At 35.6% G+C, this 72,089-nt stretch overlaps 2 protein-coding genes across 2 annotated transcripts in view; one reads left to right on the top strand and one right to left on the bottom strand.

Moving 5' to 3' along the window:
- The window catches only part of LOC136797761 (programmed cell death 6-interacting protein-like), a 9,265-nt gene extending 4,935 nt beyond the window's left edge, over window positions 1–4,330 (bottom strand). Inside the window, exons 1-8 of the mRNA XM_067054352.1 lie at window positions 4,071–4,330; window positions 3,809–3,863; window positions 3,603–3,669; window positions 3,044–3,325; window positions 2,537–2,763; window positions 1,507–1,572; window positions 616–902; window positions 229–406 (exon numbers count right to left, since the gene is read on the bottom strand). Of these exons, the coding sequence (XP_066910453.1) occupies window positions 229–406; window positions 616–902; window positions 1,507–1,572; window positions 2,537–2,763; window positions 3,044–3,325; window positions 3,603–3,669; window positions 3,809–3,863; window positions 4,071–4,273 (1,365 nt within the window). The 5' untranslated portion in view covers window positions 4,274–4,330. The remainder of the gene's footprint in view (window positions 1–228; window positions 407–615; window positions 903–1,506; window positions 1,573–2,536; window positions 2,764–3,043; window positions 3,326–3,602; window positions 3,670–3,808; window positions 3,864–4,070) is intronic.
- A 22,664-nt stretch (window positions 4,331–26,994) lies between these two features.
- Window positions 26,995–55,735, top strand: LOC136797760 (tuftelin-interacting protein 11-like). The gene is made up of 23 exons (XM_067054351.1): window positions 26,995–27,266; window positions 27,530–27,637; window positions 27,790–27,814; window positions 28,142–28,199; window positions 28,794–28,835; window positions 29,149–29,244; window positions 29,572–29,655; window positions 30,011–30,112; window positions 30,762–30,864; window positions 31,123–31,216; window positions 32,227–32,349; window positions 33,682–33,784; window positions 38,066–38,244; window positions 48,166–48,228; window positions 48,630–48,747; window positions 49,376–49,454; window positions 50,312–50,530; window positions 51,132–51,279; window positions 51,642–51,700; window positions 52,086–52,188; window positions 52,718–52,751; window positions 53,852–53,917; window positions 55,166–55,735. The coding sequence occupies exons 1-23, from the start codon at window positions 27,017–27,019 to the stop codon at window positions 55,337–55,339; spliced, it is 2,430 nt and encodes an 809-aa protein (XP_066910452.1). The 5' UTR covers window positions 26,995–27,016; the 3' UTR covers window positions 55,340–55,735.
- The last annotated feature ends 16,354 nt before the right edge of the window (window positions 55,736–72,089 follow it).

Here is a 72,089-nt window from a genome sequence, read left to right as displayed (position 1 = left end):
TCGCTTCAAAATAAAAAAGTTTTAAGTCCATTTTTTGAAATTATTTTATCAAAAACCATCGAAAACCAACCTAAAGTGGTCTAATTTTTAAGGTTCTAGTTTTTAGAAAAATAACAATTTTAACATAAAAATATTTCAAATGTTAATGGTTTTCAGAATTTAAGGAAAAATAATTTAAATCGATCTCTATCGATCATATTATTGTGGAAAAGATGTTTATCTTATTACCTCATCAATAACTTCCTGGTTTCTTTGCAACAAATCCGGCAGATTCTGCATCATATTGTCAATGCTACTCAAACCACCTTTGTCTTTCAACTGTTTAGCTTTCTCCAACACGGATGGAGGGACAGTATTCCCGGTCAGATCTTCGATAGCTGCTGGCAAATTCAGAGAAGCTAAAATTCTGAAAGATAATATAAAGAATATAAAGTAAAATTTGAGGTTGTGCCTAAATGATGCGACACTAATCAATGGGTTGGAAATATAGTCAACACTAGTTTTCAATTACAAATTCGATGATTAATTCTTTTTTTCAAATGACCGAATTAAATACAAATAGATCTAAAAATTTGAAAGAAAATGGTATACCGAGATATAAAAACTCATTCTTACCCATTCAAGAACTGAGTAGCTTCTCTCAATTTACCAATCTCTTGGTTAATGATGTTAGCTTTGTTGCTGTCGTAGGCTGACATGGCTTGATGTACCTGCATCGGGACTAACTTGTTGAATAAATCAACAAAATTACTGGACATCGGTGAACTGACTGGTAATGGTTTGGATAGTGAAGCACGACCAATAGCTGTGAGAGAATCTGATGACGGTACAGAAGCGAGGTAGATGAGTTCGTTATCTTTCTTGGCAGTTGTGTAAATCTTCTTGATGCTCGCACTAAGACTCTGTAAGTGAAGAAAGCAAAAACTACTTACTTGTATATGCACTGATGATGTTTTTTTAACAAAACGAAAAGCTTATGCTGAAAAATATTTGTCGTTTTGTGTTTGAATCACAACTTTAATTTTCTAGCTATTTGATTACAACAAAAATCATTGTTTTGCCATTATTTGCGTTAAAAAATAATCGAGCCAAGGAAAGCCGACTCGCTAATGCTTCTTGTTCTTGATTGATATCCAGTTATAAATAATAGCCATCGATGGGAAAAAGACATCGAAGTAAGAAGTAAGCTAGAATCGAGCTTGCTTGGCTAGAATTAATTCGACGATTTCAGATTCAACGCAAAAGCTTTAAAAAGGAACTTTTTTTTTTGGAGAGTTCCTATTTTATTATAAACAATTATTTGTACATTGATATTTTAAAGTATACATTCCTTGACCAAGCCAAATGTCTCAAAACATCTGAAATATCACTTTAATTATTAGCCAAGCTCAATTCTTTACACCTGACTTTTTAATATCAATGAAAATATAAAAGAAAATCTACCTGACACTAACAGTGGAAACATTCACAAATTTGGTAAAATAATTTCTCCACTCTAATAATTACCTTGAGTTCAGAAGGTGCAGTCTGTCCAGCAGCTTTCAGCGCGTCACTGCATTGTTTGTCTGCTTTCTAAAAACAGAAATACGGCGAATTAAATAGTGTTTATCCTTCAATTTCAAATATTGTTTCCTGGTGAGATCATAGTAAAAAATAGTGTGACATTTGAAAATTGACAATTTTTCAATTTTTTTACACTTCAGGTGATAAATGTGGCTGACATTTGTTTTGACAGCTGAAAATTTACACACTTCAAGTTCAAAGCTTAACCTAGGCTTGTATCAGTTTGAAAAGTTCTGTTAGGTGATGGTTTGTGGCTTACAACCATTTACAGTTGACTACTTGGAAATGTCAACCACGTGTTTTCACGTGGAGTTTTAACCACGATCCATCACCCATTAATAAAAATTTTAATTCTCTATCGTTTCATTGAAATTTTCGCTGTTTTTTTTACACATACCTGGTAGGCCACAATTGTTCTCTAAAAATTGTGACTGACGTAAGCCACATGACAATGTAAGCCACAAAAAATCACCTGATTTAGAGTGAAATTTAGGGATATCTAGAAGAGATATTGTAACCGTTTTTTCTGCACTTTGAAATTCGATCTTTTCCCCTTTTGAGGAATATATAAACTTTTAGTGTCAGCCACATTATATCACCTAAAAACCTTTGGTTAAAGATATCATATACAAAATGTCACAAAAACAGGGGGTATTTTTGACCATGTTTGTGAACTTACAGTGTTGCAACTAGGTTTTGTGAATATGGACGGAAACCTTAGGATTAGATGGTCATTTGAACCAAAAACCCTCTTACTGGCAAGACGGAAATGATATATTTGTATCTCAACTGGACGGATATCTACGGACGGAAAAGTTCCAACACTGAAAATCTTTTTCTTAATTGTCCAACACTGAACACTGAATTTAGCTTCTTTAGATATATCAATATTTGATTTTGGGGTTAGGATTTTGTCAGGAATTGATAATACACTAAGTCATCTTTGCCAAACTCAGATAAAATGCATTTCAACCTGAAGTCGTCCAACTTGTTCACCATAAGCACCAGCAGCAGCATTGACCTGTGATTGATGGTACTCTGAAGCAGCAATGAAATACCCTTGTTTACATTGTAAATGAGTCAACCATTCTTTGTCCCAAAGGCCTTTCACTTCATAATTGGTGACAGAGCGGTAAGCTTCTTGGTAAAAATCAGCTGCTTGAGCAGCAACTTTTGCAATGATAGCATCTTTCATCTTATCTGAAAAGAAAAATCTTGTGCTTAATGACGGCTCAATGTTATTGCTCATAAAAAAAAAGAAGTTATCTAAAATTATCCACAGAGTTGCCAAATAGAACTCGCATAACCTGGATAAACAAAACAATCTTACAATTTGGTAGCAGTTCCAACAGCAAAACAAATTCTAACATTACTTAATTTTTCAGAAAACACAGAGTAGAGCACTCTCGAAGTAAACACTTCACTTTCTACATAAGAATTATAGACAGTGGTACACAACACAACTAGGAAGAAAATTTACCTGCTGTAGCCTTCATGTAGAAACAATCCTGTGCTTGTGCCAACATGATAGAATTCAATGCAGTGAGACAGCTCACCGACAAATCTGGTGTTGGAAGAGTCTGCAATACTGGATAAACATTATCTTTGAGAAAGGTAAATATTCCTGCGGCACGTTGGAAATATTTGGCAGCAGTCTTTAATCCATCATCATTTGTTTGGTTTTGTGTTGAACCAAGTTGTGATAAAAGACCACCAACATTGAAAAGTGTGCAGAATCTTTCATAAGCACCACTACTCAATTCTGAAATATGAAGAGGTGGTATCCATTATATACTTTTTCTGAATTTGTTTACTACATGTTTTGATTGGTTAACAAAGGTTATGAGATATTTGAAGACTGCCCCTGGAGATAAAACCCAATTGACTGATAGCAGGTTATTGTACAAAGCTGAGTAGCTTTGGATTATCATCTTCCGAGATTATAGACCTTTGTTCAAAGATTTGCCCAAGCAGAGTTGACTGTATCTGAGTTTGAATATTTAGTTGTAAAGGTTAGTAAAGGCTATTATGGTACTTACGACTTTTTGTAGATCCAAAGATGGAACCTTTGTCAAAAGCATCATACCATGTGAAGGAAACACGATTCTAGAAGTGAATCAATGCAGTGAATTTCTAAATAAGTTAAGTTTCATTTTGCAGTATAAAACTTCCGACTTCACAGAACAGTTATTAACTTACAGAGAAAATTACAGTCATATTTTTTAAACACTTTCAGTGATCATACCTGGTCTTCAGTTATGGGAAGTTTGGCTTCCATTGTAACAAGCTGGTCATAATACCTGAAGAATAGGAGATTTATATTGCATTCATGCAGAGGTAATTTCAAGGCAAACTCGCATGATTTAGTTGGAAAAAGTGCAAATTGGTTTTTAGTTTAGTTCATCTTTCAAGTAAGATATTTGGATGGTGTAGTTTTTTTTATGTAGAACAATTAACATTTGATTGTATTATATTTTCTACTAGTTTGAGTTCAATTTGAAACTAACCTTTGTAATGTTTCCAACGAGGTTTCATGTTTATCCAAGCTTTTGACGACAGCATTTGAACGAAGCTGGTTCAATTCTGCTAAACTATCTTTGTTTTCATTTAAAATTTCTCCAGAAAAAGTATTCTTGATGTAACTGGATAAAGGTTTGACAAAGTCAACTGCTGTAGTCTTTTTCAAAGGGATTTGAAGGAATGTACTCATGATTAATAATTGTATGGTTTTTCTATTGAAAGAAAAAATCAATTTATCATTTTGGAGAGGGTTGCCATAATTATGGCGAGAGGGCTAAGTTTCTGCCTCGTTTTAAAGGGGAACAAAACATTTTTTGAGGTTATGATTTTTTGTCTCCAAGTACTACACAATATAGTATAACTTCGAAAAAATATCGCTTCCACTCTCAATCCCCTATTTTCCTATTTTGTATAAAACCCTCTCTAAACAGTGTATAATTTGTTTAAAATGAATTTCCACTTTACACATGTTTGTGACATCATATCATTCATATTTTTTATAAATTTTGTGTATGTTCATTGACTTTAAAGCTTAATATTTCGTGAACAAGAAAAGGAATATAGTAAAATTCAGGAAGGACTAAATTTGGGGTTTTCAATTTATTCCAATAAAAAGTTCAATTTTTTCAATCGACTCTAAAATCATTTTCACTCACTTGTTTTCGAAAGTTCAAACATAGTTTTAAATCCACTCAAAAATGGCTTTTTAATGAATTTTGTCTCTTTTGGTTAAACCCCTTGTGGATAAAAAGTTTTTTAAAAAGGCTTCACCAAAAAAGTTAAAGGTTCTCTGTCAACTAAAAGCAAGAGTTGTTCCAATTACTTTCTGAACACTTTTACGCATTGCTTTAAAAAGATTAGATTTTCTGTAAACATTAAGAGAGCTATATCTTTTGATAGAGAAGTTTTTAGAGAAAAACTATGTGAATGATTTAGGTATTTTCTAAAAAATGTTTTGTTACTCTTTAAGGCCACAATATAATTATCTAAATTTGGGGGTGTGACAGTATTAAGCTATCTAATTTAGTATATAAGTGTGTATTTTCTGAAAAATAAAAATAATGTTGGATACTCTATATCCTGCATTTGGATGATAATATGGTGGGCAAAAAATGAGGCAGAAACTTAGTAATCTTGTTTCAAGATTGTCACCTCACCTCACCATTATTTGCAAAAACAAGATAACAAGTTAATATTTTTTCTCTTAACATGCTCAAGGGGATAACGAAAGTGATCGATATAGGCAAAAACCCAATGACAAAAAGATATGGTCTCACTAGTGCCATCACACAAAATCGTCCACAACAGACGTCAACAAGAAAATCGAATAGGGCCTGGGGTCATAAAAACCAGTAAAACAACAGTTTTGAAGATGAACAACAAAGGACACAGGTTAAATACATAAAGACCCTATAAGTCAAATAAATCTTCTGGGAGATCCAAAATATCAAACAGAATTGTAAAAAATATGAGTCCCCTTAAAAGTTTAGCAAAAAGTTGGGCATACCAAACGGAAGGAGACATAAGTAACAGAGGGGACACCTAGATACACATAGCTATAATTTCCCTTAAGTCAAATGCTACACTATATTCCTTTGGAAAAATTCAGTATGACTAGGGTCAGTCAAATTCTCAAACATCATAACAGAAAGATAAAACTAGGTTCATCTGATAGCCCTAAGCACAAGAAAAAAAATTAGGGGTCAGTTTTGAAAAATGGTTCAGCATTTCAAAAGATACCGTCAATGGCCCTAACTTGGCACTATCTGACAAAACATAAGAATGCAAATAGGCCACCATTTCACCGAGTCTCCAAAGTCATTTACTTGACATACCGTAAATCATATAGCAAATAATGTGAATACGCTATTCTCACCAGGTAGGCTTTCACACCGCAAAAGGAACAAATCTTTGCGACGAGAAATACATAAATGTGAAACGACTGAACACAGATATAAAAAAAGACCGTTCTTCCATGGAAAATTGTGAGATCCCTTTGTCATCCACACTCAGTAACTTTTACATGTCAATCAATCGCACACACTGGAAAAAAGTCTCTAGAGAAAAACAACACAAAATAAAATACTTTAAAAATACATTTAGTTATGATTATGTGGGTGAATTGCGCCAAATCTGTACCGTGGTTTCCTAAACAAGGCAAACTGTATTCAAAGTACCATAGAAGTGGATGTGTTAGGTATTAGAGCTTAAAGTTTTTGTGGATTTGGTACTTTGGCAGAAAGTATCAGTCAGAGCTAAGTCACTTTTTGATATTTTATTTTGTGTTTGAAATATTAGAAATATTAGAAATATTATCATCTGCCTGTCTTCCTACAACTCAATTTAAAATTTGGCCTTCTAAAATTTTGTCAATTTTATGTTAATATGTTACTCTATAATGGAAGTATATGATATGAAAATTACAAGCCATTTTCTTGAACCAAACTTGAGTTATAACTGAAAATGTGTGACGGACAGGACACAATTTTGTTGTTTTCAAAGCAAAATTTAGTGTTCAAAGCTCCTTAGAGGAAGAATTAATCAAAATCTTTACAGTTTTCTCCACTATTTAGTCACATATTGATAGGAGAATACTCAAAATACAAAAATACATTCTCAGAACATACAGTTCTTGAATAAATAAGCATCTTGTGTCAAATTCACCTTTGAAAACAACAAAATTATGTCCCGTTCGTCACACATTTTCAGTTATAACTCAAATTTGGCTCAAGAAAACAGCCTGAAATTTTCAAATAATATATCCATTATAGAGCAGTATAGAGTAATACTTTTACATAAAATTGACCAAAATTTAGAAAGCCAAATTTAAAATTGAGTGGATAAAAGACAAGCATTATGCGTGACGGATGGGATGTCCTGTCTGTCACAGATTTTTGCTAATATTTCAAAGAGAAAACAAAGTATCAAAAAATGACTTAGTCCTGGGGGGGTCGGTACTAAAATCTCAAACATCATGACATTTAGTGACGTGGTGGTACTGCAAATAAGCTCAAAATAATTTTAGTACCATGTGTACTAAAATACCAAAAAGGGTGGTCCCTTAAAGAAATATTTGAGAAATCTTAGTATTTTGTTCTAAAATCAGCCAAAATGGAGCATTTTTTTAACAATTTTGGAAAAAATTTGGAAAAAATTTGATTTTTTTTTTCAGGAATTTTCGAAAAAATCTTCAGAAATCTTTCAGAATTTTTCCAATTTTTTAAATATTTTTAAAAAATATTTTTATGTACAGTTTAGCACAGTTTAGTAATAAAATTATATTATTTTGCAGATTGATGCGCTGAATTCTACTAGCTTTGTAACAATGACCCCATTTTGGTAAATTTAAACCCGTAAAAGGACAAAAAATGGGTGGTATCTACGTTAAATTGCTCAAAATAATTTTAGTACATGTGTACTAAAATAACATTTTCGAAAAATAGGTGGTGGTATGCAAGAAATTCTTGAAAATCCTTTTAGTACTCATGTATGTCTGACATTTTAGTACTGACCCCCCCCCTGTCCTGACTGATACCTTCTGTCGCAGTACCAAATCCACAAAAACTCACTCAAGTAGACACATCTACTTAAATGGCAATTTGAAGACAGTTTGTCTTGTTTTCAAAACCACGGTATAGATTTGGTGCAATTCACCCATGTATGGGATGGTGAAAGTTTGATTGATAAACTTGGTTGAAGTATTGAAACAAATTTGTTGTCAAAGCGATGATTTAAACAAAAAGTGAAAATACAGGCCAGATATCAACAATCACATGTTTTGACCAATTGTCCCAAGTTAGAGCAGTTGACAGTTATTAATATAACTTCATTCACAAAAGAAAAGTTTACGTAATGCAGCAGAGGAGCCTGAACCCCCATTTTTATTTCACCTCCCAGCACCTCCCCCTATATTGACTATTATATGTGTATCCCGCCTATTTAAAAAAAACCTGTGGTACTTACCAGCAGTCCACCAGTCATTCAAAAGGAAGTCCCTGACTGACTTTAAAGTGGACAAAAATGGTAAAAAAAGTCTGAAAAGACCAACCAACAATAAACAGTTGGGTGTTTTAAGATAAAAACGGCAATTATTGCTCTTTTCGGCAATTATTGCCAAAAACGGCAATTTTTTCAACGATGAATTGCTGAATCAGCAAAATGTGTTGCCCTTATAAGGGCAAAGATGTCAGAGGTGTTAGAAAGTTGTAAAATTGAATTGAGAAAAAGGTTTTTTGGATTTTTAAAAATGATTTTTTCAATTTTTCGTTGCTCAATAACATGAAAAGTTCTTTAGTTCTAAAATAGTATGTAAAAAGATCCTGCATCAATGCAGCCAGAAAGAGATAACAAAACCCCCGTAATTTGATGTTCTGTTTACCATCGACCGCCCGCATACTCTTGAGTCGCCGCTCAAAAAAGTTCATTATTTCTTAAAAACTCATTATTTTCTTCTTTTCCTGTGCCAAGCTATCCAAAACACTCAAAGTGAATAAAAAATAACATCTTGGCTGACAAAATGCGCGCCTCAAGTAAAAAACATGGTTCCAATCACGTCTGCGAATGGGGCAGGCATTTTTTCAAGCAGTGGGTGGCTACAAGGGTGTTTTAGAAATTTGCGTTTTAGACGCGTCTCGAACCAACGCGTTTGAATTTTCACGCATGCCATTTTGATTCCGAAAGCGAAAGCAGCTTGATTTCACAGTGGAATTCAACTTTGTTGGAGATGGGAAGCACCAGTTAGGAATAATGAAATTTTGTCGCATCAAATATTTTTTGCAGTCGACATCTGGAAAGGAGGGGAATGATACGCCCGGAGCTGCGCCAACTTAACTGGGAAAAGTTGGAGGCAGCAGATCTCAAACCTCAAATCTACGCCGGAGATATCCGACGGTATGCAGAACACCAGGGGATGTCAATCGAACGTTCAATTGCCAATCGAACCAATCGAATTAATCGAATTTACTCGAATCCAATCGAATGATTGATTTTCGATTAGCCAAATTGATCGAACGCCAATCGAATTCTAATCGAAACCGAAAAACATGTGAAATTCGATTGGTTTTGATTCAGTTTGATTGAGTTTGATGAGCTTCAATTAACGTTTGATCAACCTCAATTAACGTTCGATCAACTTCGATTAACGTTCGATCAACTTCAATTAATGGTCGATCAACTTCGATTAACGTTTGACCAACTTCGAGCGTAAAAGCCCTCTGGGGGGGCGTAAGGAGTTTGTGATTTCCGAAATACTGAACGTTTTTGCCAAATTTTTAAAAATTCCTGCCACTCCGATACCGATTTTTTGGGGTATTTTTTCTTGTTTCGACTAATGTTTCATTTTTGATTTTTCATGTATGTAATGAATTCCGAAAAAGGGGGATAAAAAACTTATAATACCAATATTTGAAAGCAAAAATTCATGGATTTCCGATACTGAAAAAATATCAGAATTCTGAAATACCAAAGAAATTTTGCCTGATTTCCAAAATTCCGAAGAAAACAAGGGTGAATTCTGCAATTCCGAAATACCGTTTGTATCCTATTTCAGCGCTAATTTTGAGCTTAAGATTTTATTTATATTTCTGGAGTGTCTTTAATTATTACTACTGAGATAGTTCTGTGGGGTTGGTTCCCACGTAATATGCGAGCCGCACTCGATCAATCTGGCGGTTATTGGATGACGGGGCTTATTGGGGAAGGCGCTTATTTCGAAACTTGAGATTAAGGTGCAGCTCTTATATTAAGGGAGGCGCTTAAAACAGGGCGACGGTATAGAGGAAATACGGAACCACAAAAATCGAAATTACAAAAAAAACGGAACAAAATCCGTCGAATGCCAATTGAACATAAATCGAATTGATCGAACATTAATCGAATAAGAAGGCAGCAATCACAAATATCTTCATTTCGCGTCCTCGTTGGGTCTAAAAAGTGAGTCGTTTGGTCGGTCGTAAAAATTTTCGGGTTTCCATTTTTCTATCCATTTTTGGAGTGTATTCTTGGAGGAAACTGCCAGCCAGCCAGCAGCCAAAACAACCGCGTGTAATGGGTGGTTTAAAATTATGACCTTTGAACACTGTGACCTCCGACCCCAAAATGGCGCATGTAATGATAAACAAAGTCAAAATGCTGTGAATGCGCTAGAAATTGCTTGCAAAAAATCAGCAATAATAAAATTTTTGAACGAAGGAAAGGTCATTGACAGAAAAAGTCCGACAATTTCACCGACTCACTGACTCAATTCTACTCAATTTTCGAGAGTCGGTCGGGCGACGCGAAACGAAAATATTTGTGATTGCCGCCTAATCAAATCAATCGAAAAGTATATGTAATCGAAGAAGCTAATCGAAACTAATCGAACGGTAATTGAATCCAATAATAAAAAAGATGTGAAATTCGATTGGCGTTCGATCAATTCGGCTAATCGAAAATCAATCATTCGATTGGTTTCGATTAAGTTCGATTGATTCGGTAATCGAATTTTTCGATTGACATCCCCTGGAGAACATCAAATTCCTCTCGCTAAACACCCAACTGATAAATCCAGACGTCTGCGCTCGATTCGATAGGATTGGTCATTAGAACGGCTCGATGACGGATCGATATGTGATCGATGGATTACTTAACGATCCGGATAGGAGATCGATAGAGGATAGAAGATTTTTTTAAGCTTATGATTAGTTATCAATCTATCATCGATCTATTATCTTATCGATCTTATCGACCCTATCGACTCATACAGTTACATCAATATGCCTTATTACCTGTCTTTAAAAATATAAATAAAAGTAATCACGGAAAAGGACGCAAAAAAAAGAAGACATAAGTGTGAGAACAGAGTAATCAAACTCGTTAGAAAAAGTACCATTAGAAGTAATAAAAAATCAACCTGAATAAATGCAATCGAAATTCCAGAGAACTTCATAATTCCCCAAACAACATTACATCACTATGTCAAACTCCCATCACATAAATTTTACAATTACGTCAGAGTAGACTACGCTCGCCACCGAAGAGGTTTATTTGGAAAGGGTAATTATATTTTATTGTTCGCTTCTTTTTTAAAGATTCGCCGGGTTGGAAAAGTATGAATTTCTTTGTACATGTTTTACCTACCCCAAATATTTAGGAGGCTGAGTTTTAATAAATGAATTGTCAAGTTGAAACGAACTATAAATGTATCAAGGTCTGTTTTATTTACCCCCTGGTGACTTAACAAAAGAGACTTAACTCAATGTTACAATCCAATTATTGAAAGTTTGTTTTGGCCTTTTTATAATGAGCGAGACATACGTTCTCTGATTACGCAATTTTCATATTGACATTTTCGAGGCATTTTGATGTAACTGTCATACTCGATTTAAGATCGATAACAAATCGATTAATGATCGATGACGAATCGATTAACGATCGATGACGAATCGGTATATTGGATTGAAATACTAGCTCGATAATGGATCAACGAAGGATCGATACTCAATGGCTGAATCTTCCATCGATCTCCTATCCGGATCGTTAAGTAATCCATCGATCACATATCGATCCGTCATCGTGCATCGAGCCGTTCCGATGATCGATCCTAGGAAAACGTAAGATACAAACCTCCAAAATATGATCCTATCTCTGCAGCCTAGACAAATGTTAAATTTTGTTTCCGCGCAAATTCGTCACATTTTGTCTCGATAGCCTCATACCTACGGAACTTATCCTTAGAGTCAGGCAATCGAGCAAGAACAATAGAAAAAATCTTTATTTGGCTCTGTAGAAAAATTGCAAAATAGAAACTCGCTTAAATTCACAATACTGATTCTTTACCCCAAAACGAAACTTTTCTATTTTGTAAATCTTTCTTACACTTCCCAATACGTAAAATATAGAGTACTTTCGTTTTCCCCCCAAACTTACGAGGGAAAAAAGTTAAGACCGCGTGTTGTCCTCGCGGACTTCCCCAGCGTAATTTATTTGTGTGATGTCATAATGTTATTGTTCTCTTTCTCAGATTATTACTGATAGCATTTCAATCGCTTACGGGATTGGACAATGGTTGACAATAGATCGTGACGTATAACAATCCAATGACGCGCGACAAATGAAAGTTCATTTTGGGTGGCTTGATAACACTCGTAATTTCTTTATTTTTCTAGTGTATTTATTTTGTTTTTTCGTTTTAGAAGAAGGACTATACGGTAGAAAATAAGGTGTTATACAATTATTTTTAAATTTGATATTTTAAATGCCTATTTTAAAGAAAATTTCGTAAGTGGGCGGAAAATAAAAACGCCTTTGTTTTGAACGCCCGACTGCCAAAATCTCGGGATTCTGGGACTTCTTTTGAGACGAGGGTTAGACATGAAAACAAAGAACTAAGTAGAATCGACTTTTTCAAACTTAAAATACAATGTAAAATATTTTTGTAATTAAAAATTATATTTAACAATTATATTGAAAAGTAATAATTCGTTATAAGGAAAGATAACTTGTGCGGAAAAGAAAGTCTTCATTTATTGACCCCCAGATTTTTCATCGCATAATTTCTACGGGAAATCGAAAGTAATTTCATTTGGCTTGTGATGTTTGAGAGCTTGGATGTTGGGAAGCTGCAAGGATAAAGGTAAACAAATTATAGTCTTTTTTCTGAAAGAAAATTTAACATTTGTCTAGGCTGCTCTGATATCCTGTCTTTCTCTTTTCTGACTGTCTGAGTTTCTGAGTTTCTGAGACTTGGTTTCAAGTTTTCATACCTGTCAATCATTTGTCCATCAATTTCGACCAGTCTAATTTTCGCACCCAGTAGTGGGATTCGAACCACCACCTAAGAAACGACCCTCGACATGGCCCGAGAATTCTCGGGCCAAAACTTTTATTGGAATTCGCGTAAAGCCCGAGTATGGCCCGAGAATTCGGGCCGTGTTCGGGCCACACGCGGGCCACGCACGGGCCACACTCGGGCCAATTTTTGAAAACATGATTTAAACAGGCTTGTAATTTCAGGGGGGTTTCAGGGGGTACCCGATTCCGCAATTCCGCCAATTTTTTCTCCAATTTTCGTCAAACCGTCTTAAATTGAACCAAAATTCCGTCACCGAAAATTCCTTTGAAATTCAATATTTTTGTCGAAAATTCCGCAAATTTTGAATATCTTTTACCAATTCCGAAATTCCGCAAATTTTTTTGCTAAATTCCGTCTCCGTCAGAGACCCCAATTTCCGTAATTCTAAATTTTCGCCAAATTCCGCCACTCCGTCCGAAAAAAGGGCCGATTCTGCTCCTCCGCCAACCATGAACCCCCCCCCATTTCAGGACTGAATTTTTTTAACATTTTCTTTGAGAAAAACTTGGTTTCTCTTGATTATATTAAATATATGAATGTTGTAAATTCATATAAATATTAAATGTCTTATTTGGTATGAAAACATAGTTATAAATATACTTAGGGTGGAAATATTTGCTAGTAAACTGGTCCTGGTTTTAAACTGAAGCGTGTCCACGGGAAGCTCGTAAAGTTTTTTTGAGCGATATTAAACAAAACAGACAAATCTTATTTTGTACTATTTTGTTTGACTGGACATGCTGAATCAATTTAACATTTAACATGGCCCGAACATGGCCCGAATGACTCGGGTCATGTTCGGGCCAAAAGAATTGATAGGGTCTCTCGGCCCGAACACGGCCCGAAGAGGCCCGAGAATTCTCGGGCCATGTCGAGGGTCGTCCTAAGAAAGACCTTCAGATTTGGAAACCAGTCCTCTATCCCTCTTGAGCCATCGCCGCACCGAGCGCGGGCGTCTGGATAAATACAACAATTCAGAATGAAATGAGACCACAAATCATAGAAGAAGAAGTGCTTAAACTCTTTATTTTTGAATACATCCCACTTTGTTTGGTCATAGTTAAGACAATTTTGCAAGATTACTTACTTGTGTTACTTGTTACTTGTTACTTGTGTGGTTGTTCGAGCATCCTGCTTCAGGTAAGGTTCTTGGTGAACCACGCCTCTGTGTGATCAATCTGTCGAGAGAAAAAGAATCTCAGCAGATATTTTTCATGTCAATTATTGAATTGGAATTAGCTCTCCTGCACCCAGTATATCCATGGATCTGGGGTTCATCTGGGATAGACTTAAGGTGTGTGTCCAGGGCTCTTTTGAATTTATCGATAGAAATGTTTTTAAGGTTTCTGATGCTCTTTGGCATAGCATTAAAAAGTTTTGCACCTTGCACTGCAAGTGTGCTGTCTCTAAATTTTGATGTTTGGTTCTTTGGAATTGATAGTGTACACATCCGGCCCAGCCGGGGGTTTTCAGTGGTTTTGATACCATTTACAGTAGGTACAATCTTTTCCATCACCTTCCAGACGTACATTATTCTGTAGCGTTCTCTTCGCCTTTGAAGTGAGTAAATTTTTGTCTGTTTTAGACACTCCCAATAATTCTTTGGGGTGCCATTTATCTTTCGTAAGAAGGATTTTTGAATATCTTCAAGTCTCTGAATGAGACCAACTGCATTTGGGCTCCACAGAACGGAGCAATATTCTAATATTGGTATCACCAATGATTTATATAGTACGGTCATACAATTTAAAGATCGTGAAGAAAAAGTTCTCAGGATCCAAGATGTTAAGTTTTTAGCCTTTTCGATTACTGCAGTAATTTGCTTCTGAAATGTGCAATTACTGTCCATAAGGATTCCAAGGTCTTTCACAACATCTTTGTTTTCAATCTCAACACCAGACGGTGATGTATAGCTTGTTTGAGTCTTGATCTCATGGTTCTTTCCATAGCGCAAGAGTTCAAATTTTATATCATTCAGCTTCATGTTGTTGTCATCCGTCCATTTATATATTCTATCAAGATCTTTTTGAAGTAGGACAGCATCTTCTAGAGTTTTGACTTCCTTTGTGGCGCGAGTGTCATCAGCGAAGGATTTGAGAAAGCTGTGCACCACTTCCTTGTCAATATCCCCAATCAATATGAGGAAAATCAAAGGTCCCAAAACACTACCTTGAGGGACTCCTGAAATGACCTGTTGTGATTCAGAAGTGACACCATTCACTAGCACTGATTGTTTTCTCTCTGTTAGGAAGGACTTTAGCCACTGTAATAATTTTCCATCTATTCCTAGTTTCTTTATTTTTCGTAGGACAATTGAATGGTCTACTTTGTCAAAAGCCTTTGAAAAATCTAGGTACACAACATCCGCATTAGCACCTTCGTCCAATATATTTAGTATCAGGTCATATTGTTCCAAAAGCTGACTCAAACATGAACGCCCGCTTCTGAATCCATGTTGATTGGGATTGAACAGATTATTTTCATCCATGTGCTTAACAATATGTGCTCTGAGTACTTTTTCAAATATCTTGATGACATGGGATGTTAGGGCTACTGGTCTATAATTTGATGCCAGTGATCTGCTACCTCCTTTGTGGATTGGTGTGATTGTGCATCTTTTAAGTTCGTCTGGGACAATCCCTTTGTCCAAACTTTGTCTCCAGAGGATACAAAGAGGAATAGAAAGTTCTTCTTTGCATTGTTTGAGAAAGGTTGCAGGGAAACCATCGGGACCTGGTGCTGCAGTTTGGGACAGATCGTTGATTGCTTTTATTAAATCATCTTCTGTAACTTGTAGATCTGAAAATGATATCTACGTTGACTTCATCATTTTCACTCTGTATTATATCGAATGGTTTTGGTGCACTGAAGACGGAAACATATTGTCTTGACAGAATTTCAGCCATTTCTTTGCTTCGTTGCGTCAATTCACCATTTGTGTTCAGCAGAGGGCCAATTTTCGTTTTTATCTTTGCTTTCTTTCTCGCATAAGCAAAGAAATATTTTGAGTTTTTCTTTATGGAATTGATTGCTATATTTCAACATAACACTTGGAATCCCTAAACGATTTTTGTAAGTCCTTTTCAATTGTCAAAAGTTCCTTTGTTATTTAGTCTTCTTGATTGGGACGTGCATTTTAAAAATTGCTTTGTAATTTTTCTTCTTCTTTTCGTAAGAGATCGGCGATATCTTTCAACTTTTGATTTCTTCCTGGTATCTTTGGTTGTTCTGATTGGTATTCGTCCTCTGCATACGTCCAAACATATTTGATTGATACTTTCAAGAATTTCTTGTGGATCATCACTGTTAAGTTTTACATCCCAGTCAATTTGATTCAAATCTTCCTTTAACTTATTCCAATCAATTTCATCTGAGAAGAAATTCAAAGCGTTGAATTTGGAACGTGGTTCTGGTTTATCATCATTACTAGAAAAATTTTGCTTAGCACTTTGTTTCGTTTTGATATTTCTTGAAATAAATGCTGATGTACAGCTGAGTTCAACTCCGCTAGATTATCGAAAAAAAGTTGATCGTAATACAAACTCTGTATCTGCTTGATGAGTACCTAATCCTCTGGTTACAGATTGCATTATTTCTTACAAGTCGAACCGACTGAGTGCTTTAAAAAATTGACTGCTTTCAGTTTCATGAAAACAATGATGTAATGAAAATCGGTTCCGTCGAGAAATCATATTTCTATTTTCAGGATGCTTCAAATACATGCAAACAGGTTTTGAAGAATGTTTCAAAGATGTGATCAAAATGGTGTGCGAGCTGCATCTACTTCACTCAACTGTTTTTTTGGGAATTATTTTCAAAGTTTTCCAGTTTTCATTCAACGTTTTTCAACCTACCTCAACCTCACCTTAACCTGTGAAATGTCAACTCAACCAATACACGAGCCCAGATACTTGCAATCATAGACAAAACTTGTTGGCAAATCAATCAAAAAAGGAAATTCAAATCAGGTTATTTGATTATTGTGAAGTGAATTTATGAGTGCGCGCGAACCCAAGCAGTTTTGCTATATTGAAAATTTGCTATATAAATCACATCTTAAAACCGATGATTTTGTCAAAATGACCTTGAATGGTTTGGTTTGAAGCCACGAAAATTTTCTCGGTTTGGTAGCCACAAGTGTTTCAACAACCGGTATTCCAACAGTGAAGGCTTGCTTCTTCATAAAGACGAAAGACATGTATCTATTTTTCGGATCCGGTATGCGGGAATAGTGTCAGGACCTGCAGGCGACCTGGTAGATAGGGTTGGGTATGGGTGTGGTTTGGGTGTGGTTACGTATCACGTGCGTTTGGTTTGGGAACGCGAAACACAAACGCAAACTACCCATGTCTAAACTTTTCAATATATCTCCAGAACTAACAGATTTTTTGAAATTCTGTAAAAAGGTCTAAGTTCCTGAATAGTTTTACTATGTTCTATGAAAAAATCATAAGCATCAGTCAAATACTCGTTCATCTATTTAAGATGAAGACAAAAATTTGCGAAGAAAAATAAACCTTAGAGCACAAAAAATGCTTTTTTAAACACTTTTTTCCACCGAAAAACAAATAACTTTTACAGACTTACCTTCCCCAAACATTGAAGAAGCCTATACTAATTAAAGTAAATGAGATAAGATAAGATAAAACCTTAAAATCAACCAGAATTTACAACCTTTCGTCCAAAGCAAAAGACGTGGTTTTCTCGCCGCCATTTTGTTTTGGAATGAGAATTCTAGAGAATTCCATTCGTTTCCAGCTCCCGCGGTCTTTTTTCATCCAATCAGATCGCGCGATTTCACTTACGCTTTCTCTAGTCCAATAGACCCCTTTCATGTGATGTCCATATGTTTTGGATTACCTTGTTTAGCCTAAATAAAATATATTACAAATTTGGATGATAGAGGCAATATGCCTCCAACTTTGCCTCCGAATTCTGTCTCTTTTATTCCAGATTTTGTTAAAAAAGACCATACAGAAAAGAAGACTAAGCGAGAAAATCAAAACAAGCTGAAAAATTATGAAAGGGGTCTATAAGACTGCGGGATTTGAGTCATGTGACATCTCTATTAAAAAACCCGCGCGAAATACAGGGGGTCACAAATAGAAATATAGGGGGTCACACTACGGGCTACAGGAACTGAAAGCAAGCAATTAAGGCCAATATTTTTGGTTTTTCTGAAGGACAAAAGGTATAGGAAGCTTTACTGAAAGAGGGATAAGGCTGGGACAATCTATTTAAAAGATATGGCCATAAAAAAGGCACTTTTTTGGGTGATAATTAAGATTTTACTTAGAAACTTTAATTCTCTTACCCCCGTCTCGGGCCCCCCTGATATGAGCAAGGGAACCATGATGGCCACCCCTACTGAAAATTTCAGATCAAACAAAAAGAATTAATTCCTGTAATCGCAAGAAAATTGGAAAAGTGGTTTTTGACTGTTTCTGATCCTAAAGTGCTATTTTTTGGTAAAAGCTATGCAATTTATGTTTGGATTTCTAGAAAGCTTACCCATTCATTGTTAATATATCTTTTATTTGAAAGTAATCTCTTCATGGAATAAAAAGATATAGTCAAATCTTGTAGGGTCATTTTTCAAATTTTTTTTGCCAAATTCGATTTTCGCATTTCGCCATTTTACCCTACGCAAACGCACGTGGTATGCTATCAGATTGGCTAGGAATTGGGTTATTATCAGTTAGGGTTAGGGTTGGAGCTCGAAACAAGCACTCTTTTGTGATTTTCTCTTAATACAGTCTGGTCTGCAGTTTGTACAATATAAATAGCCGTCAGAAGCGCATTCTTGGCATGAATCCGTGGCGCAGTGGATAAGGCACAACAAGTGTTACGCGTAAGCCAAATCGCGTATTACGAACAACCTCTAAATTGCTGAGTACAGGAGAAAAAAAATCGAAATTCAAAATGGCGGCCAAGCCCACGATGATAACTATCAAAAATCTTCGTTTTTCATTCAGCTATTGCAGCTCAATAAATCAATGAAATAATATGAAATAAAAAGTAAACAAACCTTGAACCTTTCATGAATCCAAATAAGTAAAAGTATTCATCTAAAGTGAAGATTACATTTCAAATTAAAACGATTTCCAAACCAACCTAAAGTCAGTGTCTGCCAACTAAAAACTTCTCTGCGGGGTCACTGACAAGGAGTTACGACTTCAGACTTTAGATTCCAATTCTTGTATATGCTGCAACTACACTGCCAAAAGATCTGTATTACAAAGACTTCAAATTGGGTCCATAAGTTAAGAAAATGAGATTATCTTATAGCACGGGGGTTCTGTTTTTAAAAACAAGCCTCAAAATAAAATTGTTAATGAGCTTGTTACTTAAAATATCACTTACTTACATAATTCAGTTATGATATAACACCCCTTTCCTAAATAAATGGCCTATTAAAGTCTTTTATGTTTGCCGCAAGAAGGAAGAAAAATTTAATTTGAGCCCCACGTTTTTTTCTCTCGTTTTCCAGCCATTTCCCGCGTGTTAGTGTAGACACAACTTTAATCCGGGGAAATGAAGCGTTTTCATTGGTCTAAAATCACGGATTGTCACGTGACCAGAATTTTTACCCAGGGAAATGTCGTGGCCGCAATGTTTTGCTTTGGTGAGATTGACCATTTTGTTGTTTAGATTTGAGCGGGCGAAATTTCTGTACAAACCAAAATATGGCTTCGTTGGAATACCGGTTGAAACACTTGTGAAGGCAATGGGTTTCAAAACATCGGAACTTTGCATTTAGTGGGTTCGAATCCCACCGGTGGCGATCTGTCGGTAAGTCATTCAGTAAGTTAGAAAACATAGAAAATAACTCACAAAGATCCAGAAAGTCAGAAAAACTACAAACAAGAGACTGGAAAGTACGAAATAAGTCCAAATCTGTCTTTCGTCTTTGTGAAGAAGCCACGACCTATTCCAACGAAGCCATATTTTGGTTTGTACAGAAATTTTGCCCGCTCAAATCTAAACAACAAAATGGTTAATTTGACTAAAGCAAAACATTGCGGCCACGGCATTTCCCTGGATAAAAATTTTGGTCACGTGACACGACCCTCGATATGGCCCAAGAATTCTCGGGCCTCTTCAGGCCATGTTTGGGCCGAGAGACCCTATCAATTCTTTTGGCCCGAACTTGACCCGAATCATTCAGGCCACGTTCGGGCTACGACTTAAGACGTAAACTGTTCAACCTATACCTTTGTGCCTGTGTCAGAAGATTCCATTGATTAATCCAGCTTGTCCAGTCATAATGAAATTAAAACGTGAAAATGACGTTGAAAATGTGTGAAAATGTTAATTTTAATTTATTTCGTCGCGTTTCATCCAGTTCATCTTGCGAAATAAACTTAACAAACTCCTCGTGGACCACTCTTCAAAGTTTAAAACCAGGACCAGTTTAATAGCAAATATTTAAGTGAAATCAAGTTTTTCTAGAGAAAATATTGAAAAAATGCAGTCCTGAAATTACATGCGGGTTTAAATCATGATTTCAAAAGTGTGTGGCCCGCGTGAACTTGGGCCATGCTCGGGCCATCCTCGGGCTTTATGCGCATTCCAATAAAAGTTTTGGCCTGAGAATTCTCGGGCCATGTCGAGGGTCGTCACGTGACCATCCGTGATTTTTTAGACCAATGAAAACGCTTTATTTCCCCGGATTAAAGTTGTGTCTACACTAACACACAGGAAATGGCTAGAAATTTTTAGTTGGCAGACACTGACTTTAGCTTGGTTTAGAAATCGTTTTATTTTGAAATGTAATCTTTACTTACTTATACTTTACTTTTTGATACTTTTTGAAGGCTTCTTTGTTCGTCTCAACAATCATCCAATTTGAGAAATCCAAAGATGGACCATGACTTTGATGCTATTTGAATTAGCTCTCCTAAGAGGAAAGTAATTCTGCAGCAGTGGCTCGTCCGGTAGTGAGAAAATGGTCTAATTATGTTTAAAATTAGTTTTGGAGCAGTTTTTGAGGTTACGAATGGATTGTGGGAGGGCATTAAATAGTCTGGGACCTTCTTCTGACAGGGAGTCTCTCCATATGTTTTTTTGCCTTATGTTCACCTCTTTTAGATAACATTTTCTACCCAGTCTCTGGTCATCGTAACTGAAGATGCCACCTTTGTTTTCAGCATAGTTAAAATTTGGTACAAGCTGTTCTAGGATGCTCCAGGTGTAGATAATCCTGTATCTTTCTCCGCGTCGCTCCAGGCTGTATAGTTTAAGTTCTTTGAGCTTCTCCCAATAGTTGAGATGTTGAAGTGAAGGGATTCCATTCAGGTAAGATTTTTGAAGTGATTCCAGTTATTGGATCAGATATCTTTTTGAAGGTGACCATAGCTGGGAGCAATAGTCAATGTGTGGTAGTACCAGTGACTTCCAAAGAGTTAGCATTACTTGACAATCTCTTGTTTTGAACTTTCGATGGATCCAAGCAATTATACTTTTGACTTTCTCGATCTGGTTTGTGATTGTGTTTGCTGTATGTCATGTTAACATCCAGAGTGACTCCTAAATCCTTCACGTCCATCTTGGTTTCGATAGGAGAGCCAGTGTATGAGAGGTAACTTGAGTGTTCTTTTAGTTCTTCATTTTTTCCATATTTAAGATGTTCAAACTTCAAGCCATTGAGCTGCATGTTGTTTAATGATGTCCATTGATACACCACATCAAGGTCGTTTTGTAGAAATTGAACATCAGTGTTATTAGAGATCTCCTTCATTAAACGTGTATCGTCGGCAAATGAAGATAGAAATGAATGTAGGATGTTAGTGTCAATATCTTGGATCATTATCAGGAAGAGAAGTGGACCAAGAACTGATCCTTGGGGGACGCCAGAAATGACTTTTGCTTTTTTGGAGAGGATGTAGTCAACAGATACTTGTTGGGTCCTACCGGTAAGGAAGGATCTGATCCATTGCAGTAATTTGCCAGTTATACCATTTCTCTCGATTTTATGGAATAAGATTGTATGATCTACACGGTCAAATGCCTTGCTGAAGTCAAGGTAAATAACGTCAACGTTACGTCCTTTTTCAATGTGATGGATGAGTCGTTCTGTGTGCGAAAGAAGTTGGTTACGACATGATCTTCCAGACCTGAATCCATGTCGATTATTGTTTTAAAGAGGTCGTTTTCTTCTAGATGATTTCGTAGCCGTTTTCTGACAATCTTCTCGAAGATCTTAGTTACATGCGAAGTTAATGCTACAGGTCGATAGTTTTCAGGTAGGCCTTGGTTGCCTTTTTTAAAGATGGGTGTGATGAAACTGGTTTTCAAAAGTTGAGGTGTGTAGCCTTTGTCTAGTATATTTCTCCAGATTAGAGAGAGAGGGGCTGCAATCTGTGACTTGACTTGTTTTAAGAAAATTGCAGGGAAGGCGTCTGGTCCTGCTGCTGCATTAGAGGATAAAGTGTCGATCTCCTCTATAATATTTTGTTCTGGGAAGTCGATATCACTTAGATTTGATTGATTTTCGGTGATTTCTGGCAAGTTATAGTTGGGTAGTGGTTCCATAAAAACAGAGGTATATTGATCTTGTAGAATGTTTGCCATTTTTTGACTGTCATTTGTCAGTTGATTGGTTTTTGGATCCTTCAATGGTCCAACCTGCGGTTTGTGTTTTGAAAAGCGTTTCACGTACGAATAAAAATATTTTGGATTGGATTTTATTTTCGAAGTAGCATTTGTTTCTTGCTTTCTTTAGATGAATACTTTTATTTATTTGGATTCATGAAAGGTTCAAGGTTTGTTTACTTTTTATTTCAAATTATTTCATTGATTTATTGAGCTGCAATAGCTGATTGAAAAACAAAGATTTTTGATAGTTATCAGCGTGGGCTTGGCCGCCATTTTGAATTTCGATTTTTTTTCTCCTGTACTCGGAAATTTAGAGGTTGTTCGCAAAACGCAATTTGGCTTACGCGTAACACTTGTGGCTAGGACTGCGAAAAATGCCGTTTTAAAATGGTGTACCATAGCAGTGAACAGCAAAAAAATTACCAGAAACCGAAACACGGACTTAGAATCTGAAATTGATCAAATTGCTACGCATCTAAGCAATCTTAAGCAGTGTTTCTTCGGTTTTTTTAAATGTTTATTTTGCTGTTCCTGTTAAATGGAAAAAAATTAGTTTGAACGGTGACAGAAAGGATCTTCATCATCCCTTGACTTTTAGCAGCAAGTATCAAGTACCGTGAGTGGTCCTAAATCCGACAGCCCTGCCTAAATTCGATGGGGTCTTTTAAAGATACAAACTAAAATAAAAACAAACCTTTTGCTGTGACGCATCGATGATACTGAATTGTCAACTAAACTGAGAGATTTGATACACTGAACCGAATTGAACCAAATAACAATATAATTGCTTCTTATACAAAACATAATTTTTTATTACAAAATTGTTAACGTTTTAAACACGAGCAGCAGATTCAGAATAATAGAGGTGACTATTTTTACAACTCACACTTTTTGATCACATTAATTGACATCATGACATTATATAGTCATCTTGTTACATGTTTTGTTTCGTGAGTTCTTGCAATAATAGTAGTTTATTGTTCAACTTGGAGAGGGAATTAATTTGTAAACATAGAATTTTTTTTATAACAGTTATTTGGGGGATCGGATTTAGGCTGGTCTGTCGGATTTAGGACCAGTCACGGTATCAAATAAGGTCAATCAGTGAGAGGTTTTTGCAAGTTGCGCGGGCGGGAGGAGTGCTCTTTTAGTGAACGAAACTTACCTTTAAAATTATTTTAATTTTTTATATTTGAGTATTAAAAAGGCATGCATTCAAATAATAAAGGTTTCAAATTTCTCTTTTTTTTTGATGGAGTGCAAGGCTGAAAACCATAATATGGTTCATCCTATAAAAGGAAGTTCATTCTATGGTGGCCTATCTTGAAGTGAAGGTGGTTAAACAAAATGTTTTTGGCATATTGATGTAACTGTCCGGCTTTCCCATCCAGTAGAGTGCGGTACCCAGTTAGCGTGATCACCCAGTTGGTAGAAATTTTGACTTTTGGTACTAATTGAACAAAATCTTTAGCGTTTCAGAGAAAAGAGGTTCGGAGCCTTAAAGGGGCATCTTTTAGGGAGTGTAGCGTCTCCAGAACACGTGCGTTTGGTTTGGGAACGCAAAACGCAATCAAGGATTATACCCTAGATAAGAGATATACTTCTATTTAAGAGAAGGTCTCTTAAGTGGGAAATTTCTTTCTCTTAACTAGGAGACTTTTCTTTCTTCGTTAATTTTTGGCCTTCCCTTCATTTTGCCCAAGTTTTGAACTTCATAGATCAACTCAGGCGGCAAAAAAAAAAATGTTGCGTTCGGGTCGTCCGACCGACTGTTTATTTACAAGAAAACCTGATTTGGAAAGTCGGTAAAATCGTCGGGTTTTTTCGAGCGCTGTTCGCAGGTTCGGATCTTTCCCATAATGGCGGGCACGGGTGAACGGAGCATGTCTTTGAATCAAATTTTTTGTTTAGTTAACCCACATTGAGTTCTGTTCAAGTTTTTTCATGTACCCTTATTGAAATTTTCATGTCAAAATTTAGCAATGCGGTAGGGCCAATACCCTGGGGGCCAAAAATAAGGGCCGCTTTAAAGGTTAACACATGTACACGCACATTTAGTTTGGCATATAAAGATGTCGGCATAAGATTCTGTTGATTGCCGACTTGATTCATCAGGATTTACTAGATCTTAAAAATCCGACAAAATTTACTACCGACCAACCGACCGACTGGATTTGAAGATGTTTTAGGACCCGAATGGAACATATTTTTGATTGCCGCCTCAGCACTTTTTTCTCCCTTCTACAGCCTTCTAGCAAAATTTAAGTTCAAAAGTTATCTTTTTTTCACCTGCGAGGTTTTTGTCGCATTTGAATTCTCTGACTTCTGTCATTCCTAACTTTGTTGGTTGACAATCTACGTAATTCTCGCATTACGACCCTGCTGAGACGTACCGGACAGTCCGGTGTGTTACATTCATTCTTACATTACATTCTGTCTGTCATTCCTAACTTTGTTGGTTGACAATCTACGTAATTCTCGCATTACGAACCTGCTGAGACGTACCGGACAGTCCGGTGTGTTACCCCGAAAACATTTTGTTTGATGTTAATTTTTCAAACTGGACTGGACACCGGACAATGCACACGACAGCGTACTTTGCTTGTCCGGTGTTTGTAAAGTCCGGTGCGTTGACAGGGTTGTCTCGCTTTAAATTTCCGCTTTCTCAGGAGAATTGAAGATGAGAAATAGTCTACACCTTAGCTTAGGATCACGAATTGAAACAAGTGAAAGAGGTGTTAATCAAGGGTGAGATTTTGGGCCATGGTGGCCCAAAAAGAAGGTTCGTGTGAAATGGGGCAATCTTATTGGTGGAATAACTAATAATCATCTTACAAAAAGTGATTGAAACTTATGGGTCAAAATGTACCCGGGGGGGGGGGTACTTAGGCAAATGGAGGGTACGGTATGTGCCACCCTTAAGGGTACCTTTTTTGGACTTCCAAAGTCCCGCTAAGGGTCGGAAAAATCAGAAAATCAAATTTCAGTCCCACTAAGGGTCGGAAAAATAGGAAAATTTCAACTTTTTACCCCCTGAAAGATCGAAATTTGGTCAAAATTGGTCAAATTTGTCCCGCTAAGGGACGCAAAATTCGCAAAATTTTCCTTTGTTTTCTCCTTTTTAGTCCCGGTAAGGGTCCAAAGTTCGAAAGTCGGGCGGCACCCCCCGTCAGCTCGCAACCCTAGTACCCCCCCCCGGGAAATGTACAAATGTACCTTTAGTTCTTTTATCAATACAATACTTTAGGATGATATAATATTCAGATATGATTGAAAACTTTTCTTAACATTTTCAAAACCTAACCCCTTGCTGAAGGTTTTGCATGAACATGTCCCTATTTCTAAGAAGCAGGATACTTTGCTTCTGCCAAATGCCAATCCATCATTTCAATTTAAACTTCAGGTATTGTTTAATTTTCGATTTGCTATCATTTTAGGGATAAATAAAATGTCCTTCCTCCGTTTGAGGAGTTTACAACAACTTAGATGTAGATTATCATCTAGCTTTGCTGCTGAACAAAAAGCAATCGAAGATCATGCGAAGGAAACTGCCGTGCAATGGAAGTGGATAAGTGCATTAGTTGGCCTGCCAGTATGTGGATACTTGTTCTTTAAACATATTATATTTACTGAGCATGAGGGTGAGCATGGAGAACATATAGATTATGAACACATACGTATCCGAAAAACACAATTTCCATGGGGTGAAGAATCTTTGTTTCATTCTAAACATAACTACAGCCCGAATCAAGAAGCAGAAGAAGAAGCTGTTGCCAAAGAGCCAATAATCACTAGATGGATTCGCCAGATCCATGAGCACACTAAGGAGAGAGATGATCGTATTTTGAAGCAATTCCTAACTGATTGCAATCAAAAAATGATGGAGCATATCGAACGCAAAAAGCTTGTCAACTATCCACCAAATCTTCCAACATACACTCGCATGTTTGGCAGAAAGAAAATCGATCTTAGTGATCCATTATCTCAATTACCAAACACTTTTGATGACTAGAATATGATTTGTGAACATTTTATGCTATCTAGAATATTTTGAATACCATCACCACCAATTTTACTTTGTACAAATTCAATGTTTAGAAATTTATTTCTTAAAACCATGATGTACATTGTGCTATTTTAAATCGTTCCTTTTTGGGTATAAGTAAGTTATGACTACTCCCTTAGACGAGACAAATTCTATTTGATTTCTCACTTTTTTGTTTTCTTCGAATCTCATACCTACTTAAATTGTTATACAATACTTTAGAAGTTTAAATCTTATTCCATTAATGTAGATGATAGAAATCTTACAGAGCTGACATCCTTGTCTTTCCCTTATGTTATGACTCAGTTTTTAAAACTTTTTTTAAGTAAGATATTTAGACTCCATTGTCTTTTTTAAAGCCTATACGCTGGGAATAGACTAGTTTCAAAAATTGCTCTGTATTTTCTACTCAACATTTATTAATACAAAATATAATTTAACTTTTAGAAATAGAACAAAAAATGTCAAGTGGTGATGAGGTTGAAGCATTTGAAATCACAGACCAGGATCTGGAAAGTGAACTAAACCCAGGATTCCATAGAAAACAAACTAAAGAACAAGCTATTTACGGTGTGTGGGCCAACTCTGATGATGAGGAGGAAGGCAACTACCAGAAAAAAACACGAAAGAAATTCGGCTTACAAGCTGATGTTCCAATGGGGTTTGTAAGTGGTGGTAAATTTCATGATGAAGATGAAGAAAAAGAACAAGGTACTGTTTCGGAATGAAAAATCTTTTTTCTTCTATTAACAGAGCTATTAGCCCTTTCATATCGATGCAATCATAAGGTAAGGTATAAGGTATCCTATACATGATAAATGAATGCCACACATTCCATTCTCTGTAGGCAATTTTAGGCAATTTTGTTTTACAATTGAAATGGATGTTTTCAAAATAGCAATTGTTTAATAATCGAAGCTCTTCTCCTTTTGGATTGATTGAAACTTTTTTTTTCTTTCTTGAATCTTTTTCAGAAGCAGAGGTTAAAGCAGAAGATATGGGGTTTCCTGCTTTAAAGAAAGAACCAGTAAAAGAACAGTCTCAACAAGAAAAGACGAAAAATAAGTCTTACACTTTCAATGGTAACGATTATCAAGATTCTTTCTAATTGTTTTAACAAATCCTACAACTATAACCCATAATGATTGTAAAGAATATTTTACAACATATAGTTTTATCAAGTCTTGACTCTTTAATTCTTCATTAAAGTTTGTGTATGCATCTCTTTTTCTAGATCCATCGTTGAGGAAAGCTTCAAAGTAAGTTTTTAGTTTTTGAGCATTTCATCATTTTGACTAATTATTACATTGCATTCTTTCTAAAGATTTTGTAAACTTAACAACTGCCTTTACTGTGTTTATGTAAGAAATTGTGTTATGATATACAATGGCTGTCTGAGTTTAATTTGAAAATGAAAATTGCATTTAATATCTCTGCTCGTTTTCCCAGAAATTAAAGAGAGGTATGTTTTTTGAATGAATTCAGACAGAAAGACTGACTGTGTTGGCATTTACAAAAAAATACTACCATATCTTTGCTCTCAAGCTCTATTTATTCTATTATTACTGTTTTTTTTTACTTTTCAGAAATTTTGGAGCATGGGAAAAATACTCAAATGGCTTTGCCAGCAAGATGATGAAGAAGGTGACATTGTTTATCTTCTCACTTGAATTCACCATTAAGTGTAAAGATTTGATAGTATCCTATGATCTTGGATTTGATGAAATCTAGACAAGGGGGAGGAGGTTGCCAGTTAAGCTTTTTTCACATGCACGTAAAAATTTTACTTTAGACATTACGGAAAATCGTTTGTAAGGCTGTCTTTTGGGAATTTCCCCGACATTATGTAGAGATTTTCTTGATTAAGAGGGTCTTACGTGACTTCCCTCCTCTTCTCTCACACAGTAATGTTAAGCAAACTCTACATGAGGCCTTAAAACACTACATAAGCTTAAGGAAATTCCCCACTCTTCAAGGTCTTAGGTAAATTTTTAGGTGCATGTGAAAAAAGCTTTAAGGAGGAGTCTTCCTACCTACGTAAGGCCCCCCCGGCCGGGTTTTTCATAAAATTATATAATTATGTACAAAATTTTTTTTAAAATCATTTCTTAAGGGGGTCTGAATTTTCAAATGTATTTCCTAATGGGGGGGAAACTATGCAGTATAATCTCTTGTTCATTAGCTCGCCAACTTTGGAAATGATCCATTCTAATGAATTCCATTGATTTCTTTTCATAGATGGGTTATAAAGAAGGAAAAGGTCTTGGAAAAACTGAAGACGTAAGAATGTTTATCTTGCTTTTTGTTTAACTTGTTTATCAATTATTCAAATATTTCTTTGTCATCTTATTCAAATTTCATTAAAGCTTTTCAGTGCCAATGTCAAAATCAATTTGCATTATAAGAGTATACTCTAGTTTGCTTACATGCAAAAACCATGTCAGCACTGTAATTAAGACTTTTTTCCTTGAATGATTTTCACATGTATAAAGAACGAGTACACTCTCAAAGTAAGTTACTTGGTATTGAGATAAGAAGTATCTTTTATACCTTGTGTCTTTTACCTTTGGACTTACTAATTGTTTAATTTCAGGGTATTGTTGAACCTGTGCAAGCACACAAGCGAGGCGGCAGAGGTGCTATTGGCCATTATGGAGCTGAAAGACCCAAAAATAAATTTTCATCAGAGGTTTGGAATAACACATTTCTTTAGTTGTTACTATTTCAACTCACTAAAACGAATTTGATTTTGATCGAATCGATGCAAGTAGATTAACTAAGGGAAAATATTTTGTACTGGCTTCAAATTATTTCAATCAATTACTTAGATTAGCGCTATCCAATTCGATTGAGAATTCGATCGACAGTGGAATTCTTTGGTTGACATCCCCTTGTTCAGTTCAGATATTATAGAAATATTTTGCTCAATTGGAAATGATGGTCTCAGCTTCTCTAGTTAGCTTCTCTTTTTTGACAAACTTTGGAATGACAACAAAAACAAAACTTGTATTTTTAGCCTGTGTATGATACAGACGAGGAAGAACAAAACGAAATCAAAAAAGAAATTGAACAACTTCATCAATGGAAAAAGACTGGACAGGTACATTCTGATTGGCTACCCTTTTTCTTCTAAGTATTCTGAGGAAAACTTGCAAAATCTTCGTCCTCAACTAATTTGACGTTACTTTATTGCTTAAATTCTTCACCAAAGCACTCTAGCACCTTTTATTTTCGAAATAATTTCTTCATTCGTCACCAGTCTCCTAAAAAGGATTGATGGATGTGTTTGTTGTTGTTACAACTTGCCTAGATGTCGCAAGGAGCAAACGAACTTTAGAGAATCGACTGCAAAAAAGAAATGAAACTTTTCCTATAACTATTGTAAGGAAAATTTAAAAACTAGGACGGGGCCTCGAGGGTGACATTTCTCATTTTAATTTCTATTGATTCTTCAGGAAAAGAAGACACCAAAGTATGTTTACAAAACAGCAGAAGAGGTCAAGAAAAGTGGAAAGACTAAATCTTTGGCTCCTCTTCTCTCACACAGTAATGTTAAGGTAATCTAGTCTATCAATATCAATATCAATTTTTGGAGATTTCTGGTAATAAACTGCTTTCAAAGTGCTCTATTTTCAATAAAACATTTTTTCAAATGTAGCAATTTCTATTGATTTAATACACTTTACATCTGTTTACACCTCTGTATTTGCTTCATGCCAACAGTCAGGCCTACTAGTCTTAGGCAGGCGCCGCGGCAGCGGTAGGGCCGGTCAGGGATTTTTTTCAGAGTAAAGAATTTTTTTTGAAGTAAAAAATTAATTTTTCAAATGTTTTGAAAAGTCAGTTAGAAAAAAAAAAATTGAACTATGACGAACACAAAGAAACATTAGACTCACTATCCCTGATTGATATTGCCAATGAGTTTGTTAGAGTTCAACCTGAGCGACTAAATATTTTCGGCAAATTTACAGAAAGCGATTTGTAAACTTCTTTTTATTTCAGATATTTCATCCATCTTGACTAATCATTGTGGTGCCTCCTTAGACACTATATTATGGGGCCCGACTTGAAATGTCGAGCCGCGGCGCCTGTTAGGTCGTAGCCCCTCCGGATTGATCTTAAAGTCACATTGGGTTTTTAAGTATTGATCATTTTGACCAACCATCCATCAACATAAGACCAATGATATTTCTTTTGTGTAATTAGGTGGTGGACATGACAGGAAAAGAGACAAAAGTTTTGCAAGGATATAGTTCACTGTCTCATCAACATGCAAAACCTGATACTGAGGATGATGTTAAACCAGCCGGTATGGATTGGAAAAATATGTATTTTTGAGTTTTCCAAAAAAAAATTAAACCTTTACATTTTCATAATATAAAATAATGTTTCGAATTTTTATACAATTTTAAGGTTTAATTTTTTTCACTCGGAATGGTCTTTCCACCAATTATTTCCTTTTCCCTCCAAGAACAAGGTTTTTTTTCGGAAAGAACTTTAGAATCCTATTCTCACTGATTCTCATCCCTTTCCTTCTCTTTAATCATAATCATTCTTTTTACTTTAGAGGAAGAAAAAGATTTCGATGTTCCAGAACTCATCTACAACTTGAATTTGTTGGTGGATTTGACAGAATCTGATATCCTACAAACGGACAGACAGTAAGTTCCTTGAATCATATCTCCTGGCAGGGATAGTCTTGACCCAACCTAATAAAATTGTCTTGACCCACCCTAATAATTTACATGAAATGTGAAATTAATCTCTTTTTTTTAACATTCCATCCACATTTAATACCTGTGATGTAAAATCCGGCTGCCGTTAATATACAATTCAAGAAAAGAGTTTCGAATTTGGTCTACTGAGACCAAAGCAAAGTCTGATCATATTTACACAAAAACTGCCGATATTTCAACAATTTATCATGTCTTAAGACTTCAAATAGTCAAATTAAAAGTCCTTTTATGTATTTTTACACTTTGTCTAATAAAAGTAACTTTGAAACTAGACTGAAACTTTTCTAGTCTCGGGAAGTCATCAAACGTCCAAAATTTTTTTAAGCCATCTGGTATATTTTTCATCAGAAATATTCTTAAAACTTCCCCTAAATTACAAGATATGCCAAAATCAAAAGCGCAATTTCGAGAAATGTGCCATAACTAAGGGTATCAACGTACTAGTTCAGTCTTCAAAAGGAGTGTTGGTAGTCATGGGATCATCCCCCCCCCAGGAAGATGGGGGGGGGGGAATCAGATTTTGGTGCCAGGGGGGGAGTGAAAATTTCAAGCTTGATGGGGGGAGAAAGGCGAATAGGGGGTATATTCAGTCCTCTACCTAGTGGAGGGAGTAATAGGATAAATACAGACCTGCCTGGTGTTTGGGCATTCAGGCTTATGAGCCTGTCTTTCTTGGGATTTTGAGAGTCTTTTTTTTGCTATAGTAGCTTGCGAATTGAGGCGAGTCTGGATCATCACTTCGCAACCCTTATACAATACGGCTAGGGGGATTTCCCAATTAGGGGGGAGCACGAATTTTAAAGACAGGTGGGGGGGAAAGGCCAGATGGGGGATTTTAGCTCATATTAGGGGGGACCAAAAAGCTGGAGGACGCCATGGTAGTATCATATGTTCTTGCATTCTTAAAATTCATTTACTTTGATTCAAATTGGTAGATTGCGTTTTGAACGTGACAACATAGTGAATTATACACACGAAGTGGAACGATTGGAAAAGGTATGTCTCGAAGAAGAAAAAGATATTAACAATTTGGAACATGTTTTGACCATCATCGAAAGGTATGTATATCCCTCTGATTGATTTCCTAACAACAAATTCGATTGACTTCAAAATATGCTAATTTTGCCCTGATTGTCAATTATTTTGCATTTGATTGACAAAAATTTGGCAAATGTGGCAAGATTTTTGAAACAAAAATGCCAAATAAAAAAGATGTGCTTGGTGAATTTGGCATTCTTGGCAAATTTGGACCTTTTATCCATACAATACACTGTTCCCATGAGACCTGTGTTCTTTTCGCTTTTCGAACGCCAATTTTGCCACTTTTGGCAAAGATTTTGAAAAATAGAAGACATTCCAATGCTAAAGCAAAACAATGCCGATCGGCAATTTGATTGGTTAAAAAAATCGCCCGCGCGTGTAAGCACCTCTCGCTCCACAAACGCCGACAGAAAACTGCTGACGAAGCATCACAAAACGAAAATTAAAATGGTGTAGTTTTATTCTAAAAATCTGTACAGTAGTAAAATGATAATTAAAAACGTTAATGAGTTATAAAATGTACAAGGGTAATAAAATTGATATAAGCTAAAAAATGACTGAATGAAAAGAACAAAAGAGTGTCAATTGTCAGGGGCCTATCTAAACAATTGAAGTTCTTTTGAAGCTTTCAACCCGTCATTGGGTTATGTTTTTTCTTGTATTTTTTGAAATTGTCTGGTACTGTTGGAAAATGATGTAGCGGTGTAGGATTTTGCTGTGATCTTTTGACATTGAAATTGTGGATTTGGCAAAGTTGGTGAGTATGGCAAATTTTGAAGTCAATCGAATTGGCTGTAAGATTGTAATTGTACTTTTGACTGCTTTTGAGGAAGTTCCAATCTTTTTGTCCTTATAAATGGCCTAATTCCTAAGGTGGCGAACTTAGAGAATCGACTGTTATCTGAAATATTTTTTAATGATTGTCTTGCAATAATATTTTAATGTTGATATACAGTGTACAAGAAAAAACAAAATTTGAATTTTAGTACTTCAAGTTTCATCTTTATCGAATCGTCAGCTATCAAATGAAAAATGACAAATGCTATGATTTTATGTTGAAATATCTGGATTGATCGTAAAAAAATGTATAATTCTTGTACACTGTATGAAACTCTGGTCCTGATCATCGAGCACTCTTTGATGGAATCATCTATCACTTATTAAAGTTGATATATATTTCCCTCTATGTTCTGTCCTCTTGCTCCCTTGCTCCTTTCTAACACGAGAATTATTTGAGAAGATACAATTTTCAACCTTGTTAAGGTTTTCATATTTTCATGCTTCAACTTATATTTTGAATTGATGAGAAGGTCCACAACTTAATTGTTATATTTTTGTATTTATGTCAGGTGTAAACAAGGACTGCAACCGGATAAAGATGAACCACTTTCACTGGAAGGATTAATACAATGTTTCCAAACCTTACAAGATAGCTTTTACGAGGAGTTCAAGGTACATTTTTACTCGTGTAATCAACGATTTAAAGTCAACGATTTAAAGTAAACAATTTACCTATTCTCAACTTCAGTTTAACAGGAATCGGATAATTTCTTTCTGTAAAGGGCTACTGTACTTAGACTGCACAATATATTGGTGATCAACATTCGACAATATAGTTTTCGGACCTTAATGTACGGAGTAAACAACAAGTGCTCTATTATAAAAGGAATTTTCTTTCTGTAAGCAATCCCCCTATATTGTTAGAATATTGCAATCAAGCTGACAATATATTGCGGGCTCCTTTTCAATATATTGCCGACATTCAACAATATACTATCAATATATTGCTTGACAATATAATATTGTGTAGTGTATGTAGCCCATAAGTCTGTTTGTTTGTGTCAAATCTTCGTACAGCTTTGAAACTTCAAAACTTGAAAAATACCAAGGGGAGTTTTTCACGTTGGTTCAATTTAGATTTCTTACACCTTTACTAGAAAAACAAACTATTTAGGCTACGTTATATTTTCCTGCTTACCAGCGTAAAACTCCTAATAGTAAGAATTTGAGACACAAGATTAACAATTCTTCAAGCATGCAAAGTGCGAAGTGCACTGTTTGCCTAAAAAAAATCTCTAGAACCACTCAAATTTTTCATTTTTGTCCAAAATGTGAGGGACGATCCCATGCAAAGTGCCTCGGCGTTGAACCAAAATTTGTAAAAAACATCTGGCTCTGTAAACTCTGCAGGCAAGACGCTTTACCTAATTTTGAAACTGAGGATAAACTACCTATTGGTAAAGACATAAGTCATCTAAAATCCTATTTTAAACATCTCAACTCAAAATCTAATCATTTTTCTAACTTTGATTCTCAAGTCGACGATCAAGAAGACGATATAACTTATGATGATCATGTATCTCACTTTAATTGCAAATATTATAGTACTCAAGAATTTTCTTCTCTGCCTCTTAAGAAAAAATTTTTCTGCTTTCCATCTAAATATCTGTTCTTTGGAAAAACACCATGACAATCTTACAACTTTACTTTCTGATCTTAATCATAATTTCAGTATTCTCGGTATCACTGAGACAAGGCTCCATTCTAAGATTGAAGATACCGAACTTTCCATCAGCGGCTTCAATACTTTTGATACTCCAGCAGTCTCCACTGCTGGGGGTACTGCCATTTTTATTTCTAAATCTCTTAAAGGCAAACCTCGTGAGGATCTTCAAAATTTTATTAATTCTAACAGCGGCAATCTTGAATCCACCTTTGCTGAGATTGTTTTGAAGAATCGAAAAAACTTCATCGTTGGTTGTATCTACAAACATCCTCTTCTCGATGTTGATCTTTTTAATAAAAATTTTTTATCTCCTTTGTTGAAGAAAGCCTGCCAAGAAAATAAAAATCTTATCTTATTAGGTGATTTCAACATCGATCTTTTAACTTGTGACACTGACCTTTCTCACTCTGCGTTTCTCGACAATCTCGGTGCCTACCAAATCCTACCAACAATCACCTTGCCAACAAGAATTACTGACACTTCGAGCACTCTCATTGATAATATCTTTACCTCTCCTGTCAACTGTACTTCAGTCTCTGGAAATCTTACTGTTGCTATTTCCGATCATCTTCCTCAGTTTTTGGTTCTAAACACAGACTGCGGTCCCGAATTTAAGCCTGAACTTCCTTTTCGTCGAGAATGGTCTAACTTTGATGAAGCCAGCTTCAAGGAAGAATTTGACAGTTTTGATTGGGAAAATCTTCTTGAAATCGACAAGGGGAATGTAGACTCATCTTTTAACACTTTTCAAACTCATTTCTCTTCATTGTATGATAAGCATGTCCCTTTGAAACAACTTACTAGGCGTCAAGCTGATCTCCTGCTGAAACCTGGGTTACGAGTGGCATTCGTACCTCAATGAAAATCAGGGATAATCTCAAAAATGACTATCTGAGCGTTCCTGATTCTGCAAAGGATCTCAAATCTTTCCTTCGAGGTAGGTATAAATTTTATCGTAATCGAATAGTTTCACTCATTCGTGCAAGTAAAAAACTTCATTATTCTCGCTATTTTCAACAAAACTCTAATAACCTTCGTAAACTTTGGCAAGGTGTCCGGGAAGTCATATCTTCTTCGAATTCTAGGTCTAGTATTTCTCTCAACATCAATGACTCTCTTTCTTCATGCCCTCAAGAAGTCTCAGAAGGCTTCAATGATTTCTTCTCAACGATTGCTGGTAAGATACGATCAAAAAACCCTTTCACACGTCATCACTTTTCTGAATGGCTATCAAATGAACGTCGAAATCCTAATAACTTTCTCATCTCGCCAGTCTCCAAACTCGAACTCTCTAAAGTTTTAATGTCCTTGAGTGAGAACAAAGCTTCTGGTCCCAATAGCATCCCTTATCGTATTATTTCTTCTAACCTAAATAGTCTGTCTTCGATCTTCACTGACATCATCAATCTTTCTTTTTTTACTGGTGTTTTTCCAAGTCAACTCAAAGAAGCGAAAGTCATTCCGATCTTCAAAAACAAAGGATCTCCTTTTGATGCTGAAAATTACAGACCCATTTCACTTCTTTCAAACATCGACAAAATTTTTCAAAAACTTATGCACAAACGACTGATAAATTTTCTTGATCAGACAAATTCCATATATTCTTTACAATTCGGTTTTCGCTCTGGACATTCTACTGAGACAGCCCTTCTTTACTGTGTTAACCAAATCTCAAGTGCCTTGGATGAAGGTGATTTCGGTTGTTCCATCTTTATTGATCTGCAAAAAGCTTTTGACACTGTCGACCATTCCATCTTACTAGCTAAACTAGATTTCTATGGTATTCGGGGAAAATCTCTTGACTGGTTTCGTTCTTTTCTAACTGACAGATCACAGTTTGTTTCAGTTTCAGGTAAAAATTCTACATCTAGACGCATGCAACATGGTGTCCCCCAGGGTTCTGTTCTTGGCCCCCTTCTTTTCCTTCTTTATGTGAACGATCTTCATACTGCTCTTCGATATTCTCTTGTCAATCTGTTTGCTGATGATACTATGCTCTTTCTGAGAGATGAATCTTTAAAACCTATAGCTAAACGAGCAAATATCGACCTTAAGCTTCTCATGAACTGGCTGAAGGCGAACAAGATCTCATTAAACGTTGGTAAGACTGAACTTATGATCTTTCGTCCGATTCGAAAGAAGATCAACTATGACTTAAAAATCAAAGTCAATGGACGCAAACTCATACCAAGCAAAGTTGTCAAGTATTTGGGTGTATATCTGGATGAACATTTGAACTGGAAACACCATATAAACTTTGTTTGTAATAAATTAAAGAGAGCTAATGGAGCTCTCAGTAAACTTAGGCATTATGTCGACAAGAAAACATTAACATCATTATATTATTCTATTTCTCAATGTCATCTTTCTTACGCAGCCCAAATATGGGGTCAACGGCAGACAATCTATGCTCGCAGGGTCCACATTCTTCAAAAACGAGCTCTTCGGATTATGACTTTCTCTGCACATTCATCTCCTTTATTTTTAGATTTCAAGATTCTTCGCTTTTTCGATTTTGTCAAATATCTAAATATTATCTTTCTCTTCAAGCACTTAAAAAACAAACTTCCTACTCCTTTATTGCAAAGTCTCGAGTATAAGCGATTAAATGATACTGATCGTCATGAAGTTATCCGTTCTAAGTCCGGACTTTTAAAAATACCCGAAGTAAAAACAGTGACTTATGGCAATTACTCAGTTTTATACCAATCAATTCTTGCTTGGAATGAAATTCAACATTTCTTAACATTTGATGACAATTCCACACTTGCATTGGATCGTCTTAAGGACTTTCTTAAGTTATACTTTTTGTCTTCGTATACTTAGCTCTCGTTACAGTTTGTCTTCTTAGTTATTTGGTTATTTGAGTTGGTTATTTTATTTTTAAACTTTGTTTTTTTAAAGCATTTTTACGAAAAATTTCTTGTCAATTTCTACTTAAAATAATACTTTTAAAATTATTCAATCTTGTAACTATATCGTACGGCCACCTCCTTAGTTTAGCTTTTTTGTCTATGAGTGTGGTCGCTCGTCTCGCTTATTAGGACAAATAAATCATTTACTTACTTACTTACTTACTTACTTACTTGGAGACCTGGAGTTGTCTATTTTCAAGGGGGAGGGAGCAACCTACCAGGACACTATGGGTTTGATGCTGATGAAGCCTTTACTTTGTGATTTGAGTTAATAAAGATATACCCTCAATAAACCTTTTTCTTTTCTTATAGCTGTACGATTTGGACAAGCTTGTAGTTCCTCTTGGCTTTCCATTACTAACCAGACATTTCTCATCTTGGAATCCTTTCAAAGATCCGACTCACGGTATTGACGTGGTCAAACTATGGAAAGAAGTACTTCAAGATAATCACCAGACTCAATATACCCAAAGTAACAACGAACAGCGGAGGTATTTCTTTGCTTTTATCTTTGTGACTTAACATAAATAACATTTAACGAAACGGTTGGCCTTTTCAGAAAAAAACGTCCATAGGGGGAGAAAAATATATATCTGATGTGTATCGAAAAATGTATTACTATCCTTGATGAATTTTCAGTTGACTCTCTCTGTAATTCGATCTTCAAGGGACTAGAAATTTTCATCCAAATATAGAAAGATTCGAATAATAGAATTTCGCCGGTCCAGGGCACGAAAAAAATTACCGCCTCAAGTTTACTGGGCTTGCTAAGAAATTGCCCGAGTTATTTTTCATTCGCTCAGTCTTTAAAAAAACAAAGTAAAACCCTGTATATAACCTCCGTCCCCGTAAACGGATGTTTTTTCCCAATAGCCCAGTCGCAGTGCAACGTAGCTAAGCTTAACGGCCCTTTAGTTTTCTTGGCTGGAGAAATGCAAGAATTTGCCGAATAGACTAGTCCTAACACTACCATATGGATAACGGTTTTTACAATCACTTTATTTGCATTGTATTTATAGTGGCAAGAAAAGGTTTTCATTTAAGTTTTAATTATCCAGATAATAGTGGACGGAATAAAGTTGTCGGGACTGATTGTCAGCATCGCAACTTTTCTTTTGTTTTGATTTACCAAAGGTGGTTGCACCCACTAACTTTTCCATTGGTCATTATAAAGTAATATTTAGTGTTTAACCCTTAAGAATGCTGGCAAAAACTTACGAAAATATATCCCATTATATATATAATCGCACGATGAGTTATTTTTTCTTATTTGGCGCACCTTCAAAGAGAGCAATTAATCGTTAATTGCATCCTGTAGAGAACAATTAATCGTTAATCACACTCTTAATGAAGCGCCAATGTTTACAAAATTGATTTTAATGTTTTTTCTTATATTTTTTTTTCATCGAACGTTTTAATTGCATTCGAAATTCATTTTGTGAGAAAAAAAATCTATAAACAACAGTTAAAGAAAAACATAGAAATAAAAGAAAAATTTAAAACTTTTAGTGTAATTTCTGTAATTTACTTTCCTAACTAGGAAAAAGTAGTGAAACCCATTGTGCGATTAGCTCGTAATCACATAATAACTCGTACAATTTGAAAATTCCACTCGTGATTTTTTTGTTTCGAATTTTCCTCGTCCTTTCGGACTCGGAAAATTAATAACAAAAAAATCACTCGTGCAATTATTCTCGAATTGCACTCGTTATCATGTGATTACATATACCAATTAATGATGCTCAAAATAGTCACCTTTTTACAAATATCAATCAATTTATTTTTCTATCTTCTTTTCGTCAGTCTGTCCCTAGCACATATCATTTTGCTTTAAAAAAAATCTTTCCATGGTCGGTCTGCTACGGTTAGTTGATTTTTGGGTCTCGCTAGTACCAACTTACTCGTACTAAACCCCTGCCCTGTCTGTGCATGTACAAGCAACTTTTCCGTCTGAAGACATAATTTTTTTACAGTTGAGACTTTTAACTTAGGTTTCCGTCGTAATTGTAAGCCTTGAAAGAACAAAATTTCTTTCACTTTTCACTATGGTTTTGATTTACCAAAGGTGGTTGCAACACTTATCCACCAACTTTTTCACTGGCCTTTATTATAATGTAATAATTAGTGTACACTTTTACCAAACAGATAAGTGTTAATCTCTTAAAAATACTACAAAAAAACTTACGAAAATGTATAATACAATCAACGATGCTCAAAATAGTCACCTTTTTACAAATATCAATCAATTTATTTTTCTTTCTTCTTTCTTCTTTTCCAAGACAACTTCAAAATACAATCCCTCCATCCTTGCAATGGTAGCACATTTCGTCAGTCTGTCCCTAGCACATATCATTTTGCTTTTTTGAAAAATCTTTCCATGGTCGGTCTGCTACGGTTAGATGATTTTTGGGTCTCGATAGTACCAACTTTCTTGTACTAAACCATCGGAACACAGGTGCGTAGGAGTGCTCTTTTGAAACGAAAGATGGAATCATCAAGGTGGATAAAGTAACGTCCCTTAGTGGAAGAAGTTTGCATGTGTAAAATGGAACATCGCTCCACCGTAGAGGCAGCAAAAGACTTGCGAGAAAATGTCTAATGGTGCCTGACCGTAACAAACTTGATGGTTCTTTCCGTGCGAAAAAGAACTCGGTGCAGGCTATACCAAACCGTACTTTGCGGTCCTTTTCGTGCGAAGAAGTGTTTTACAGGCTGTAACAAACTGTACTTGGTTCTTTGCGTGTGAAGAAGAGTTTGGTACAGGCTATAAACAACGGTATTTCGCGCTTCTTTTCGTGTGAAAAAGAGTCTGATACAGACTAGTTTCATCGCGAAGGCGTAATCCGCCGTCTCTTTCTTTTACAACAGTATCTCTGCAGAAACCGTTTACACGTTTTACACGCTTCCTTGTTAATGATAACAAATGTGATGGGATTGCTAACACTTGTACAGTTCGATAACGCATAGCCTAGCATGACTGCTACTGCTCTAGAATTCGTTGTTTCCTTCGTGATGAAGATGGAAAGTTCAGCGAAAAAGACTGGCGACTTTGCTATGGCGTTCGCGACGAGGTAGACTGTACACATTTTATGAGTTTCCACATTGACGTATGGTATTGTGTCTGCCTCTCCACGGTTTTTCATTGCTTTTAAACGTTGATGTGAGCGGAATTGAAGCGTAGCAGCTACCACAAAACCAACGAATTCAAAAGGTGTTATAAGGCTTGTCACAAAGTGTAGATTGATTGCTACAGCTATACCCAAAGTGACAGACTGGAGTAGAGCCAGAATGGCCAGGTATAATATGTGTGATATCAGTTTTAACGTATCCAGTTTTTCAGTATACTCATCTAAATATTTCAGTTTGACATGATTGTTGTGAATAAGAATGAAAACAGAGTAGAATGAAAATAACGGGAAATAATTGATTGCGAAGAAGATGAGGATGTAGAAGGAGCAATCGTGCTCCGAATCACGTTCATGGTAGAAATACTGTAGTTTACAGGGCTGTGATATGATTGCTACCAACATATCAATAACGCACAACATCATGATCAAATTCATGGTCCTCTCTTTGTATTGTTTTGTTTTTATGATGGTCAAAATGACCACGGTGTTTGCCAAAAGAATCAAAGTTGTGATTGCAATTTCGAAAGCGATCAGTGAATAATGTTGGTAGTTGGTAAGTGTGTCCACTACTGGATCGAGACCAGGACATTTTGTTGTGTTGTAATGATGGTGCTCTTCTTCATGTGCTCTTGTCATGATATTGTCTTCTTTCTTTTTGTGAGCTGAAAAGAAAATTGAAACTTTCATCAGGCCTTTACTTTGTGGAACAGAATTATATTTAATTTTGATAGCGGTGATGCTTCACACCATTGACTTCCAAGCCCGAAGGGCTAGACTCGAGACTCCTGGATGGGAAACGACACTAAGTAATAAGGGGCTTCACTTTTTCTTGCCTGAGAAAGGTCAGAGATTCTACTCTAGCCCTTCGGGCTTTAAACTCGATGCTTCATACATCTTTAAATGTTCCTTGTTGTGTGTGTGTAGCATCTGGACATAAAGTTTGGATCAAACGTAACACCTATGTTGATCCTCCCAAATTCGACGTTCTACCATACGATAACTTATTTGAATGAAAATCGAAAATCGAGTTAGAGAGTGTCAGTAGCTACAACCATTTAGAAGCAGCTTCTTTAAGGTTCATTCGCTTTATATCTCGATACATTATTCTCTTAATTCTTATCTTTAAAAAGTCAATTCCTTTGAATGGAGTTCCTCTCTTCTTAAACCAAGATCTTAAGAAAGCAATATTACGAAATTCTGAGCAGCAGGTCAAATTTTTTTTCAGTTTCTCTTTCTTCCTAGCTATTTTTTTATCCACGCAGTTTTGTTTTGCCGTTGTCAAACCATTTCTTTTCCTTTTTATTTTCCTTCGATTTCTTTCATGAAAGATATCATAATTAACTGAAAATAAAGTGTTATTTTCTCCCTATATCCTTACAATTTTCTCTCGTCCTCTTTTCTCAGTCCGAAAAACTCCAGTCCATAAGTTTGTGGTTTTTATATAAATTCACTTCTCTTTCATTTACCCCCCATGTTCTTCAGAAGTTCTTGATTACCGCCTCTAGTTATCTTCCATTCACTAACCAATCACAAAAGAAAAATATAAAAATCACTCAAAAAGGTCTTGTCAATTAGAACTTCTTTACGAAAAAAATTCTATCACTTTCAATTGACCAATATTAACTTCAAACTTTTTGCTGAAGGAAAGTCTGCTTAAAATTAAATACTCTAATGAATTCATATAACCAATTTTGAATATGCATTTCCTAAAGGCACACCTAGGAAACACCCGTGATTTTCTTACGTGGATAGGGAAACGTATGGTGACAAAAAAAAACTAGATACGGCACTGAATAAGATATCAAAAGAACGGTCAAATGCATGCATCCAAAAGAAGATATCGAAGGGAAGGGTTGACCACAAGAAATGTCGAGAAAACTAATTTCACTTTCTTACCTACTTTCTTGTCCAATTTGAAGGGTATTTGTTTTATATCAGTCGTTTTTGAAATTCCAGATAAATCATACTAATAATCAAGTCTAGTCTAAATGATATATATTTCCGCCATTTTATCACCGAGACCAAAATTAGGAAAGACCCCATTTCACGAAAACATTTACTTTTTACTGTTTCATCTAGCTATTCTAATGCAAAAAAACAATATATGGAAAACATCAAACGCTGAAATGTCAAAAAAAGAATTAAGAAAGTCCGAGAAAATGGACAAAGGCTAGGGCAGGTCAACAATACTGATAAGTCTTTCAGCTCCATTTCGTTAGCTCTACACGTCGACCCGTAATAAGCTTGTGCCACAATTTACCAAGAGAGACTTAGAATATTTAAAAAAGATCTGTATTAATACGTCGAAGAAGAATTAAGTACAGTCAACACTCTAGTTCGAATCTCTATTGTTCGAATCTCTATTGTTCGAATATCTGTAAATTCGAACTGATGGATTGGCCCTCTCAGCTGACAAGTTTACATTAATCTCAGTAATTCGAATCTTTCTCTCGTTCGAATAAAACTTTTCGTCCCTTGAAGATCGAATTAGAAAGAGTTAACTGTGTAGGCTAACCCTTATTACGCCACTGCTCACTTTTGTTTTGACACTCATTAAGGCAGCGAATAGCGCTAAAAGATGCAAAATTTTTACTAGGGTGACAAAAAAACGTAGGGTGACAAAAAAAACTAGATACGGCACTGAATGAGATATCAAAAGAACGGTCAAATGCATGCATCCAAAAGAAGATATCGAAGGGAAGGGTTGACCACAAGAAATGTCGGGAAAACTAATTTCACTTTCTTACCCACTTTCTTGTCCAATTTGAAGGGTATTTGTTTTATATCAGTCGTTTTTGAAATTCCAGATAAATCATACTAATAATCAAGTCTAGTCTAAATGATATATATTTCCGCCATTTTATCACCCAGACCAAAATTAGGAAAGATCCCATTTCACGAAAACATTTACTTTTTACTGTTTCATCTAGCTATTCTAATGCAAAAAACAATATATGGAAAACGTCAAACGCTGAAATGTCAAAAACAGAATTAAGAAAGTCCGGGAAAATGGACAAAGGCTAGGGCAGGTCAACAATACTGATAAGTCTTTCAGCTCCATTTTGTTAGCTCTACACGTCGACCCGTAATAAGCTTGTGCCACAATTTACCAAGAGAGACTTAGAATATTTAAAAAAGATCTGTATTAATACGTCGAAGAAGAATTAAGTACAGTCAACACTCTAGTTCGAATCTCTATTGTTCGAATCTCTATTGTTCGAATATCTGTAAATTCGAACTGATGGATTGGTCCTCTCAGCTGACAAGTTTAAATTACTCTCAGTAATTCGAATCTTTCTCTCGTTCGAATAAAACTTTTCGTCCCTTGAAGAACGAATTAGAAAGAGTTAACTGTGTAGGCTAACTCTTATTACACCACTGCTCACTTTTGACACTCATTAAGGCAGCGAATAGCGCTAAAAGATGCAAAATTTTTACTTAGGCTAGACCAATTTGTTGTTCGGGTTACGGGCCCGACCGACCCTATTTTTGCTAAAATTGCATTGTACTTTACACACTAGTTATTTGTAAGAATCAAATTTGAATAAAGCTGAAAATTAATTCAAGAAATTGAAAAATTTAGAAAATCAAGCATTCCATACACTAAAATTTTATTATGATCTTCATCGAAGATAAAATAAACCAGCCGAGGCTGGAAGGTCAGCCAATACAGCTTAGCTAGATAGCTTTAATAAGTGGGTTAACAGATGTAAGAGATGTACTGAAGACTAAAAATGTTGAATACACGCTTTTTCTTTTATAAGAATAACTTCTATAAGAATATCAGGGTGAGATTTCGGGTTTAAAACAATAGGCCTATTGTTTAGAACAATAGAAAAATAAGAATAATGCTTACCCTCAACCAAAGTACACTATTCTTATAAAAAAAAAAGCGTGTAATGTACAAAATGTGAAACATTTGATAACTTGATTTAAAATTATTTAAAACAAGCCTGAGAGCTCCTCCAACCCCCCCCCCCCCCCCACACAAGAAGATCAAAGTATACTTCTCTTTAGCATTGTAGCACTGTTTCTACGACATCAAACAATTAAGCTATAGTTCATTACTATAAAATAAAAGAGAAACATAGTGTAATTAAACTTTTTGTTAATTTCATTCCAGTCAATTATGATACAATTTTTCTGTTGGATGTAGACAATATCCATATCTGACCAAAGTGTTATCTAGAAATAAATTAGAACATTGCCAAAACGTCAGAACCAAAATAAAGATATCCATCAAATATATAGAAACTGTACTTTTTGTTTTACTTGATAAAACTCCAATAACACTTTAAACTAACAAGCTACAAACTTTAAGTCACAAAGCGCAAACTCCAGAAAAACACAATTTGCATCAAAATCTTTGCAAAACGTAGTTCATATTTATAACATTTCAACAGGAACTGTATTTTGGTAGACTTGGTCAAATTACAGAAACCATTTGTCAGTTGTCTGCAAGGCCAATGAGGTACGTAAAAACTGACTGCTATTCAGTCAAAGCCATAATTTGGCAAGGTCAGAAAAACATAATTTACATCCAGTAGTCTTCGTAAATAAATTTTGTAGTTTAGTACCGTCAAGTTACACAGCATGCACACTACCATCTTGAAGACTTTGCTGGTCGCAAATGATAATCGAAAGCAAAACTTAAAATTCCTAACTATGCAGGGAAGCTCATTTTTCCCCCATTTTGCTTTAAACTCCCTTTTGATTGGTCTATGAATTTGGGCGATCGCTTTACCGCCTTGGCGGAATAAACACACGACCATAATAAATAAATTCAACAGTGCAGCGGAGTAGCAATTAATTTCAACTGGGAGTCCTCTCTTCTGTGCCAAGCACTGGCAGTGTTTTTGAAACTTTAAAACAATGTTAAATGAAGACCAGATGGATCTGTTTGTTATGACTGTGCAAGTTGTGACGAGAGTGTGCATGTTGTGTAACTTGACGGTATAATTCATTAAATTCTAGAATCCATTTTTCATAACTTTCTGCAGTCCGCTTTCTGCAAGTCTGATAAGAGATATGTATGACATGTATAAACTGTTATCGCCATTCATAGACCTTTTTTTAAAGAGGACGTCCTGTTGAATAATTATGTAGTCCAGCCATAAAAACAATGATAGAGCCATGCATAATTACTGTATCACGCATATTGTAATAATTATGCATGGTTTTATCATTGTTTTTCTGCTGGACTACATAATTATTCAACAGGGTGGCCTCTTTGAAAAAAGGTCTATTCCATTCCATCATTCAGTCAAAACGTGCGCCAAGGTTAGAAAAGGCTAGAAAAGCACAATCTGCGTCCGGAACTGCGTGAAAAATAGTTTGATCAATTTCAACAAGAACTGTATATATTAATATTAATATAATTGATCAAATTCCAAAGACCATTTGTCATAATTTTGCAAGTCCAATAATAGGAGATGTGATGTCATCATTTCATTTGGTTCCCGTCATCTGACCGACCCTGATTTACGGTCAGCAGGTAGAGTTGGAGAGTAGTCGGAAAGCTTTTCCGCTGCTTTGCTGGATTTCCACTGTCGACCTCTGCACGCTCTGTGTTTATATACAAGTTTTCAAATCGAAGTAGAGAGCCGCATGCTAATGGAGAGTAAACCGAAAACACCAGTTTATCCACGGTTTCTCAATTTTAAAATTCGGATCAGTCCACACGGATTCCCTTTCAACAAGATGTAGCTGCTTCTTAACAGAAAAATATTTTCGACCGACCGACCGACCGAACGACTCCCACTTTTTAAAGTAGAAATGACGGGAACCAAACAATTTTTTGCGATTCGCCTTATCACAAACACGTCCAAGTCCAAAAAAGCACGATTGCATCCGGTCTTTATCAAATTTATACAGTAGCTGTAATTTTGTAAACTTTATCAAATTCCAATAACATTATAACACCATCAATCCCCCTAGAGGCAAACAAGAAAAATATGTTTTTATTGCAAAAACTAATTAAAAAGCAGCAATAAAAAGTATCAGAAAATTCAACATAAACAAAAACTTGAGCAAACGGCTTTAACATTTAAACCTTCAAAAGATGCAGAAAAAGAATCCCCTTGATGAAAATCCTGTGTTTGATTTGCCGAGTTAAAAAAATAAATGACAGAAATTGAAGCTTGCAACAGATTTACACTGGAAATACTTTGGTACAACACTGTACTGACTTATCACATCTAATTGAGCCGCCATCTTGAAACACTACATTATGATCTGTAAAAACAACGCACGCTAAAAGTACCCAAAAAGTTAACCCGATCGGAAGAAAGTTTAGAAATCAAAGTGAGATCGGAAAATCGGATTTTTTTTTTGCCGTCTTATGGTGGAAAATTTTACCTATTTGAATGCTCAGCTTCGGCTGACCAAAAAGTGAACTTTTGATCCAGATAATTTTTGGAAAATATTTTCGATACCTAGCCGACCCTGATAAATAAAAAATTTCTTCTTATTTTTTCTAACGATCTGCCCGTAGAACAACAAATTAAATTGGTCTCGCCTTGGGTTCTGGTAATTCAAGCAGAGGTTTATAGAGTATCGAAAAATTGTTTAAAAGTCCCTTACTTTTTGGGGGTTTTGTAATACAAAGTAAAAAGATTTTGTGACACAATACGTAAAACTGGCACCTTTTACGCTGGCCCTCTATTTTACATCTATCCTTATCTGCCCATTGTCATTAGTCATTAATATAATACAATAATGACTGGTTAGTGAGGGCTATACTGAGAAATATTGCCCGAGGTCAAGTAACGACCGAGCTTGCGAGGTTCTTGCGTTGACCGAGGGCAATATTTTCAGAAAAGCCCGAAAAAAAACCGGTCATTATTGTATTTGTTAACCGTTTCCTTCAGCTTCGATTGATTTTTAGCGCTTTATCCAGGAAAAATGGCGAAAAAAAGCAAAAAAACAAAAAACAAGCGAAAATAGATCAAAATTGTTATAATTTCTGACGTCAGAAATAAAAAATGAGAGAAACGATGTCAACGCATTGTTCATTTTCCTTTGAAAAAGTGACGTCACAATGAATTTTCCTAACGACGGGCAACTCTGGACAGTGTAAGCCCGTCGTCATGCAGAAAGAACCAATTGCATTGCGAAAAAAGCCGTGTAGCCCGCTTTGAAAAAGTAACCGGTTAACAATCGCCAATAAGGCGATTAGGCCATAGGAATAAAAGCCACCGACACGGTCGACGATTGACTTGATAATTACTCAAATGCATCAATTTGATTTTGATTTTTTCATATGCTTCATTAATTTTTTTTTAGTATGGAACCTTACGAACGCTTACTTTGGGAAGTCTGGATGCCACACATACGAACTGCTGTTAAGTAAGAATGTTTCTACCCTCTTTACCAAGAGTATGTATACCTGGTTGTGTATTTTGCAGGAAAATTTTCCATTTCATATCCATACAGGGGGTAAACAAACATTTCCAGGGGGGTTATCAGATAAGAATTTCCAGGGGTATAAAGGTTATTCTAAAATTTCCAGGGGTTAAAGACCGATTTTAGTTCGTCCACCCTCACTTCTAAGGTATAAAAAGAATTTTCCAAGGTTTCTTTTGCAAATCTTAAAAACTTTCTAAAAACGTTTTAGGAATTAAAAAAAAGAGTTCCTCTCAAAATAGCCAAAACAATAAATTTGATATTTTCGAAACTTTTGAAAGGTATTTTCCTAATTTTCCCCATATCGATATCCCGTCAAAATTTGAACTATTTTAATCGTTCAGCTTATGGTTGCCGAAGACTTCTGATGCATTAATACCAGTGATGGAGGCCTGGACCCAACTATTACCTGATTGGATCAATTCAAATATACTGGACCAATTGATATTGCCGAAACTGCAGGTAAAAGTCTGATATATTTTAAAACATTTCTTACAAAATTAATTGAAGTCAAGATTAGAATTATTTGATACTCAAAGTTTAAACATCTTACGATCATGTTATCTTCAGTCAAAAATTCGAACTTTGAGTATCGAATAATTCTAATCTCGACTTCAATATATCTCCGGGTTGAGCACTTTCTTGCTGAAGAAGATATGAGCAACTTAAGAAGATGAAACATTTCTTACAAAATCGTGGGATGTCTAACATAGCAGTTCATATAGAATCGAATGCAACAAAAAACTATTTAGAGAATTAAGAAAAAAACGACTTTGTCCTTAATTATCTTGTTTTAAAAAAAAAAGGTAGAAAAGTTAACAGTACTCTAAAAGTAAAAAAAATTCTAGTAGTTGTCTCACTAATCCGAACTGGAAGGATTAATTTGATTTGTTCGAATTATAGAGTGATTCGAATTATGGAAAGTGTTTTACTGAGATTTTTCCATGAAGGGGGATGATAAGTAATTGGAATTATAGAAAGATTCGAATAATAGGAGTTCGAAGTAGCGAGAGTCGACTGTATATCCATAAGACTTGTGATTGACGATGGGCTTTTAGCCTGGATCAAGCTTCTACACTTATATCTATAGGCAGCAGTAGATGCATGGAATCCGTTGACAGACCCTACACCAGTCCATTCCTGGCTACATCCTTGGCTTCCTATCATGGGTGAGTGAAGTGTTTTTCTTTGCTGCAGTTTTTTTCTAGTATCAATGCTCTGAAGTTTAGATTACACCGTCTTTTTTACCAGCGGCACTTCTACTCAGATTCATTCATTAACGACAACGAACAAGATTAATTTGAACAGAGGAAATGGGTCATTCTATGTTATATCCAAACAGGGGGGTTGATGAACATTTCCAGGGTGTAATCGGATAAGAATTTCCAGGGGTATAAAGGAGTATTTCTTTTCATTTTCCAGGTGGTAAAACGTTATTTTAAAATTTCCAGGGGGTAAAAGACTGGTTTTAGTTAGTTCGTCCACCCTTACTTTTAAGGTATGAAAAAAATCTTTTCCAAGGGTTTTTTGCAAATTTTGACATTTTCCAGGTGATGTTTCACATAGACATTTATAAGAATGTTTCTTTGCCTTGAAAAGGTTCGCCCCATAGATTTATAATGCTCGAATAGCTAGATATCGTGCTTTCGCTGAACAGTGTGCCGAGGTTAGGTAGGAAATCCTACCTAAGTCACGTGACATTACAATAGAATTTCAGCGCTTGACCAATTAGAGGCTTCGCGGGTTTTCGAAAACAATAGCAGCAATATTTTTTGCGATATTCACTTTTTTTTGCTTAGAAGAGCTTAAAGCACGCCATTTATAAATCTATGGTTCGCCCCCGCCTATATGGAAATTTTATGGAACAGCCCACCAATGGCTAGGAATAGTGAATATATGCATGATTGAATCATTGATTGTGGATATTGGTGAAGCGAAGCTTTACTTTATTTAGAATTTGTTGATTCGGTTTCCTGACATTTCAACCCTTCTCTCCAATATCTTGACCTTCTTTTTTATTCTCCAGCAAATCGTTTGGAAGGTTTCTATCCACAAATACGACAGAAATTCGGAGCTGCTTTACTGAACTGGCATCCCTCAGATCCATCAGCCAAAGTCATTTTGGAGCCTTGGATTAAGGTGTTCTCAAAAGGAACAATGGAAGCCTTTTTATTACGGACCATATACCCGAAATTGGAACAGTGTGTCATTGAGTTTCAAATCAATCCTCATCAACAGGACCTTCGTAAGTTGTCACAATTACTTCGAGAATGATCTGCAAAATGGTCTCATATTTTGTGTTAGTTCATCCTCGCTTTTAATTGTCAATCGCAGGTACAAATCCCGGGGGGGGGGTACTTAGGCAAAAATATGTGCTGGTATGTGCGGATGATAAGGGTCGGTTTTTTCACCCTTCAAAGTCTCTTTTAGGGTCGGAAAAATCAGAATATTTTAAATTAGGCTCTCTAAAAGGTCGGAAAATTCACGATTTTAGGAAATTTTTTTGATTTTTTGATTTCAAGTGAAAAAATTGTAAAAAAGTAAGGAAGAGAAAATAAAAACATATTCTTGCTTATATCACATAATATAACAATAGGCGGACACTGTCCTGATATGAAATATGTGTCTGATATGAAACGGGAACACTTATGTAGAAATAAAACCTTTGAAAGGGCTCAATGTAGCCTTGCGAAATACAGCATCATTAATATCAGGCGTAGTCAGCGAAGGTAATGTCACAAGCTAGAACAAAATAAAAAAAAAAACAGCTGGCACAAATCTTTCCACCTTCTACATGCTGTATTCGGAAAACATTGATCGTTGGATTACATCATTTCTTCCCATAGAGCCGTTCAATTGGTTGATGGCATGGATTGGCGTAATCAGTTTTCACCATATGGTCAGTTTGTTAGAGAAACATTTCTTTCCAAAATGGCTGCAAGTTCTTCGACAATGGTTGACCAACACTCCTAATTATGATGAAGTCACCAAATGGTAAATATAGATTCTCTTCCGACATTGGGCTTTTCCAGAAAGAATTTTTACCCCCCATTGTTAATGATATTGATTTTTCGAAGTAGATATCCGACTTTATTAGTAAAGACCTGGGTATCCTCTCTTATAAAGATGCTTACCCCTGGATATCGTATTTTTACTTGAAAAGACACTTTACCCCCTGGATATCCGCTCCCTTGTAAATCTTTAACCCTCTGGATATCCGATATCCTCAACAGGGGGAGGGGGCACGGACTATTTCTGGAAAAGCCCATTTCAAGGAATATCATACATTTCATTTCGAGCATTTCCAATCAAAGTCTGTATAGTTTTCTTCTTTACAGAGATTATTTTCCTTTCAGGTATCTTGGTTGGAAAACAATGTTTTCAGAAGATTTCATGAGCCACCCAACCATAAAAGGTACATTTGAAGTTTTTCCACCCCTAACTGAAATATAAGAAAGTCAATGTCACTGCACTTTACTAGCTAGCGTCAATACCTAATGGACATTAAATTTTGGTTGAATTAATGGATGAAAATGGCTAGCAATGAATGATCATGCCATTTGGTTCCTTTGTTTGTTCTTTTGTACTTGTCATTACCGCTCGGTCAAATCAAGATGTGTCGTGCCTGTCTTAATTTGCGGTTTATATTGTTACAAAACGGAATGAAGCTTTTCTACTGAATCGAGATAAGACTTTTCCAAATAAATCATCGATAAATCCAATTAAGGATGCCTAATTGCATTTCGTTCTGGAAAAAAATCCTACCAGTCACCTTTTCATTTCGTTTTACCACTTTTCAGAACACTTCAATAGAGCATTACAGCTGATGAATCAAGCAGTCACAGGAACGGTGCAACCTGGAGCACGTGAAAATGTCGCTTACTTGACCAGTACCGAAAGAAGGTAAACATATATCCATAGCATAACGTTTTCCTTTGCTTTGGAAGTTTATTTCTGCAAATCTGTTTTAATCTTGTGTCTACCGGTTAAGATGTCGTTAAATACCATTACGCAGTCGCATTTGTTGATAGTTTTATAGTCTAGCATGCTAGACGACTTAACTCAGTAAAAAATAGGAAGTAGAAAACTTGACAGGAGCATCAATATTTATTTTAACCATATCCCGACATAAAAATTTCCCGCTTTCAACAAAAACGTTATAAACGACTGGATTCCCAGTCTAATAGTTTTACATTAAAGGAAGATATTTTGGCGGAAAGAAAATTTGGCGGATTTGGTCAAAATCCGCTAAATTAAGTTCCCGCCAAATTTATTTTTTTCCGTCATCCGTCAAATTAAATTCCCGCAAAATTTAATTTTTTCAAGTTAACCGCCATATCGAATTCCCTCTGAAAAACTTTTTCGGCCAAAATTTCTTTCAATGCATTATTTTGGTTATTTATTTATCCTCACTTTTTGATTCATTTAACAGGAGAGAAGCAGAAGCTGCTGCTCTTAAAGAAAAGGTATATAATCTTCCTTATTCTTTATGTATTCAATCAATCCTGGTTTGTTTCTTAAATTTTTCAATTATCGAAGTTTATTATGTGTTAAGGCTTGGCGACAGCAAGCATTGCACCAACGCGAAAAAAACTTCTCGTGTCCCCAAGCTTTTAGTCACTGAGGTTTCAGGCAATATATACCGAGTGTCCCAGAAAAAAGTTCTGCTCTTTGTAGTGAATTTTCTCGAGTTCTATGAATTTTTAAAAGATCAATTCTTTTGCATTGAAAAGAGGAAATATATACTTAAATTTTGAGGGGTCATTTATCAAATTTGGTCAACTAGATTTAAATTATGCTGAAATGAATAAAAATTTCACATTATGAAAAGGCTCAAAAACGTTGAAAATCGACCTATCAAATTTTATAACCTAATTATTACTTTTTTGCAGGAATAAAGAGTTTAAAGTGGACATGAAAACAAAAAATGCTTGAAATAATTCTCTAAAGGACTAAAAATTTTCATTTGGGTCATTTCAAATTATTTTCTATGGAATTCAGCTTCAAGTTTTGGCTTAAAAGGACCCCTAAAGTCAAAAGTAGCGCTGATTTCATCAGTGTAGCTATTGAAGTCAAATATCGGTTGGAATTAGCAAATTTTTCAGTTTTTCAGATAAATTTTTTTGTTTCACTTAAAATCTTACTTCGTTTTTCATAAAAAGATACTTCCATTAGGTTTTTATTGCTTCAACAATGAAAATCATGCTCCATGCAATTATGCTTCTATAACAATTTGATAGGTCGATTTTCAACGTTTTTGAGCAACTACAAAAAAAAGAATTTTTATTCATTTTGGCTTAACTTTTGATCCAGTTGACTAAATTTGATAAATGACCCCTCAAAATTTAATTTTATCCTTCCTCTTTCCAATGCAAAAGGATTGATTGTTTAGAAATTCATAGAACTGGAGAAAATTCACTTCAAAGAGCGGAACTTTTTTCTGGGACACCCGGTAAGATTTCCATGAAAAGATGCATTTTGTTTCCAATAAATCTAACAAAGACCTGTTCCTTGCGAACCAAATTTTGAAGAAGTAAATAAACAATCATGTTTTTATGTTTTTTAGATACAAGCTTCATCACAGGGTAGCGGTGGAATGCCTTCAAGGTTCAAAGATCTCGTTGAGAAAGCTGTAAGTCATTCCCTGACCCAATTCTCCGGAAATTCAAAATTCATTGTACTAAGTATTTGAGCAATAAATGCGAGTCACAATCTAGAGCAAAATAACAAAAATATTAAGTAATTTTTCAATATATATGTACTAAAATAACCTTCGTAAAAAAATGTTGATTCCCTAGCCTAGGGATTGTATATTTTCTGATGTGTATTTATTATTCGACCAAACTAGTTTGGGTTTCTAAGTTTGGGAAAGTAAGGAGACCTATTTTCCCGTTCTGAAAGTACATTACAAAGCATTAGCGATAACGGATTTCCAGATGTAGAAAACTAATATCTTTGACTTTCTAGTTACACATTCGGAATATTGCATAGGGAAATTTAAAATCCCAAGTTTTTCGAAATCAATTATGATGGGTCAGGAAAAGAGAAATCACAAGCTTTTTCCATGATTACTCTCAGCTAGGAAAAATAAATACCATGTACTATTTGCATATGTGATCTAAATTCATTACTTTGCTTGCTTCACTCTTTTCTCATTTTCCGGATCGGGAAAATGTGATTCCCCGAATAAGGGAGATGAAATTTCTCGGAGTGGGGATGCCATTTGCCGAACTTAAGATTACGCAATAGACTTGCGTCGCAAGGGCTCAGAGGATCGGAGAGACGGATTTGAGGTCATGCAGTTGGTTCTCTAGCGCAGTTCCACTGTTGTGACAAAAGTGCCAGCATTCTCAAAGTAGTGCAAGTACACGCCAGAACGAACGAGAGCTATCGAATCAATGCACATTTAGCAATTTTTCTGATCTGTGGGGGTCTGCTAGAGAAAATCACTTTTCACTAATAGGAAAATTAAATATCCCTAGGTAGTCGTAGGTTCGGTAATATTCGCTTTCATAGCGGAGAGGTTGCACCTTCCCTAGCTAGGGAATGGTTAGAGAAAAATCCAATTTCCAGTTTGGAAAAAAAAACATTTCCATAGCCTAGGGAATCAGAAATTTTTTCCTGTGTTATGTGATAACCAATTTTTTTTCAAGATTCTTTTTTGTTATTGAGGATTTTATTGTCTTCCTAACGAAAAGTGACTCAAGATATAGTCAAAACGTCTCAAAAATTGAATTGAAAAGATTTGAATTTAATATTTGCAATCATCAAGTGATTAAGCATTAATTAGTGATAAAAAAAAACGACAAGTGATACTACGTACAATTTGATAAACTAGGTTGGAAATTTCATACCTAAATTCACTCTCTTCTTTCATTAGGCTGAAGACAACGGGTTACTGTTCATCCCTCTACCAAACCGAAGACATGAAGGGAAGGCGGTATACACTTTCGGTAAATGTGTCATTTATATAGATCGTGATGTTGTCTTTTATTCTACTGAAGGTAAATGGAAACCATCCTCTCTTCAAGAGCTCGTTGACCTAGCTAGGTGATAGCTAGTCTGGTTTCTATTATCAGGGGTGTAGAATGTTCTATACAGGCTTATAGCTCTGGCTAAAGGCAAACTTATTTCGAGGTTTGCCTGAAGGTAATAGCTAGCTCTAGCTGAGAAAAAGAGAGATTGCTTTACTTGGTGGTAGGCAACCGGCGCCGTATGCGATCCATGGTGGAGTTAAACTGCTGGTCTGGTGCATTCAAGCAAGCTTACCCAACCAATGGGGATTTTCGAAAGAGACATTCTAATTTAAAATGGTGGTATATACGCAAACCTCCCCAACATTCCCTGAATGCTGATTGAATTTTTGGGCGGATGACAAATGGGGGAAGATCTATTGGAAATATTTCAAAAGTTTTTAAAATTGGTAAAATATATATGATTTCCAAAAACGAAAAAAATTAAAAAGTCTCCTTATGATTGATTAAAATTTTCAATACAAAGACCACATTGGACGGCTTAGGGCTTGGTGGGAACACTTTTATAGGCTGAATAGCAAACTGCTGAAAAAATTTACATGATAATCGATCAGAAAGAAAACGAAACCTAATCTATAATATCCGCTGGATATGGAAAGTCAAGTGAAATACAGCTGTGTAACTTGCCTGGCGTCTCTAGAAAGTTTCAAGTCGTAAGACCTTCCCAGTCCGGCGCTAGAGGAGGGGGTCCTGTACGGTCCCGTACGGTTGGCGAACACCCCCGTTGCGGCTTTTCGCCGAGTTTAACCTGTATAATAATTCTTGTATAATATTGAAATCAGGGACTCACAGTAACTAATTTCAAACATTGACAGCTTGGAATTCGGGATTGCATTACTTGATGTGGTTAGCCACGCGTTGACAGGTTTGTTTGCATGATGGATTGCACTACCTACGCACCGCTCAAGTATTACATAAAAGCCACATGACTTGTTGTGTGTTTGTTTTGTCTGGTTTGTTGAAAAAATAAGGTTATTAAACGAGCCAGGTCACTTGAGATAAAGCTTATTGATATGCATGTCTCTTTGAACCTTGATTTTTCTAGTCTTGCCTTACACGTTTTTTTTAATAAGAACATCCAAATTTTTGGAAGCCTTATTAGGATGTTCTTAACTTTTTGAGTTTTAAGCCTAAAAATGTTCTTAACACCTTAACATGTTCTTATTTTGCGTCATTTTTGAGTATTTTTGTCCATTTCCCTACGAAATTCGATGTACTAGAGTCTGCAAAGCCTTAAAATGTTCTTAAGTTGTTCTTAACATTTTGGCCATTGAAGCCTTATGTTCTTATATAGTTTGCTCTTATAAAAAAACGTGTATATCAAGGTCTTCCCAACTTCATGTTATTGTTAGTGTTGCAAGATTTTTTAAATTATAGCACCATTCGACCTTAACTTTATTGTATTGTTACTTTCTTGCCAGTTGTTATCTTGAAGTATTTGAACCACTTCATTTATTGGCTACAACATTTAAAAAAAGGTGAACCATTTGGCTACAAAATGCAAAGATGTTGGCTGGACAAATGGGGACAAATAGTATATGATGTCTCCTGCTTAATACCATGCAACTAAAAGAAATAGGTAACAAGGCCATGTAGAGGACTCAAAGAAAGAGACTGTTGCCCTTCAATACCATAGGGTCACTTTCAACTGTAGTTATAACCCACTCCCATTTAGCAGACTTAGCAAGATACTTGACTTTTCAAGTGCCCTTTGAGCTTAGCAGATGTTGACCTTAGCTTGAACCATTTTTCCTTTCGATCATACATTTAGAACAATAGCGATTTATTGGCTGATGGCTTGTTGACAAGATTATTCTATTGACTTGAAACATTATGCTTATGATGATTGTTTTGATTTCAGCAGAAAAAATTGATACCTGACCTTTTGACTTTCTTACTTCACTGTGACATAACCTTGATCAATAAGGAATGATATATATTTTTGGTAGTTTTTTACGTATGTAAAGAATTGATCAACATTTTTGGACCTACCCCGGTGGGGTGGAGGTCCTATAAATTAACCCGTGTTCGTTAGTTAGTTAGTTAGTTCGTTCGTTCGTTCGTTCGTTCGTTAGTTACCAACTTTTCTCGAGATTGGCTCATTCAATTTTTCTGATTTTTTGCACAAAGGTGCATTACTATAAACCCTCGAATGTGACGGAGCCCGATTTTCGAAAAAAAAATTTTTCCGGCCGGTAGAACCGGAAATGTCCCGAAAAAAGCGGTTTTTCGAGATTTTCTCGAGATTTTATCATTAGTTTTTTGCGATGTTTTGCTCATAGATGCACATTAGTACTGCCGAAAAGGTGTCGAAAACCGTTTGCCGAAGAAAAATTTTTTCCGGTCTGTAGAACCGGAAATGTGCCGGAAATCGTCGTTTTTTCACATTTCCGTCACATTTTTTCAACTTATTTAATTGTTTCTTTACAGAAAAATGTTCTTTATGATGATGCCCAAAACTTAGCATCGTTTGATTTCCAAAAAAATCATCCTTTGAATCCGGAACTCCTTAAAAATCGCCGGAACAGCCGAAAACCGGCGTAAAACGGTTTTCCTTCATTTTTTCAACCTATACTCGACAGATTTTCATGATTTTTTGCACAATGATGTAAAATGGCAATGCCCAAAATGTGACAGAGCCCAATTTTCGAAAAAAAAATTTTTCCGGCCGGTAGAACCGGAAATGTCCCGAAAAAAGCGGTTTTTTGAGATTTTCTCGAGATTTTATCATTAGTTTTTTGCGATTTTTTGCACATAGATGCACATTAGTAATGCCGAAAAGGTGTCGAAAACCGTTTGCCGAAAATTTTTTTTTTCCGGTCTGTAGAACCGGAAATGTGCCGGAAATCGTCGTTTTTTCACATTTCCGTCACATTTTTTCAACTTATTTAATTGTTTCTTTATAGAAAAATGTTCTTTATGATGATGCCCAAAACTTAGCATCGTTTGATTTCCAAAAAAATCATCCTTTGAATCCGGAACTCCTTAAAAATCGCCGGAACAGCCGAAAACCGGCGTAAAACGGTTTTCCTTCATTTTTTCAACTTATACTCGACAGATTTTCATGATTTTTCTTTCACCGTTAAACATCGATGCGTTTCTTAATTGCTTTCTCCGTTCCAATAGATATATAAATCGAAATTTAAAATTATACATTACTTCCATTAAATTCTAATTATTCGTTTTATAAATAGGTAGGTCCATTAAAGTATTACTTGTTTTCCATCGTCTTGACGTGACCTTTGCCATCTTTTGTCAATCTAATGAACTTCTTTGATGAAATCAAAATTAAACTCGCTATTCGCATTTTTAGATTATTCGCTCAATCTTCCATTATTCTATGGCCCCCCAGCGGTTTGTGTGAATGCGTGAACGGGCATTTTCGGTTGCGTGAATGCGTGAATTGTAAAAACTTGCGTGAACGTGAAAATCCACTTTTTAATTGTGTGAATGCGTGAATCTATGCTATTTTGTGCGTGAATACGTGAATTGGGTTGGCGATTTTCCCTTTTTCCACCGATTATGTGCAGTTTTCCCGATTTTCCAATGTTTCCCCGATTTTCCAGAAAGATTTTCCGATTTTCTGAAAAATCGGGTTATTGCGTGAAACTCGAGGAAAATTTGCGTGAATGCGTGAATTTCGAAAATAAAAATTGAGTGATTGCGTGAATTGAGGGTCCGCTGGGGGGCCTCTTATTCTATGAATAAGTTATATAGCCTATGTGATTCGACAGAGTAAAGTTTAGGCCTTGCTTGAATCCCGAAAAGAATAGGACAGTCGTCAATTTCAGTTTCTGCCTATATTTCGCCGCTTTCTCTTTTCTTATCATCTTATCAAAGACTTAGAATAACTCAGCGCAGAGTTTACAGCCGATAATGATGGTAGTAGAAAGAAAAAGACCGCTAAACTCTACAGGTAATAAAATTCTTTCGACGGGAAGCCCGTTCACGAATTTTCCTTCAGTTTGGAGTCTATTTCTAAGTGACTCAGTCTTAGACTATAACATACAGTATTCAGATTCAGCCGTACCATTTATGGACTTCACAATCTCCGAGACAGAAAACTCTTGAAGATTTGTGGTTTTTGACAAAAAGGAATCAAAAAACGTGCAACCATTTTCACTGAGCTCCTTCCGTCCTTACAAAAGGACCTTATTGGTAATAAGAAACGGTTGTAGTTTTTCAATATTATCATAATCAACAAACACCATATAAGTCAAGCTTAAAAACATGCACAGGGATCCCCTTCATGTTTTGTTTATAATGTAGAGGGAATCACCTACATCTGATATAGGAATCTCCTTTTTTACAATATGAGGTTTTTACAAACCACAGCCATTTTGATTTTACTACATTTTACGAATGACGAACTTCTCAACTTTATATGGTAAAGTGGAGTCAATAATGTCATTAAATTTATACGGAGGTTTTCTCGGTCAACCAACAGACCAATTTCATTGAAATCAATCCCGTTATACTGAGTATAGAAAATCCAATTATGTGGTAAAAATTGCAAATTTAAAATATAGGATAATTTGTATCCTTAACATATGCTTGTATAATTACCCGCGATGCTTTCGCCTACTTTTGTTTTGACCCCTTGTTGCCTTAGGAACAGACAACGAGGAAGTTTATGGAGGTTTTCCGTGAATTCAATCATGATACATAATCGAAACTGCTTTGTTTTCAGCAATTTTCGATGAATTTCACCTTTTTATCATCCCAAGTAGTCGTTCTCTTTCCGTGAAAAAAAACACCCAAAATGCACCGTTTATTACGATGCCGTAATAATGCATGTGCTTGGTAAAACTCAACTAATAATGTCATTGAGAGATTCGGTGAATAAATTCGAAATGAATGAAATGCTTTGATATAAAGATCCCCTGCGTCTCACTACTTTTTGATGGATCATAAACGATTCGCCCACAACTTTGGTTCGTTCGGGAAGAAAAAGTTTGGGTATTTCAAAGAGAACGCATTCAATCACGAAAATAGATAGATATTTTCGGCGAATGAATGTTCAAAGGGACATTGCTGGTGATTTTTATTACCTGACAAAATGTCGTCACTTTTGAAATACCCTCTTTCTGTCTATCTAAGTGTTATTCTCATCGATAGCACTAACTTCCTGAAGGCTAACTATATCATTTTATAAATACTAAAAGATTTTTGGTCTAAGATTCTCTGTAGATACTTTAGCTGACTTATGTGATTCAAATCTCACGAGCCGACACTTTTTTCTTTTCCCTTCAGTACATAAACCAAATTCTCCGTAGTTCGAATAAAATTGCGTTCCTTGTAAGTAAACGAGTTATACGGTTTCTTTACGAGGAACACGGGGGGAGGGGTACTAGGGCTGCGAGCTGATGGGTATGTGCCGCCCGACTTTCGACCCTCGGACCCTTAGCAGGACGAAAAAGAAGGAAAAATAGGAATATTTTTGCGATTTTTACGACCCCTATTGGGACTAATTTGACCAAATTTTGATCTTTCAAGGAGCTAAAAGTAGAAATTTGTCCGACCCTTACAGGGACTTTCAGGTCCCGAAAAAGGCACCCTTAACAGCAACACATACCCGTACCCTTCACTTACCTAAGTACCTCCCCCAGGACGAGAAATTTTGGACTCAAACAATGGTAAAAAAAACTTAGAATTTAGGTGTCTGAATTTATCATATGGGAGATATTAGTTTATATGTTAGTCATATATTAGTCATTAATTAGTAAAGAACTGATTTCTAATATTTTGGTACTTGAATCAAATAATTAAAAAACCGATTTTTTTTAAAAACCTCGGATGTAGCAATCACTGGAAACTTGTATGACAACTTCATAATTGATATCTGATTAGGATCTCTTTTTGTGCCCATGATAAAATTAAGGGGAGTCGCCTAAAAAGATTCTTGCGAAATGTAAGGTTTTGGTATGATTTAAAGTGACACATTGATCTATAGAAAGTGAAAGCTTCCGTATAGCATGTTAAAATAGTGTTCCCAGGTTTAGAATTTGGTTTTGAGTCCTTGTCGTCCTAATTTTGAACTCTCTTTTTCATATCTTTCTCTTTGCAAGACTTTCGTGAGATTAAGCAAGCTCAAAATATTTTCGAATCTCAAGCATACATTCACGAGCCGCTTTTATTGAATGTAAAAAGTTTAGAAGTGCTTTTCTTGGGTGGGAAATGAAGCCACTTGTTCAACATTCAAAACGCGTGACCCGCGTTGTTTTCAATGAAACACAGAATTGAAAGTCAACTATCTATCGCCAGGTTTCTGCTTACTTGAATAAAAGTTTTTTTTTTGCCTGGTTAAAGATTAAAGATTCTTTTTTGGTCCCTTGATTGAATATTCGTGGCTTTAATTAAATTGATCAAATACATTTTTTATTCAGCGATTTTGTGTATTTCTACTTTAGAAATTATAAGGTCATAAAAATGATAAAAGACGCATCAGAAGCTTCTAATCACTTTCATTCTTTGATCTTTACCGATCCTTCAAGTGATCAAATCTCGATTTTTTCCTTCCTCAACCTTTGCTTAACCTTCTGTGTTGGTTTGACACGTTTGATGGTATGTCAGATGGATGTTTTAAAGATGATAAACTTTGTCGGGTTGAAAGTGAGAAAAACAAACACAAACTTAACTTGTAGAAACGGTAGAACAAATCAGTGGGTATGTCAAGGGTTTCAAGTCCGTACTTTCCTTTTTGACTGTTGGTCACAATATCTGCTCTACGTAAAACACTCTAAAGCATTATTCCACTGAAAATTATCTTTCTGACCAAGGGTTACTTTTAATGATGGCTGTGCTATCACGAGCAAAGATTGAGTTTAATTTTATGGATTGCTATTTTTTTTGGAACAGACTTAGCCAACCTGTCTCTTCCTTTATGAGTCACTGGCTACGAGAAAGGATTTTTAAATTATGTCTAAGGGGTCCCCCAGTGGTTTGCGTGAATGGGCTTTTCACTTGCCTGAATGCGTGAAAAATAAGAAAAATTGCGTGAATGCGTGAATTGAAGGTCCGCTGGGGGGTTGTCTAAGGCACAAAGGTTTGTCACTGAAACTCTTTTGTTTGATCTATCCACTTTACGTAATAAATTTACGAATCCACTTAAAAGAAAATTCTTTCTTGAAGTATCCTTATTAAAGGTCTTTTACAAGTCGACTGATGTTGCTCATCACTGCGCTCATCATAACAATGTTTATTATCACAACAATTTGGTCGCCTGTCAATTGTCTACGTTTTGCTTTATTTCTCACCATGTGACTTAGGAATGATACTATTCGCTTCCTCGCTGTGACTGCTTGCTGTTTTTCGGTCAGAATCTCTTTTCCTTTTGTTTTCAAATGATTATAATGTCTGCTTCTCGATCTTGCCTGGAAGCATCAACCAGGCGGTTCTCTTTCCTATTCGAAATTGCCTCTAAATGCCGTCCCTAGGTTGATTGATTTTCTAGTGGTTATTTCAGTGCATGAAAATAATGGTACCTTTTTTATTTTCGGAATCTACTGTATTGTGTTTAAGGGAGTCATCGTGGGGTCCCAGTTTAGTGAAGCAGAAGTATTAGACGTTTACGAAAAGTCCTTTGATTATTGTCCTATGCTATTTACCAATTGAAAAGTATACGATATGCCTCCACACCTTGCTATAATACCCACGTAGCCAATTAGATGTTTCTCTTTGCTTGGATTGAAATTTCTCACATGTTAATATCTAGCCAGTACTAGAGTACCACATAAAGTTGTGTTCAAGACAAGGCTTCATTAAAGTTTGAAAGGTACAGGCTATCAAGTTTGATCATGAGAAAAGAATTTGGATAATAAACACAAGGTTGTTTTGGCAGACTCGAAACACAATATTGATTTTGTGATTGATGGAGCCAATGGAAGGATGATGATGATCAACAAGCCAATAAAAGAATAATAATCTGTAACATTTAATCCCACCGCAAATACAAATAATTTTTAAGAAGAAATGCCATGCGCGCACGACTTGGATTATAGCTAGTGTCATGCCGAATTTCTCATTCTTTCATCGAAGAAGATTCTAGTACAAGCTAGACTCGGATTTTCTACATTGAAAAGTTTATGGAGGTGTGTCTAGATTTCACATTGTGGAATAAAAGATGTGTTGACCCAAAAGTTCAAGTTTGTCTTTGATTCAGAGTCCCTAAACAGAAGCAGCCACCGACATAAAATTTGCAAATATCTGTTCTGATTTGCCAGCTGGAAGGATTTCCCCGAAATTAAGAACAGTTCCTTGTTTTCTAGGGGAGAAATTTTTACTTCAGAACAGTTGTATTTTTCCAGCTACCTTATTGGAACTAATTTTCGCGGGTTTTAATTTTAGCGTTTTTCGCGGTTTTTCGTCAAAATCGCGAAAATTTGATCCCGCGAAAAATTTTGAGAGTCGAAAACCGCGAAAATTAATTCCCGCGAAATACAATTTTTTCCAATTTTATCGAAAAATTTGAAAAATCCCTAGGAAAATAAAAGAAATTTGTCCAAAAAAAGGCAAAACCGCGAAAATTAAAACCCGCGAAAATTCCAGAATGGAAAAAACCGCGAAAATTAAAACCCGCGAAATGCAATTTTTCGGATATTTTTTTTCGACCGCGAAAATTAGTTCCCGCGAAAATTAGTTCCAATAAGGTAGGAGGTAAAAAAACTTTCGGAACAGGTACAAAATTACCAGGCGATTGATTTTATGCGAGTTAACTTAACAAGTTAAGTTCTACACAGATAGAGAATTTTCAGCTGCCACTCCAAGCAACCTCATTCAGAAGGAAAAGAACAGATCTTAAAGACTTTTTGACTTTTTTGAAATTCCCTCAGAACAGATAGGAAATTCTTAGACACATTATTTTTTGGATATCAAACTATTTTTTCATAAGAACAGATCATATTTTTCCAGCTGGTCCCAATCTTCAGTAAAACAGATCATAATTTTCCAGCTGGTCCCAATCTTCAGTAGAACAGACCACTTTTTTCCAGCAGACTTTTTTCTTTAGTTCACTAAGAACAGACCGCCATATCCAGCTGGAACGTGCCTTCAGAACAGATATTTTGAAGTCCCTCTTCGGTGGATGCTTTCGCCTAAAGCATTTCACTTTTATATCCAAAGTGCCCTTATCAGAGTTTGACGATGATCCCAAATTGACCCAAAGGTCATGTCCATGTGGTCCAATCATTTATCGTCTCATTTTTCACATGATTTTTATAAATCAGAAGAAATAAGAACAAACTACTTCAGTTCACCTTACAAAATGTAGAAATTAACTTGCCCCATATCTTATTCAGATGATGATCCCATAATTTGACCAAAAATTATTCCCCATGTGTGGTCTAATCAAAATTTTATCTGTAGTAAGTAAAAAGCTAATCAATGTCCAAGTAAATTCTGATTACTGGCTTGTGTGCACTCTAAAGAGCATGGTTGCGTAAAAAGATCTGTCCAGGTTGGTGGACCCCTTTGATCTTTTTTCATCCAGATTTCGGACAGATGTTAAATTTGCTTTTGAGCGCAGTGATTGGTTAAAGCAAAACTATCGCACCAGAACAAACGTCAATTATAAACATTAGAATATGGTTTTAAATATTTTGGCTTAACTACCCAGGTCAGATCACATTCGTCATATTCCTTAGAGCAAGGCTTGGTGTGCGTATGATGAGATTATAACAAAGGCCTAACATATTGTTTGCGTAGAGGGGGGGGGGTGGACGAACATTTATAAGCCAAAAGGAATTCTTTAAAATATGTGCAGGCTGGGTACCCCCCGACCCCCTGGAAAAATAGAAACACGTTCAGAAAACCCCTGGAAAATCCTTCTTTATACTGTAAAGTGAGGGTGGAACTAAAATCAAACTTTCACCTCTTAAGAAGTTTCGGATTAACCTTTAACCCTCTGGAAATTTTCAAACAAGATCAAGAAAAGATCAAACTAACATTCCCTGGAATTTCTTCTTTTAGAACTATTTTAAGTGGATTGTTTCAGACCGTGTTTATCGATTCTCAAAACATTATGCTTGTTGATCTTAAGCTCCGTGACATCAGCAGACTGCTTATGTAACATAGTTGTTGATTTTGTTTGAGATAATACATAATTATCTAACTATTGCAGATTAGTCTCCTAGCCATCTAGCCAGTCAACCAATATGCAAACAACAGGAAATCTGGCTCATTTTCATTCTTTTGAGGAAGTCTGTCGTCGTTAGCATATTACAAACAAATTAACAAAGGTTCCTGAAGATGATTGAATTGTAGGTTCCTATAGTCCTGGAAAAATCTCTCTTTGATTACTCCTGTTTTAAAAAATTGATATCCTAATTAGTTGGAATGTCCTCATTTGGTATGTTGTTTCTTTTCCTGTACATCGTTTCCACGTTTTATGTCCACGATCTATTTCTTTCCGAACGTTCCGAAGGCAATCATTGCATTCTTTCCTCCTGTATTTCCCTGTTTTGGTTAATAAAGCTACTTAAGGTTTTTTTTCAGCGGTTTTCTTAGGTGTTCTGTACTGTTCCTGAAATTTGTTTTGCCATTGTTTCGAGGAAATCGTTCTGAATTATTGACAACTGGTTTAGATTTCTTCCTTTTCCAACCAAGATTTTGCAGACCAAAGAAAAGGAACCAGTTTATGAACTTCCTGACATTATATCACGATTCGAGATTTTGCTTCATGAAAGCTAATCGCGGTTTTCACTCTTCCTTGTTCAACGAAATGCCGTTTTATGTCATCTTATTGACAAAGGTTTAGGGGAATTTTCATATGACCTTTGATGACGGTGATGTGAGCTTTTTCGAGACATCCCAACTTGTTATAAGTTTCCATTGATCCTTGGTACAAAGGGAGGTCGTTTTCAAAGTTTGATATATATCTATATTTAGCGCCACAACTCTGCCACCCTTCGAGCTAATAGCGAGTTCATTTATCTTTGTTTTCCAGCGACAGGGCGGTTAAAGTTAGATTTGGCTGATCCTGATCAACTGAGGACGATGGTAAATCAGCACTTTTACCGTCGTCGATTTTGTAGTTTAAAACTCTGGGTTATTCCATATCGCTTAGGTCACTGCGCCGTCCTCAAAAGTGCTCCACATGCCGCTAATACATGTAAATCGGCGGCATCTTCCAAGTCAGATATCATTTACCCCCAATAAAGATATCAATCAGTACCAATAACGACCAAAGGAAATGCGTATATAAATAACCTTACAGACGAAAAATAAAAAGCCATTTCCGATGCCCTACAGTGACACTTTACACAATTTATCATATAGAAAACGGAAGTTCGTCAGTGTCCAATAAACTTGGCATTTTATTACCTTTCTTTCTTATAAGTTAATCGACTGTAAAATTACCGATAAAGGTTTCAATAACCTATATAAAGAAATTTTTAATTTAGAAAGTCTTCAGGAATCCCGCCTGCAATTAAGTATTTCCGCTCTATTTTTCTAGTCCTGATTCCCTGACTATATAGATATATTCATCCAATTCAAAATGCAGATCAGATAATAAAAAGCCTCACAGAGCTGACGATTAAGTCCTTCTGCAAATAGGAATTGTAACACACACGGTTTTTTAATATTTAAGAAAAAACTATATAAGAACATAATGCCTCGATGGTCAAAATATTAAGGACAAGTTAAGAACATTTTAGAGCTTTGCAGACTCCAAAACACCCGATTTTTAAGGAAAATGACCTAAAATATTCACAAAATAGTGAAAATAAGAACATCTTAAGGACATTTTAAGGCTTCGAACTCAAAAAGTTAAGAACATTCAAAGGCTTCAACTACTTCGGATGTTCTTATAAAAAAACGTGTTAAGCAGAAAGTTTAACAATATTTTCCTTATTCGTTAACAGTAATTAAAAAGGCTTAAAAACAATACAAATATACATGATATCTTTAGATTTCCTACGATAAGGTTTTAACTCAATAATAATGGTTTCCTATTGAGTGATTAGTGATGAATCAACTGACCCTAAAGATCTCAACAAGGGTAAAATTTGATCCTTTGAATAAGTTATACTTGCATGATTTCTGTATAAGAACAATTGTAGTGAAATAAATATAATCACAAAGTGCTCCAGAAAGTTCGAAAACATTCGAACGAAAATTGAAATAACATCATCTTCATTGCCTGAAGATTGCACCAGCATGAAATACCTTGTAGCAATTGTAATTTAGTTCTTGATTTCTTGATAAGATAAGAAATAATTATATAAAAACATAAGAGCTGAATTTTGGCAAAAAAATAAAACAAATAACCTACAACTAATACCTCCACCTGCCTCCACCTTAGATTACAGAATTGGTTAGTGAATGCTAATTTCACCCCTATTTGTTGAATGAAATCGATAAAGCAGGTATATCAAGAACCCTAAAACAACGAAATTAAATAAGAACTGATGAGCCTTAATCAAAATCTATGGGTTCTTATAAAGAAGACGTGTATTTAAATCTAATAACATGAATTTGTTATACATTATTACTTAAATTATTTCCAATTTGATAATATACCAATCCAATTATTCTGCATATCTTCATGCTGAGTCGTTTTCTTCAAATATATGCACACCTGCAATAAAATCATGTTAATTAGGTGCAACTCATTACAATATTTCCTGCCCTGGGTATTCCCTGAGGGAGATTCAAATCTTGGTTGATCATGGACATTCTTAACGGTTTTGTTTTTAAATAAGAGTGATATCGTTTGCTTACTCATCAATTTTAATACTCAAGCTTTTTCACATTGAATTGACACGGATGTGGAGCAAGATTGGTCAGAAAGAGGAAAACATTTTTTACCTTTATCAGCATAATATAACAATATGGAGATACTGTCCCGATACGAAATATGTGTCTGATATAAAACGGGAACAGTTATGTAAAAACAAAACCTTTAAGCAGAGAATCCTGAAGAATCTGCTTGTATCAATTGGTACCAGACACAACGTTTTTTCAACGTCCATATACCGCTCATTACGAGACCAGCTCACTGAGACTCATCAGATGAGCCCTTTCATTAGATGCAAGTAATAGCATATTTCATGATGAAGAGTTGTCTTAATGGTTTTCTTTTCGGAAAATCGTATATTTAGCGAGATCAGATAAAAAGTAAAGAAAAGGAAAGAAAAAAAGGCCGTACTGGTCAGTCATCAGTCAGTCAATCATAATTTTCTTCCTTGTAGATACAGTAAGGTTTTGTATGATTAAAGGTCGGAAGTCCCTAATAACACTCTACGAAAAAAATTGACATTTCGCACTGATCTTAAAGATTCCACTATTTCCGACTACCCCTTTGAGTTATCGAACACGTTTCCATGTTTTACATGATCTTTATTTTTATAAAGTGTATTTTTTAAACTTAAATCTCATCTTATATGCATGGAAAAACCTTGGGGCTAGTGTCTCATGTTTCACGCTACAATATAGTCTATATCTATATGTTTGATATTTTAAGGGAAGTCTCAACTTTTCAAGTATGTTAACATTTGTCAGTCGTGTGTAAAAGCTTTATTATAGTTTATCGAACCTCTCACGAAAGGATTGTCCATATGTTACCATACGTAAAGTCTGTGTCTCGATATCGATGACAATGTGTTTTGATAAAGGTGCTTTGAACTTTCAATAGTTCTGTGACTGCCAAAAGCTTGTATATTCCAAACTCTCAAACTGAATTGATAAGATTGTTGAATTTGTCTTCCGTCTGATGTGCAGGCACAGCGGAACAACCGCAAAAGTGGGTAGGCTAAAGTTCCCCCAGTCTCCTCACTTCCACTGGGCCTCACTTCCACTGGCCCTCACTTCCACTGGCCCTCACTTCCACTGGCCCTCACTTCCACTGGGACTTTTAATATAAAAACACATCATCCAAAAGTATGCCCAATTCTCTTACGGTCCGGTCCTCTGTTTTCGTTGAACTATGTGTAGTATCGCTAAAATTGTCATTGCTAGCTTTCATGATTGCAAAATCTCAGCCTCATTACACGCTCTAAAAGTTAACTCAATTCTATTATAGTCAATCCTCTTTTTTCGTTGCCGAGTTTGTAATATCGCTAGTATCACTAGCGTTCTCAGCTTTCATTTCAGCATTTGAATCTCCAATCTTTGCAATATCTCAGCCTCATCATCCTCCAAAACATGCTCAATTCTATTAAGTCAGTCGTCTTTTTTCCTCGTCAACTTTTCAGTATCGCTAGATTAGCTAGTTTTAGCTTTCATTTCAGCTTAGAATCTCTCCAATCCTTGCCATATCTTAATTTCATTATATCCTCCAATAGCATACTCAACATATTCAATCTTTCGTGTTTTTCTTTCACTTTCTGACTCAAATCACCAGCATAGGTCTTCAATTGGTCAATCTTATCATCTACTTTATTCTTGTCCACAGCATTGATAGAGAAATGTACCATATTTGTCAGATCTTTGATTTCCAATACAATATCCTCGACATCTTGGACAATGGTCACCAAACTGATAAGAATCTTGAATGACAATGTCATTAGTTGTTTGGTGTCCTCCAGAATCTGTTTGGTGTCTTTACCAACGCTTATCAGTAGCCCCATTACAGTATTCAGCTAATGATGCTTCTCAGCTCGGTTTTGGTAATTGCTTCTCAATTATTATTCGCCAGAGCTGTTTATCCCAAAGTGTTATGAAGCTACAATTTGTATCTTTGTTATTATACTTAACTTGGAAAGTTTAATATTGTATATTTAATTTAACTTTTACCGCTATTCGCCATAGTTACTGAATTCACCAAAATGTGATTTGAAATATTCTTTATACTTTCTACCAATTTAGCAATACTCATATTGAGCATAATATTATTTTTCAAAGTTGTTTTCAAATTTGAAGAAGTTTGAAGAAGAATCAATTAAGTCAATCTCAGGGTATCTCAGTGAGGCTTTCAAATTTTATCAATATCTTTATACATTCTGTCTGAAAATTTAGAATGCCAGATTTGGATTAACCAGAAATGTGGAATTCTTTCTGGATCTTGTTTAATTACACGCATTTTTTTATAAGAAAATGTTCTATAAGAATATCAGGGTGAAAATTGGCCAAGTCGTAAGAATACCCTAAGAATAACCTCTAGGGTGGATTTCACATAATTTGATAAGAATTAATCATTTTGTAATTTGGTTAATAGAAAAAAATTGAATTTAAACTTTGAGACAGAAATGTAATTTTAGCTCCAAATGTTCATTCAAAAGTCCAAAACTCTCAAATTGATCATTTCTCATGTTTATAAAAAAAGTAAAGTCTGAAAAAGTAATACACGCTTTTTCTTTTATAAAAATAGTGTACTTTGGCTGAGGGTGAGCATTATTCTTATTTTTCTATTGTTCTAAACAATAGGCCTATTGTTTTAAACCCAAAATTTCACCCTGATATTCTTATAGAAGTTATTCTTATAAAAGAAAAAGCGTGTACGTTAAGAATATTTCACCCTCAATTTTGGCAATTTCTTAAGAATACTTGACCCTCATCCAAAGTACACTATTCTTATTAAAAAAAGCGTGTAGTACCAGAAACCTTATTTTTCTGTCTTTTTTCAACCCACTCTAATTTCTTCTAGAATGAATTTTCGTCGGTTCTTGTTCGAGAAGGAAATTGATTTTACTGCGGGCGGTTTTTGTTAAAAAAAACATCCACGTATGAAAGAAATTAATATTTCAAGGAATTTTTCTTAATCGGTATCAAGGATATGACATCACAAACTTTTGAAGTGTAATGTACACATTTATTAAGTTAATTACACAAGGCTAATTTACTGGCGTTGTATAATTAGATCAAAATATGACTACCTCGTTTGTCATCTAGATTTTTATGTCTGGTGAAATGTCTCATCATAAAACAAACCAGAATAATTTGTATAATATTTGAACGAATCAGACAAAACAGAAACCAAGGATTTATGCCAAAAATAAGTTAATTTATGATTTAGATTACACGAAACTAGTTGACTATCTGATACCAATACATTGCCCGGTTTTGATTTTTTTCTACCAACTTTTTGCCTACTCAAACAGGCAGGGTAGAAAGTCGATAGACCAAACTAGGACACTCATGTGTCACAGACCAGGTGGGTCCTCCTACCTATGTAAAAGTTGCATCTCCGGTGGGAAAAAAACCCCGAAAATTGGCTTTGTTTTCATCCCCTTTGAAATTCAATAGAAAAAAATGCACTCCAAATCCACCCAAGTGGATTTTAGACCTGCAAACTATAGATGAATTTCTATCCCCACTGAGATTTCGATAGAAATTACTCCTACTGTGGGAAGAAACTCCACCGGGGATGTGAGACAGGGGTGTAGTTGAACTTGAAACTTGAACCTCGTTAATTGTCCACCTGGAACAACGGAATCCCATCCCTACAAATCCCCATCACCAATCATTATGTGATGGACATATTGTCGTCGTTATGAAAGTTCTTTAGACTCTATGCTCGAGATAAAAGACATCTCTGATATGTTGATTTACTCATCTCTTGGAATGGGAGTGTTGAGAACTTGTTTGCACTATAGCTTCTCCTTTCTTGTGCCAAACTGACTTTATCCAAATGAGAATGATGATGCATTATATGGGTTTGCAACATGCTCCTGGCAAATGCAAGGATTTGCATGTTGGCAATGCATCTTTGGATTTGATATTTTGTATTATCCCGCATCAGTAAGATTCTAGCGATTTCATTGGTCAAAAAGACATCACGTGGAGGTGGGATATAATACCGTATCTGTCTTCCTCGCGTTCGATCGAGAAAAA

The sequence above is a fragment of the Clytia hemisphaerica genome, unplaced genomic scaffold (assembly GCF_902728285.1).
Source record: "Clytia hemisphaerica strain Z4C2 unplaced genomic scaffold, Clytia hemisphaerica genome assembly, whole genome shotgun sequence".
Taxonomy (NCBI): Eukaryota; Metazoa; Cnidaria; class Hydrozoa; order Leptothecata; family Clytiidae; genus Clytia; species Clytia hemisphaerica.
Note: the sequence above shows the minus strand (reverse complement) of the source record. Positions and strands in the feature narration are given on the sequence as shown.

Coding starts and splice junctions, on each gene's coding strand:
- LOC136797760 (XM_067054351.1), top strand. CDS start 27,017: ATGTCAAGTGGTGATGAGGTTGAAGCATTTGAAATCACAGACCAGGAT. Junction 49,455..50,311: donor TCCTTGGCTTCCTATCATGG/GTGAGTGAAGTG, acceptor TTTATTCTCCAG/CAAATCGTTTGGAAGGTTTC. Junction 51,280..51,641: donor TATGATGAAGTCACCAAATG/GTAAATATAGAT, acceptor TTTTCCTTTCAG/GTATCTTGGTTGGAAAACAA.